Here is a 72089-nt window from a genome sequence, read left to right on the forward strand (position 1 = left end):
GCTACTACGGGGGGTGGAGATTAAGAATCACCATGGCTAGAAGGAGCGTGCAGAGATATGAGAGAGAGAGAGATCTCGACACAGCTTGAAGAAAAAACTCACGCTATTGTTCTTTTCTATTAATGAAAGGGTCTTTACATAGCTTTTGAAAGATGATAGCAACCACTCCTTTCTCTTCATGCAAACTGAACTTATTTGATGGCCTATAGCTGTATGCTTTGAGCCATGTTCTCATGGGCTAACAAACATGGGCTTGAACCCAACAATCCCCCCCTCAAGCCCAAACTAGACAGACCATCTCATGATACCTTGAGTTTTTGGTGTACTCGTCAACCGTGAGTTTTAGGTTTTCTCACAACCAAGGATTTCTGGTGTATCCATAACCTGGTGCTAGATCAGTAACCCCCCTTGAACAGATAGGGTGTAGGTCAAAACATTAGCTACCAAAAGTATTGGAGTTTTTGGTTCACTGCCAAACCTTGGGTTTAAGGTGTACCCAGTAACCTCATGAGGAGCGGACAAAATGGTACTTGAGAACAAAAAACTGATAAATTGGGAGGTCTTACCACTTATGGGTGGCAGTGTCTATAGCCCGTACAATTTATTTTGACTAAATAACATGAAAAGAGTTGATCTAATAAATTTCCTCATCAACGGAATATATTGGAGATTCAGTGTCTCCCTCAACCACATGAATTTGAGTTTTACCCTTTTGAAAGCACTTATTTGATGGATGATTTGTTTTACCACAGTGAACACAAGGATTCTTCTTGAAACAGTCTTTTGTCTGATGATTGTTGCGCCCACAAATGGCACAAGTTCTGGTTCCATTGAATGGTCAAGATGAAGCTGCTGTAGCAGCACATTTAGTGACTATATATGCACTGGAAGTATCAGAAGAACTGGTGGGTGACACGGCATTCGAGACTGTATATGCCCTGGGAATAATAGTAGAATTGGTACTAGGTACCCTGCGTTCTTCTTCCTGCAATGAATTGATGATACCATCCAAGGAGGGCAGCGGATCTTTCTCTTTTAAAACAGTAACAATCTGATGAAATTTGTCAATCAAACTTTTCAACAAAATGGCTATGAGATCTTCTTCTGGTACTGAAGCTTCGACATAAACAAGTTGAGTTCTAATACTCTTCAGTCTATTGGCTAAAGCTGCAATATTTTCATCTTCACGCGTGCGGATGGAATATAATTCCATTTTTAAACTCATTTTTGAATACTTTGCTTTGGCACCGAACAACTTCTCTAACTCTATCCAAGCAGCACTTGAAGAATCGACATCGTCCAAATAATGAATAAAATCATCTTGTAAGGAGGTTAGGATAATACCAAAAGCTTGTTCGTCTTTCCTCTGTAGCTCAGCAGATAGTGCCCTTGTAACTGCAGCGAATGTGCCGGATTCGTCGGCTGCGAGAGGCTTGACCACATTCCAAAGATTTTTCCGCATCAGATAACCTTTGACTTTAATTTGCCAGGTATGGAAACCAGATCCATTAAATTTGTCGACTTTTGATGCCATATTTGAAACTTCACAAAGTGTAATAACGGGTATCGTTGTTGGCTATTATACCTTTGGAGAATCTTGCTAAACTTATCAATTTGCAGTACAAAATCCAAGTAACAATTCTCTAGCACACCAAGTGAATACCTTTTGTCAGATACAGTAACCATTGCCAAGCCATGAAAGCCTCACAAGATTCTTTTGAACGGGCTGACTGTTTGCCACACCTTCGCCAACTAATTTACTGAAGACGGTGGTTTGAAAAACTTGTTAGTAGTCTGGGTTTGATGTGCTGCAAATTGAGTAGGATGGTCCGACTGCCAGCTGCATGGACAATATCAGAAAGTATCTGAATCCGGACATCGACGGTCGCCCGGCACGGGGTGTGACTGCCCACTTGCTTAGGAGGTTGGCCACTATTATTAAATAGTGTGAACACACAATGCAGAAAAAAAAAAAACGATCTCTGTTGCAGCTGAACAGCGCGCGCGATGGCGGATTACTTGTGCAGAGCCTGTAGAGGCCAATTTAGTAAGGGTTGTAGTGTTGAGATGTCACCAGCAGGTCTAGGGGAACCTGTTGATGCCGCGTTTGTCCGGTTTGCTGCAGGTTGACGTGATGATGCTGCCTTCTGCAAGCGGTGGTTCCCGCGCGCCGACTCAAGCCAAGAGCAGTGGCTCTGATACCAGTTGTTGGAACGAGGGCTGCTATGGGGGGTGGAGATTAAGAATCACCATGGCTAGAACGAGCGTGCAGAGATATGAGAGAGAGAGAGATCTCAACACAGCTTGAAGAAAAAACTCACGCTATTGTTCTTTTGTATTAACGAAAGGGTCTTTACATATCTTTTGAAAGATGATAGCAACCACTCCTTTCTCTTCATGCAAACTGAACTTATTTGATGGCCTATAGCTGTATTCTTTGAGCCATGTTCTCATGGGCTAACAAACATGGGCTTGAACCCAACACCATGGACCTACCAAATCTTGTCCAAATCCCATGAAACTTGCACAACACATTCACCAACACATCAACAAACAATCTGTGTGGTCGGGGAGAAAAAATGATGAAATAGACATCCTACGCATAGGATGTCTATTTGACCTTTTTGACATGCAAGGGATGATCTGTCATTCCAGATCCAATCACCTCATCATCAAGAGCCCATATATCAAGTTTGAAGCCATTTTAATCACTTTTGACCCCCAACACCCTCAAGATACACTTTTTGAGCCCAAAAACACCTCACAGAGCCTTACAAGCATCAAATCTTATCCAAATTCAAATCCAAGAACATGGACACGTTCCATAGGCCAAGGACAACCCACAAAACAAGTTTCATGTCATTTTGATGAAAAAGACATCCTAGGCGTAGGATGTCTCCAGCATAAATTTAGCCTTCTGTGCAAAGAATGACATCATGGGAGCCAATACCATGGTGCAATGAGCCCATATACCAATTTTAAACCCATTTGGACATCAAGTGCTACCTATGATGGACATTCTACCCAAATTGTGACCTAAAGCTTGAATCAGCCCAAAAATCCAATTTTTGATATCCAAATTCAAATCCAAGCATATATCCATGTTCCATGAGCCTTACACTACTTGCATGTCAAGTATGAACCAATTCTGATGAAAAAGACATCCTACGCGTAGGATGTCTAGATGGAAATTTTTGGCCAGATTTGCACTGTGAGCACATGCATAGCTTCACAAGGTCCTTTTAAGCTTTATTTTCAATTTTCAAGTCATTTGGATAAGTAAAACTCAGTTTCACAGCTAATATGGAAAAAACGCTCACTTCGGACTACTGAGTGCAACAGGATCTATGGTAGCCTCGAAGTCACCGGCAAAGAGGAAAAGAATGATCATCAAGGATTATCTGGACGAAGTGGAACCCTTTCTCATTCCAGAAGGAACACTAAAGCCCACGAGTACTTGGATACAAGAGGATCTGTTAGAGTCCAATGACCTAAAGATCTACTAGGGAGTGTTCAAAGACACTGAAGGCAATGTTATAGAGCTACCAATGCTGCCGAGAGAGCTCAATGAGTTTGTATGAAGCAAGATGGCCGGCTACTTGGAGAAAATTGATCTCCACAACTACTTCGAAGCAATACCGACGGGGGTGGACATCAAAAGAGTCTGGGAGTTTGTAACAAGCATCAAAGAGGATGGAGTGGCCAAGGTAACAGATTTACAAGGCAGACCAGAAACAGAGATAATAATCACTGAGCGGGTTGTAGCCCATGCACTAGACCTCTCCAATGAGGGAGAAAGTGTAACAAAAAGAAGGGATGAAGTCAAGGTGTACAAAGAGAAAAAGGCAAATTACACCTTTGAAGACATCGCCAACCCAAAAGTGGCAATTATGATCCAGTTATACAACCAATACTTCCACATGTGCACGAAGAGGCCACAGAAGTACAGGATGCTGCCAGGTGCAATTGCCACAACGTTCACTTGGGCAATGACAAAAGGCACCCCAAAGATAATCAACTATGCAGCATATATACATGACACCTTAGTAAAGATGGGCAACAAAAAGCCAACCTATATAGTGCCAGGAGAACTGATCACCAAGGTGGTTCATGGGGCACTACATGCTAAAGGAAGGTGCCATGAACCCCCATCTCAGAATGATTGGCTGAGAGTAAAAGAAGACAAGGAAGATGAGCCACAAAGGGCACCAAGGGTAGCTACGAGATTGAAAAGACGGCTAGAGCCAATTGAAGAGGAGCAACCCGAGTAGAAGAAAGGAAAGAAGGAGTTTTCTCAAGTGCCGGCCAAAGAAACAAGATCTCAGAAAGCGGCAAGACTAGAGAGATTGATGGAGAGTTTTTGAGCAGAGAGAGCCCTCAAGGGTGATTTAAGCGAACTCTGGAAGCCATCTCTAGAGTCTATGTCCGGATCGTCCAGAAGAGTGCAAAGGGACCAATTTGAAGATTATATCAAGAATTTCGAGATTCTTGATGCTGCAACAGAAAACATCCCTCATGTCCCTTTCACAGAGGAGGAAGTACAACAGATAAGGCAGAAATTGTTGGATGAGCAAGAGAGCTAGGAAAGAGAAAGAAAAACAAAAGCAGACAGGGACTTAAAGGGCAAACCTGCATCTTTACCAGATAGCCCTAAACCCAACCCACAACCATCACCACCTCCCTCACCACCTCCTAGCAGCCCTCCACAGGAAGATAAGGAGACTGAGGACAGACAAGAAGAAAGGCAAGCAAAAGATCAAGAGCAAAGACAAGAACCTGAGCCAAAAGAAGATGCCAAGCCTGAAATTGAGCAAAAAGGATTAGATGAGGCTTACTATGCATATTTGGACATGCTAGCTGTAGGCTATACGAAGGAAGAAGCCGCCACAGTCGCATTCGACTTGGCGAGGACATGGCCTAAAGAAAAGACGCAAGGCATTAGGCTAGTGGAGCTAAAAGAAATTGCTACAGACAAGGTAGACCCTCACCCGCCCTCCAATGACTGGGATGTGGTGATGACAAAGCTAGCCGGATTGAGGGCACAATCCATGGCTTCAGAGAAAGAAATTACAACTCTCAAATCCACTGAAGAAAAGATCAAAATGGAAGTACATTCTCTGCAGGCACAAAGCCAAGGGCAAAAGGAGAGAGAAGCCGACCTACAGACCAGCTTGGCAAGGGCTCTACAAAACTGCCAAGCAATGGAAGAAGCAAATCAGGAAGCAGCAAAAAGAATACAAGCAGCTGAAGAAGAGTGTTAGCAGCTCAACAAGTCATTGCGAGATGCCGAGAAAGAAAGAGATAATCTGACACTACAGCTGGCAGAAGAAACGAAAGAAGTAGAGGCCATGAGGAATGCCAAGGAAAGAGCAGAGATAGAACAAGAAGCAAGCCTGGATGAAGTCCTTGAGCTCAAGGACCAACTAAAAGTCAAAGATTAAACCATCCAGAGGCTGCGAGCATCACCTGCTAGAGTCAGAGCTACGAGCTCGACTAAAATAATTTCTGAGAGTCAACTCTACGAAGAGCAAATGCAAGAACTTCAGAAAGAACTGACTCTCGAGAAAAAGCAGAGATTGATGATGGGTGAAGTTTCTATAGTCATGAAAACTAGAATGGAAGAGGGCCAAAAAGCCCTGCAAGAAGAAGTGGAAAGCATGAAGATAAAGCTCGAGGAGGCGGAAAGAATAAACGCCGAACTTAATGACCTCCTCGTGAATATGGGCGGACAAGCTGAAGCGGAAAAGAAAACACTCCTCAGGCAAATTGAGGAGTTGAAAGGCCAGCAAGGAGGAGAGGCAGAAAGCTCAGGGCCAACCGCCAATGAGGGCATCGACCTCAAAAATGTGGCAGATCTTGTGGACACACCTATGCAGGATCCTCTCAAGAGCCACAGGATCTAACACAAGAAGAGGAGGAAAAATTGCATAAGGCAATAGAGGAAGAGCTCAGAGAAACCACGAAGGAAGCCTTGGAGTGGGAGCAGAGGGTCTTCAAATCTATGACCATTCAGAAGATCGACGCCAGCAATCTCAGGCGCGAGTGGCTTCAACCCTCTCTCCCATATCCATTGCTGAAATATGAGGCAGCTACAATAAACAAGCGGATCAGAGAAGAGCCACCTGTACATCTCTATAATGCAGACACCTCAAAGCCAGAAGGAGTTAAGCTTATTGTGGATTCTCAGCCAAAGTGTAGGAAGGCTTGGCTTACAAAGTACCCACAATACCTAATCCACTTAGTAGAGGCACCTAAAAATATCAGAGACAACCTCAGATTCTGTCCTCTACCGAGGGTTAGGATGGGGAAGGCACAAGAAATTTTGCAAAGAAGCCAACCCACTTGGCTGAACTACCCAAAGCTGCCGGACGTGAAGTCAGGTGAGAGAATAAGTGTCTAATACATGGTGAAAACCCTAACGGGCGCCAAAAAATTGTTCACTGGCTCGCCTGACCTTACATGCATTATGATGACGAAAATCTGCAGAACCATCTTAGCAGTGTTTGAGACCTTCAAGCCAGGCCAGGTGACTGACAACATCTTCTTCTTCCAGGATACATACAGATGCGCCTATGATCTGTCAGGTCAGCCTTCCAAGGAGGTGATACATGCGTTGAATCAAAGGATCATGTTTCTACCATCCTATCACCTCCAAACTTTTGAAGAAGCATTCTATACAGGGTTCTTCACCATGAATACGGACATTTTTGGCCCAACAATGCTGAACCTACATGCCAGGTACGAATCACTGCTAAAGATGCGGGAAACGATAAGATGAAGCAGCAGATTAAGTCCATGTCAGGGACGACATGAGCAAGGAGGGGGGGAGTGTTAGAAGCTGGACACACCCCACGACAGTAACTACTCGGAGGATTATTATTTTTTGTAATTATTCGTTCATTGAGGAAAACCTGATTTTTCACCTTGTAATTATTGGGACTTACAGAAGTTTCCAGATTGTATCCCAGTTTTGATAGCTAGATTGAGTAGATGGTTGATTTTGGAACTTTAGGGTTTGAAAAATTGTAAGGTATATATACCACTTTTTGACCTTAATGAAAAAACCTTTTTGTCATTTTAAAACAAGTTTGAAGTCTGTGAGTGAGCGTACTGTGTACGAGAGAGAGAGAGAGAGAGAGAGAGAGAGAGAGAGAGAGAGAGAGAGAGAGAGAGAGTTTCATCTTGACGCTACATGTGCTCCGGTGGTCGGAATCGAGTGCGGAAAAGTGCAGCGTGTTGCTCCCGATGAGAGCTACGTGCTGATACCTACATTGCGCGCATTGTCGAGAAATTTGCAGTCTTGCCAGGAAAGCACCGGGCTTATGGCTGTGATAGTTTGTGAGAGAACTCAACAAAAACTATATGAAGGAGTTAAACCATAGATGCCATGCAGACTACGGTTTGGAAAGAAGTGAAATCAAAGAAGACTCAGTCTTTCTCTCTTGCACTCACACACACAAAGAAAGAACACAAAAGAGAACGTCAAAACAATACGAAGATGAAAACATCAAGGCTATGGTCATATCGTATCATGTGTAATATGAAAGGGTTAATGGATGAGTTAATGGCATTCAATCTTGGCTGACCAAATAGGCTACGAATTGTTCTTTGGAATTGTAGTTTTGTGCTTACCATAATATATATATTTTGTCTGGTGATTGGGATTAATTGTGTGTACAAATCCTCTTGGTTCATAGCAAGATAACTACGCTTACATCAAAAGAAGAATTATAGTCTATGAGAGGTAGTATGATGGGATCCGGTGATAGAAGTATTTCATTGAGCCTTTCAGGGCCGAAGAGAAACACTATACGTTGTTGAAAGTGTATTTTACGGCTAATCCATACGTTAATTCTAATAGATTGTACAGAGTGAAAGTGATAGAAATTATCATCATGTGGGTTATTCATCTAGGATAGTATGTGAGAAATGTAGATATGAGAGAAGTGAAGAGATGAGAAGTTTTCCTCCCAAGCCCTATTCTTGCCCGTAGGCAATAAGGATACTGTGGGGAGAGATGTACCTGTAGCAAAGAGAACCTAGAGAGGATGAATTACTAAGAATGAGAGAGATAGGTTTGGTTAAGGAGATGAGATTAGATACATATATATATGTTGGATTAGAGATGAAAATGAAAACAACAAGAAATCAAGAAAACATCAATGTAGAACACATCTTACTTGAAACCCTTCGGCACCATTATTGATGGGAGAGAGAAGAAGAGGAGAAAATTCAACGTTGATTGATACGCCAAGTACAACACCTTCTTTGATTAGAGTTGATCTTCCAAGGATAGCGTACAAGAATGGCTAGTCTTCCTCCAGGAGAAAGTGTAGGCTTGGGCTTATGTTAATGGGGCTAAGTACAATTAGGCATTACTACTCACTCCCTCAAGAATTCCTCTCATCAATGGCTTGAATGCTTCATTTTTCTCCTTTTTTTCAAGGAAGAAGAGGTCCCCTTTTATAGATGAAGGGAACCCCCAAGGGTTTACACAAGAAGAGAGGAGCCAGTGTGAATAGGAATCGGAAAAGTTGGAAATGAGCTGTCCCTGCATGATGTGGGCAGACTGGGGTCCAGTATTTTGATCATATCTCCTCAACCGTAGCTCTAAATAAAAAAGTAAAAATATGGGCAGAAACTTCAGTTCATTATCTACGATTTTCATTTTAAAATCATTTTCCAATTCGGATTGGAACCTTGTGTAAAAAATTCATCAAAATAGGGTCCATTTCTGGCAACAAAAGTCTTCCCGTGGTCCCCTTAGCCTAGACTTTCATTTAATTCCAAAGGACACCTCATGCCATATGAAAGCATGACATTGCTCCTTGACAAAGTTTTGTAATCATGCTTGCAATAATGCATTAAAATAAGTGTATCTTTGAAATCATGCCACCTAGTGTCCCACTAGGATTTGATTCCCTCCTAGTAGCTATTTAAAAAGAAATATAAGAAAAGTATAAAAAATACATAGAATATATATATATATTGGATTTTACCCTAGATATAGGATCTAGCTAGGGTGTGAGATGATAATGAGATAGTAGAAATAAAGAATCAATGCTTTTTGCCCCAAGTTAAAGAGGCGGAGCTATTGAGCTTTTCCCATAGTATTTTCTGATGGTAAAGTAAGGATAGGTTACCCTTGAGAAAAATAATAGGATGAGATAGAAGGCTTATTATTATACTTAAATATGCATATGTACATTATAGGAAAGATAATTATGTATCTAAAAAGTTACAAGATAGATCTTGTAGCATGCGTTCCCACTATGTACGTGTCACAGCACGGCAACGTACGGTGAGTATACGTTGTCCGATTTTGCATTGCAGCATATCCACGCGTTCACATTGAGTAGAACTACACATTAGGCACTTTAGATTTTGAAAACGAAGACCTGCAGATTTCGGCCAGACATCCTACGTGTTTCTGCACAAGGTGTTTTGGGTCGAGATTTTGGTTCATAGACCTTAGGGAGAGCGACCTATTGGTATTAGTAGGGTCTCCTTCAAGTTCTATGGCGTTTCGAGATTGTTTGATGGGTGTTCAGCTCTAGACATCATTGAGGCAAGTTTCCTCTTATGCACTCTTAAGGCTGTGACTTAGACAATTGGTAGAGACCTCTGTAGGAATTAGTTAGGAGTCGGTCGAGTGTAGGCTGACACCTTATGCTTGCTTCCACGCGCCTGCAGGTCGAGCTTCGTCCTTAGCTGACATTATATGCTAGGTGAGTTCTCGCTGTGCTGACATCCGTCGCGGCGTATCCGTCCAACACCAAGTCCCGGGGGATTCACCATGGAAAACTTACCGCACCACGTAAGTGCAAGGGAGGGGGGATTTTTTACAAGTTACATAAGCGTATAAGTTAGGGGCAGGCCCCCAACAATTTATCTCCCAAGATTAAAAATAACGGAGGGGAGTATCATATTTATGGGGAGGGGGGGGGGGGGGAGGGGGAGGGATGACTAACCCGGGTTGATTGCTTGTTTCGATTGGTCGCAGGTGTGCACTAGAACTTAGATGAATTTTGGGGAAGTTTTTTTATCAGGTCACACATCAAATTTTGCATCAAGACGGTCATAGATAAGGGTTGATTTGGGGCAGGTCAAGGGTTGATTTACACCAATTTTGGATAGGTCAGAATTGGGAGACTAGTAGGTAGAGTGCAGGTTGATCGGGCACATAGTTTGAAAGTCAAACTAAGACACATTGAGGGTACATGTAGTTATCAACACAAGTGGTTCCTTAGTACGTTGTTAGTCACTATGCTACACAATCTTTGACTAAATTTACTTAGTTAGATCATGTGAGACCTAAATTTTATATATAAGATAGGGGTATGATAGTTTTCTTCATTGATTTTCGTATAAGCGTAGAAAGGGGGGTCATATTTCCTTATATGAGTCGTATATAGGGGTTTTATCAAAGTTGTCCGCTTGCGGGTGGCGTCCCGTTTTGTATATAGAGTGAATCTCCCAGGCACCAAGTGACCAAGGTGATTCCCCTCTCCTACCAAGTGCCAAGGCGCTAGGACTCACATGGACACAACATAACATAGATATTTTCTTTTCACGTGTTAAGTAGCATTTTTCTTTTTCTTGACACTTTTTTGCTTCATTGTTTCATTTTTTAGCACTTATTTGTTTCTTCCAACATGAGATGTTTATGGCAATTGGACTAAAGCCTAATCATACCTAGGTCATGTTAAAAATCAATGGAGTATTAAAACTATCACTAAGAGTCTAGGACTAATGAGTAATGAATCTACATTAACATAAGGTCAAGGCCAATTACCTATGATTAGCGCACATAAAACCTAATTTTTTGATGAGTTAATATTCACAAAGCAAAGTGTTGCAACTTTAGGATTCCTAGCTTTTGAACATGAAAGAACCATAGCTTAGAAGCAAAAATTTACTTAGCCAAGCATAGAGAATGGAGAGATAAACAAAAGAGAAAAATTATGAAAGGATTACATCTATTCCTATTTTTTTGAGCATCCTTGATCAAGCATCCCCTTTGTGTAGAGAAGTCCCTTGATCTTTTTATTACAATCCAAGATTTTTGAAGCTAAGTGTAAACACAAGCTACAAAAGCTAATTATTGAAAGCCAAATGCACACAAAAAACATAAATGAAAACCTAAAGCTAGGGTCTTGCATACCTGAATTTGCCAAAGGGGAAAAACCCAAGGAAAAAAAGTGTCTTTGGTTATGCACATGATGCTCTTTGATAGCAAATTTATGTATACACATCAAAATGAGAGAGAAAGAGCTTCTACATAAGCAAATTTTGCAATGTTAAAACCTCTCATGTATGATTCAAAAGTCAATTAATTTTTAGCTCACTTGAAATATGGAATTTAAAACAAGCCAAGAGCTGAAAATTAATGCAACTTTGATGAAATGAAGTGGCTCTTGAAAGCCAAATTTTACATTTTCAAAGCTTTCCAAAACGTTAGCTAGCAACTAGCTCACATGAAATTTTACAATTTTTAGAGCAAGCTATGAGCTAGAGATGACTGCAACTTGATGAAATGAAATTGAATGGCTCTCAATAGCCAAATTTTATACTTGAAAGCTCTAAAAAAGTTGGGTAAATACTAGCACAAAATGAAAAAATATAAATTTTGACCACAAGCTATGAGCTAGCATATATACAACTTTTAATCCAAATAATTGAATGGCTCTAAGTAGCCAAATTTTGCATTTTTTGCAATGATGACCCCTTCTTGGATCAATTGAAATCCCACTTTGCCACATCCCTTCAAAACAACTCAAATCATTAGTGCTCTTAAGCATTTTTACATCCAATACAAGCACTAAAAGCATGCTCAATCACAAACCCAAAATTTTACTGCCCTCTCATGGTCATCCAAGAAGCCCAATTAGTGCTATGCAATGATTTTACATTAATCAAGCACTAAAAATGCACAATCAATGCCAAGTCCAAATTTTAATGCACATTCTTGACCAAGCATGTAAGGTCTCTACTTTCAAATTTCACACAAGTTCTATTACGCATTTGAATTTGTTTTAACCATCACTCATTATTTAAGATATTCAAGTTCAAATTATGAATCGTAGGTTGAGAAAACCTAGAATTTAAAATTTACACTACAAAATTCTGACATGTTTAGCTATATGAATCACTAATTAACTTATTGTAAGACTTAGTTACTGATTGTAGAATTTTCTTTTACTACTGTAAAGTTAATATAAGACTGTAAAGTTTAACTTAAAAATGTAAAGTAAATTATCATTAAGGAAATAAATAAAATAATTATAAAGACAAAAGAATACACAGGGATGACAAATGAAGGCACATGGCCTCACCTGGACTCACATATGTTGAAGCCCCATTTGTGTTGTAATGAGGCCATCTTGTAAAGCATATCAAATTCCCATTTTATGTCAAAGATTTCTTATCATTTTGATCCATTCGTCTGGGTTATGTAAAGATTAATCAGTTAGTCGAGACTCAGATTTGTTCCCACTTTGTAATAATGAGTAAGAGAACTCCATGTACATTTTTGAGCTAAGGTGACTAAAGTATAAAAGTCACCTTAGAACCATTTTTGAATAACATTTTTTGAATATTAATCATGTGTCGTACGAGTCTGTGAGAGAGAGAGAGAGAGAGAGAGAGAGAGAGAGAGAGAGAGAGAGAGAGAGAGAGAGAGAGAGAGAGAGAGAGAGAGAGAGAGAGAGAGAGAGAGAGAGAGAGAGAGAGTCTTATCCTCTTCGCTACGCGCTTCTCCCTCACCGGATTCACGACGTGACTACACCATCGCGGTAGTATCTCTGAGAGCTACGCGCCCACGCCACACATTCACATTTTCGAGCTGTTCACGATCTATCCTTCCTCGAGCATGTTTTGCTTGTAAGTAGCACAAACAGTGTCTGTTTTCAACAATCAAGTGCTTTATGGAATGAGAAAGAGATTAGCTACACATAGATACTCATGAACTTAAGTTTCGTCCACTTTTTGATTATGACCTGTTAGTCTATCGCGACTGTATTCGAGATAAATAGGGTTCAAATCTGGTGAGATTAGACTTATAGGTAAGTATATCCTAGTGAGAGGATGGTGCCTAGAAGGTTTGATGCGATTCCGAGTTCATTGGAAGTGTAAACGGTGTTGTGAGCGGTTAGGGATAGAGTGGGTTGCATTCTACCAGGGTTAGTGATTGATGCATCATAAAAGTGCGTATGTGTAGATTGGTCTCAGCCTGACAAGCTAACGAGATTGCCTACGTGCACCTACGGGTTAGTCGTGTCATCGGATGATAAGTATGTTGTCTCTGTCGTGCTTGTGAGTATGAACAGGGGAGTAGTTATGCCCTAAAACATTGGCGCCACTGCCGGGGACACAAGACCTTAAGTAGGGAGATCTACGTCACTCGTGTGATGGTTAGCTTACTTTAGTTTTGACTAGAGAGAGCTTAAACTTTTAGAACAAGATCCAGGATAGAGTATCTTGAGATCTAGTGGATAGCCAAGAAGCCTGTGTCTTGCCGAGGGTCTGCGACTAGTTAGATTTAGTTAAGTAGGATAATGTGGAGTTATGGTTTTTGGTTTTGAGTGCTTGTTATACTTGTGTAGAAATAGAGTAGAAAAACACTGTAAAAACGCAAAAAACAAACAAAAAGAAGCAACAATAAGGTTGTTTGCTTGCCTTGAAAGCAAAACCCACACCATATACCCTTGAAGGGGGTGAAAAAAGTAGACATTGAAATTTATGATCCAACACTTGAGAAAACATAAAAATTGCGACCAAAACCAACAAAAAGAAACAGGTGATTGTCATAAGAAAACACTAAGTGAACCTAAAGAGTCCAAGAAGAGATATAACCATTAGCCTAGGGTAAACTGACTGTGTCAGGTGGTATGACTGATATTCACAAGTTTAAGATGAAGTGTCATCAAATTTGCATCACTTCAAGTGCATTTGAGTTGTGAATTACCATAGAAGAGTGAAATTTTTGAAGTGCTTGAGTCTAAGGTCAAAATAAGTCCAAACTTCATAAAACTTGGGGGATAGACTTATATGGGCACAAGGAACACAACTATGCAAAAACAGACAAAAATTAAATCCCCATTGCTCTCTACCTAGTCTATCGCGATAGACTGATGAAGGTGGTGATTGACTAACAACAAGGAAAAAACCTTTATACCACAGGTTTAACACATCAATACAAGGGTACTCACAAAAATTGAGTGAAACTGAACACCATCTTGACCACAAAACTTCAAAACTGATGTTTTAGAGTCTGAATTCAGAGACAAGGACAAGAAGTCTTTGACCAAATTTCTAAACAGTGCCAAAATTTGTCAATGCACTACACAAGGAGAGGCTGAACCAGCTGTGGAGAAAACTTGAGAAAAATGCTAAAAATGGAGAAAATTGCCAGTCTATCATGATAGACTAAGGAAACTGCTGCTAAGGACCATATCTTCCAAATTTCCCCTAGGGAGAGCTTTATCAGAGCCTATACAACACACACACCAAATTTCAAGGCATTTAGACCACTGAAAGTCAATCTAAGGCCCAAATAGAGAATCAGGCTCTGACTAAAATACTAAAACGGGACCAAAACCCAACCCAAGTGTCCAAACTTCATAAAACTTGAGGGATAGGCTATAGAGGGTAACTGGAACTCAAGGGTGAAGTCACAATTTTTAATTGACTTGTGCTGAGCAAATTGTCAGTCTATCGCGATAGACTAAGAAAGTAGTGATTCAGACATATTTTGCAATTTGCGACTATACTGCTAGGACATACTCTCCATATAGATCCCAGCCATCATTTCATATTTGAAATTGGACCACTAGAAGGCTGACTAAGTGGTTGTTATACATACTTGAAAGATTTTTTGGTAATTCAAGGAAAACCCTTGTGAACAGACTAACCATCCTTGTGTAGATCCCAGAAGGAGATCATCACAAAGCCGCACAAGAAGGAGTCCAAGTAAGATTTAATTTTGCAACCCAACTTTCATTCTTATGTATTTAAGGTCAGGAGACTTTGTTAAGTCGGGAGCTAAAAGTGTCAAAAGTCAAGTAAGCACCACGTCCACCGAAGAGAGTGTAACTCAGACGAGACTAGACCTATTAGCACCGATCCTTGAAGAGGGTAGTGATACTGACACTTCATCGGAAAAGTCCTTCTTCATGATGGGGAGTCAATAGCCAGGAGGTTTCAACGGTGAAGGACCAATGCCAGGGGGGAGCACCTCCCTACATCCTTTAAACGAAACCAAGTTCACTATAATCTTCTTGGAAGGAACTAACTCGAGGGGAGCCTTAGTTTATTCTGACTATCGGGGACGCAAGTGTATTTGTATTGAAGAAAGACCGGCTCAGAGACTAGAGATAATTGGTGTCTATGATGATGGAGACATATTCCGAGACGAAAAGGGGAACCACTATCTGATAGTGAGTAACCCTGAGGATTACAACAGATATGGGGATAACGTGGCAAAAGGGAAAATGGTTTCAGAAACCGAAGAACCGCCTCCTAACATTGATCGACCTGGAGCGCTTTTTATGTATGATAAGAAAACAACTAGGGTCCCAACCTATAATGAGAATGTAGGGATTTACAAGCATGAAAGCGAGGGAATAGTCTCTTACTTTTGATGCAAGGAACCCTACCCAAACGAATTAAGCAAAGACAAGGTTCTTTACTTATTTTCTTATGAAACTGCTAGGGGGAAGGATATTGTTTTTGTTGACAGATACGGGCGAGAATACAAACATATTCTCCCAGAGGAGATTGAAAAGGCAACAGTTCCGAGAGCATCGAACTATGGCCCCGACGAAGTACCAAGAGCCACCTACACCCCTAGCAAGTCGACAAATCCCTTTTCAGAAGAGTATGATGCCACCTCACATTCTACCCAACAACCGACGTCCAACTACCAGTACCAACCAGCTACTCAGCCATCATTGCAAGCATGGCTTCGATAGAGTGCTACATTAGAACAAGACCGAACCCGAGAGGGTTATCAAACCGCACGAGGGCTAAGGGATTTACAAGAACCACCACTCTATGCACAGTATCAAGGAGAGAGTAAGCCAAAGACTCAGGGGTCAACTGACCCTGGAAGAACACCCCTAGAACGAGTTCGGAGAGATGAACCATTTCTCGCAAGAACTATTAGAAATTATGGCTTAGGATCACCATTGGGAGAGGGACCTGGCCACTACAGAAGACCAGAGGAGGTATATCAACTAGGATGGGGAGATCCCATGATGAGATTTGTAGACCATCATAGAATTAAACCTTCTCAAGTGCAAAAATGGGTAAACAAGAAATATACGGGAAGCAGGGATCCGAGAGATCATGTAGCAGCCTTTGTGCATGTAATTAGAGCTGAAGAGGTGTTAGACTTTCCTACCCAATTTGCAGGATTCGGTTTAACCTTAGAGGATGATGTTGCTACATGGTTTGACTCAGTGGAGCGAAGAGACTTTGAGTCCATGAAGGAAGTGTTTGACGAGTTTATCGAGGAATTATCACAAAGGGGAATAGCTCATAATACAGTCTCACAAATCCATAAATTCAAACAGAAATATGGAGAGTCTGTGCGAAAGGCAGCCCTCCGATTAAAAAGATATGTTAAGTTCTGCCCCGTGGAAGAACTGCCAACTCAGTCCAAACTTATGCTTATATTTATCCAAGGACTAAGGAATACAGATCTTGAGAAGGACTTACATATGAAAAGGAGCACGATGTTGAATGATTTAACCAAGGAAGCTCTATACCTTGTGGACAATTGTGCGGTCTACAAAGAGGGTGAGTTCAAGGATCTTGATGATGATTCTTCCTCGCAACAAAGCGGAAGCAAGCCTGCTAAGACAACACCGAAAGGAGAAGTAGCGGTAAGCCAAGAGCAGCTTGTAGAGGAAGTACTTAAAAAGATTAACTTGTATTCCAAACCACAAGCTAAACAACCAAAATGGTGTGCGATTGAAAAAAAATGGACAAACCATGGGACGGAGGAGTGTTATTATAACAAGGGATATGTGAGAGAACGACCATATGCTCCGCAAGCTCAGCCGACACCCCCTCAAGTCCCACCGATGCCTAGATATCAGACAGGCAACCTACCAGGGTCCAGGACCTGTAGGTGTAGAAAGACCACAACCATTGTTGGGACAACAACCACCCCTATCAGGATTACGACCAATTGGCATAAGATACACACCCACAGTAACTGAGTCGGATGAGAAGGCTTTGGTACCTATGCATGCATACTACGATGAGCCCAATGGATATGCGGCGAACTCTGTCTATTATCCACAGGAAGAACCCTCTACACCAGAACCATGGAGCATGATAGAAAATACAGGACCACCAACTGCTGCACAGGCAGCAAGGGAAGGAAGATATAGCTTGGATGAAAGAACACTGTTGTTCATAGCCAATGGAGGCATGAGCGGGCAAAGAATTGCACACCAACAAAGAGGAGCTCCAGGAGCACCTCAATAGCCTAAAGGACCATGCTACAAGTGTGATGGAGACCATTGGCTGAGGGACTGCCCTCATGACGAAATCATTAGGGTCAACGCATATTGCACCGAGTGTGGAATTACTCACTTGATCCTTGATTGCCCTAAAAACCCGAGCAAAGGAGAAAAAACTACCTTGAATATGCTGGGAGCACTGCCTTCCAGTGGAGGGTCATAAAACGAAACTCCAATTCCTGTTAAGGTCTTGATGAGAGCCCAAGCAAGGAGAAATGACAATCAGCCCAAGAGTAACGATGAAAATCAGAAAGAAATCAAGACTGACAAGTCTAGCGTCAGTCGTGATAATCCTTGGAAAGAACGAAGAGCGAAAATGAAAGCTAGACGTGAGCGAAAACAAAAAGATGTAGAAGCTGAGCTAATGATACCTTGAGAGCAACTTAAACTGCAAAGAGAGTGCGACTCTCTAAAATCAACGGAGGGACCAAGAAGTGCAAGCTCAGGAGGGTCGGTATTGGTAGATAAGATCAATGAACCCTTAGATATAATCTTGCAAGCATATGAAGCAAGATTGAAGAATAGACAGACTCTAGAGCAAAGGTGGATGACATATCCATATCCAAAGATAGAAAAACAGAGACTAGAGATGTGCAAACAGCTGATTGAAACTGCACAAGCTTTACTGGAGCCTCAACCTATGGAAGTGGGGGATAGAGTAATCAAACCACCAAACAATGAAACACCTCACAAAATTGAACAAAGGATACTCGAAAAGATAGAAAACGTTAAATCCTTGCCGGATGTAGTGGATGCAAGAGACGTGCCTAATAGCACTGATGAATCACTGAAATATTTTCCACCATATACCCCTATTGTGGAAGAAAATTGGCTTGAAGAGCTATGGGAAACGGTGAGAAAAGCTCAAGAAAAATATGAGACAAAAACAGTCGAGTCGGCGCCTTTCTCGAAGTTGAACTTGAATAAGCCTCCATGGGATTTAGACGTTAAATCATTTCAAGGGGATAATGGTTCAGTTGCATCCGAAGATAGCAGACCAGCATCACTCAGAACTTTGCCATCATATATGGGGGACTATGAGGCAAGGTCAGAAATTCGAAGAGTACCTTCTCAAAGAATAGGAGGGTCAAATCAATTGGACACTAAAATCCTGACAGACTTGTTGACCACTCCGGTCAAGTGTACAATCACATTGGCAGAATTGTTAAAAATTATACCAAGCATGTGGACGGAAGTGGGCAAATATCTTGAAAATTTTGGTATAAGGACGCCTCTTAAGTTCTTCGAAACCGAGCTTAATGACACAGAACCGAAGAAAGTCAACACTAGACCAGTGCCACTCAATAAGGTAGGAGAGTATTGTGAGGGTGAAGACGACAACACAACCCTACCAGTTGAGTATAACGGCATAGAGACTAAGGCAATACTTGATAGCAGAGCTGGCATTGCCATTGCGACCAAAATGCTATGGGAAAAATGGAGAAAACCATGCAATACGAACAACTAGAATGAAATTGCAACTGGCGGATGGGCACATAGAAAGGCCTATAGGATTGCTTGAGGCAATTGTGGTATCTTCCTGTGGCATAGAGTACGAACATACCTTTGCCATAGTAGATTTCGGCAAGAAGAACAACTATGAAATTATCCTTGGTAGGCCGTTCATGAGGCAACTCAAAATGGTGCAGGACTGGGGGTATGATTATTTGTATCTAAGACATGCTGAAACTACTACACGAGTAAACATGAAAAATCATAGCTACCATGATGTCACGAGAACCCCTGTGGAAGAATTTGACTCAGCCACCATTAGTGGATAAAAAGTCCCAGCGTGGCTTTGTAAGAAAAAGGAGATATGGATGTGCGGGGCATCTCAATGTAGTGAATTTGACCACAATGAAAAGACACTAGAGAGGGTCTTGGAAGACGATGCATATATACGAGAACCTTTTCCTGAAGAGAAGCTCGAACCCCTAGAATGGTCTCAAATTTTGGCTACATTGGATGTATGCGTCAATGAAGTCACTCCCACCAAATTTTGTGACGAGAATGTCTACGATATCATACCATACTACATGTTGAGCAAAATTGTGGAGGAGGACGAGAACGATGGAGATACTGAGAATATGAGGATCAATAAAACAAAAACGAAACTTGAGATTGAGATAGTGGGCTATGTGGACATCCCCACTAAAGAAATCAAGCAGGAGGGAGAAGAATTTTATGATTCTTCTGATCAAAGTGAAAACAAGGATAACGTGGATGACGAGAAGTCGGAAAATACGGAGGGAGACGACAATCAAGATCAGACAATGACGTCTTCTACAATTTCCCAAACCAAAGTGAGAGACGCCAAAAAAGATACAAGAGTAAACGACACCATATCAGTCTACCAACCAGGCTGAAACCCATGCCGGAGTTTAGGGGTAAGACACACTTTCTTATGAACATTCATGCTGTTGATTGTGCTAAGGATAAAGTGTCAGGAAGATTTATTAAGGTTGTTGAAGACTCAGGATTTAAGTCCAGACTGTTGAAACCTAAGAAAACTAGCAAAGAAAAACAAAGAGCTGCAACAGAAAAACTGAATGTCCCTGGTGGTCCAATTATGACGAAAATTGAACAAAAAATGAGATACAATGAGTTGAAACAAAAAATTAAAAATGTATGGACAACTGAAATGGAAAGTAGCGATGGAACGAACGCTAGTGATGGGAGTAAAAAGATAGATGTACCTCCTCACTATTGTAAGTACACCATTCAGGAAAGAAGATTGGTGGTTCAGCAACCAATGAGGGAGCCTAAATCAAACGAGTCTTACGATGGGCCAGAGAATGCCAAAAAAATAGACTTAGCAGAGCCACGAGAAAGTCCTCGACCTGCTTACATTGCCACATATCTAGGTCGGGAAGAAGAGGACTTACTGATCAAAACACTTAAGGAGTTTCGAGATGTATTTGCATGGTCGTACAAAGATTTGAAGGGGGTGGATCCTAACATTTGTGAACATTCAATCCCTCTGAAGTCTGATGCAAAGCCAAGTAAACAACGTCCATACACGTATAATGAGACATTCGCCAAAAGGATAAAAGAAGAGATAGACAAACTTATGGAGGCTGAATTTATTTATGAGATAGAGCACACGAACTGGGTGTCCCCGATAGTGGTGGTACCCAAGAAAAACGGGAAATTACGAGTGTGTGTGAATCTCAAGAAGGTAAATGAAGCAACAATAAGGGACAACTACCCTCTTCCTATCACTGAACACGTCCTGGAACGAGTAGCAGGCAAGCAAGCCTATAGCTTTATGGACGGATTCTCTGGTTATAACCAATTGGGGGTCAAACTAGAAGATCAATACAAAACAACGTTTGCAACAGAATGGGGCATATATGCGTTTAGAGTAATGCCATTTGGATTGACCAATGCTCCAGCCACATTTCAGAGATTAATGACACATGCTTTCAAAGAATACTTGCGAATATTCTTGGATATTTACATGGACGACTTGTGTGTCTATTCTCTATTGAGAGAAGACCATATAGATCATCTTAGAAAGATATTCGAAAAATGCAGAACGTATAGGATTTGCCTCAACCCAGAATAATGTGTATTCATGGTACGACAAGGTAAAATCTTAGGCCACATAGTGTCGGCTAATGGAATTACCACTGATGAAGACAAGGTAAAGGTGATCATAGAATTGCCAAGACCAAACACTGTACGAGAGGTACAATCATTTATGGGACATTGTGGATACTACCGACATTTTATCTACATGTACGCTGTAATAACAAAACCCTTGTATAGTCTAATCACGCTCTTCAATTGGACCAATGAATGTGAGGAGTCATTCTAGAAACTAAAAGATGCACTGGTATCTACACCAATTCTAAAAGCACCAGATTGGTCAAAGATCTTCCATGTACATGTAGATGCTTCGGCATTTGCAATCGAGCTAGAGGACGAGGCCAAATAATAAATCGTGGAGGAAGAAATGGAGGACGAGGTCGAGGGCGCGAAATGGCTGCCAGAGTCAATGCTATCATAGGAGAACCAACATTGGGAGAAGAACAAGAGGAAAGAGCAACTCTACATGCTGCAATTGATAACCCAAGAGCAAGACAACAATATGCTGTCATTCAAACACCTGCAAATCACCAAGGTGAAAAGTTTGAGCTTCTTATTGATGGTGGAAGTACTCATTCTTTCTTGTCACCTAAATGTTTAAGGAGGTTAGGACTTAATCAACACCCTGCAAGAAAGATGAGAGTTGTATTAGCCAATGGAAAGGAGGTGTTATCTCAATACACTGTGGGAAAAATAGATTTCAAGTTGGGAGAATACTCTACTTCTGCTACTTTTCGAACCTTACCCATAGGAACCTATGATAGAATTCTTGGAATGGATTGGTTAGCCAATCATAATGCCAATATCCATTGTGCCCAACGAAGTGTTACTTTTGTGGACAACCAAGGTCAAGAAGTCACTATTCAAGGCCAGAATGGACGACCAAAAGCTTACTTGGTCAAAGCTAATCGTCTTTTGAAAGGGTTACGCAAGGGTCAACAAATTTTTGTAGTCAAGCTAAACAAATTAGAAAAATCTTCTTCCAACCCTGAACCAATGTGGCTAGAAGAAATTTCGGATGTTTTCCCCGCTGAACTTTCTGAACTACCACCACCTAGGTGTTAGGAAATAAGACGTAGCTAAATAGAATTTTGAGTAGATTACTTAATGGAGAGAGATATATTTCACACACAAGAGATTATAGAGTAGAGAGAGAGAGAGAGAGAGTACACACGATATACGTGGTTCACCCAATGTGGGCTACGTCCACGGGAAAGCAGCCACTCAATGGCTTTAGCACTTCAAAAGAAGAAGTAGTTTACAAAGGGATTAAACCCTTGATAGAGCTCCCGCCTTGCTTCACTCTCACCACCTCACACTCACCTTGTTGCATCAACTTCACACTATGAAATGTGTGTAGAAATGGCCTCCTTTTATAGGCCAAAAGGGCTGCCCTCTCTTATGGGAGGCAGCCATGTGTAGCCGCCCTTGTGCGAATAAGTCCAAATCGGACCCTCCAATCCGCCCATGTGTGTCCGCCCTTGAAAAGACAAGTGCGCTTTTGAATTCGGCCACCGGCCACCGGCCATTGACTTCTGACCACCGGCCACCGGCCATTGACTTCCGACCACTGGCCATCGGCCATTGACTACCGGCCAACCGACCGGTTGTTTTCCGACCACTTTCCAGCCGCCGTCCGGCCATAATATTCCGGCGAAAAAAAAAGTCTCGGGGGCCTCCGCCCCCGAGGCCTCTAAAGTTGCCCTTGATTCTTGTCCGTGAAAATTTTGGTTTCCGATGAGTGATTTTCCTTCACGCACGATGGCTTCTCCTCATAATGGGGGCCTTACTAATGTGTGCTTTTACCACAGAAAATTACCAGGGTAAATCAGGCTCCATACTTAACACTAGGGAGGTAGACCATGAAATCAAAAATTTTCCAGGTAGTGAACCAGTCTCAAGAGCACCATACAAGATGTCACTTCCAGAGGCTATAGAACTCAAGGAGTAGCTCAAACAGTTGATTGAGCAAGGGTTTATCCGACCTAGTACATCTCCATGGGGTGCACCTGTTCTCTTCCAAAAGAAAAAGGATGGCTCTCTTCGACTTTGCATAGATTATAGGGGCTTAAATCAGGTTACCATCAAGAATAAATATCCAATTCCTCGTATTGATGAGATGTTGGACAGATTACATGGAGCCCAAATATTCACAAAGATCGATCTTTGATCTGGCTATCATCAAATTTGAATCCAGGAGGCTGATATCTACAAAACATCTTTCAACACTCATTATGGTCATTACGAATTTATAGTGATGGCTTTTGAACTTACGAATGCTCCTGCAACTTTCAATCGTCTGATGCACGATATCTTTAGAGAATTCTTGGATGAATTTGTCCTAGTATTCTTTGATGATATCTTAATTTATTCCAAATCAGAGGAAGAGCATGAAGGACATGTTAGGAAAGTGTTAGAGCTTTTACGCCGAAATAAACTGTATGCAAAGAAAAGAAAATGTACCTTCTTTACCCCTAAGGTCTGTTACTTAGGGTTTATCATTTCACCTGAAGGAGTCTCTGTTGACCCTGGCAAAGTCAAAGATATTGTGGAATGGCCTCAACCCACTTCACAAACCGAAGTCAGAGAGTTCTTAGGTATCACAGGGTGGTACAGGATCTTTGTAAAGGACTATGCTCTTAAAGCTGCACCACTAACCGACTTGCTAAAGAAAGGAGCTACGATACTTTGGGAAGAAAAACATGAATCTTGCTTCAAACAGCTTAAGGAGTATCTTGCTTCAGAACCTCTCTTAAAACTTCCAAATTTCACCCAAGAATTCGAGGTGATCGATCACAGATGCTAGTAACCTTGCATTAGGAGGAGTCCTTACTCAAGAAGGAAGGCCTGTAGCTTATACTTCTCGGAAGCTTAGGATTCATGAAGTGAATTATTCTACACATGATTTAGAATTGCTAGTAGTTATTCATGCTCTCAAGCTATGGAGACATTATCTATTGGGACGCAAATTCCAGTTGGTAACAGATCACAAGAGCCTTAAGTGGATTTTTACCCAACCTAATCTTAACATGAGACAGAGGAGATGGATAGAGCTCATGCATGAATATGATTTTGATATTAAATTTAGACCAGGTAAGGATAATGTTGTGGCAGATGCCCTAAGCCGTAAAGCTTTTCTGGGGACAATTTCCATGGCTAACAACCCTATTTTAGACAAGGTCTCGGATACTGCTGTTAGAGATGCAGACTACCAGATGCTTGCTAGTATCCTACGTGAAGAGAGGGTATCATCAAATCAGCCTAAACCTCTACATTACTCCTTAGAAGATGTGGAAATTTACTATAGGAATCGACTATACATACCTAAGGATTCTACCCTAAGGAATGATATCCTATATGAAGCACATGATGGCCCAACTTCAGGACATCCAAGTTATGCCAAAACCATCAATGCAATTTGCAAAAGTTACTATTGGCAAGGTATGAAGGGTGATGTCCTTCGCTATGTCAAGCAGTGTTTGTATTGTCAAAGGATTAAGGCAGAGAGACTAAAGATGCTAGGTAAATTACATCCTTTAGATATTCCACAAATGAAATGGGAATGTATTAGCATGGACTTTATCACCGGGTTTCCTTCTGTCCAAGCTGGCTATGATTCAATCATGGTCATAGTCGACTTGCTTACTAAAGTGGCTCACTTAATCCCAGTCAAGACAACCTTTACAGCTTCAGATATTGCTCGTCAGTTTGTGAAGGAGGTTTTCAAAATTCATGGTTTACCCAAGAGGATTGTTAGCGATCGTGATGCCAAGTTTACTTCAAAGTTTTGGGTATCATTGTTTCAAGCTATTGGAACCCAGTTATGTTTTAGTACTGCTTATCATCCTCAAACTGATGGCCAAACTGAAAGAGTTAATCAAGTAATTGAAGACATCCTTAGAGCCTAATGCAATAGAGAACCTCGCAAGTGGATTCAATACTTATGCTTGGTAGAGTATGCATACAATTTCTCTACTCATAGAAGTATTGGAATGACGTCTTTTAATGCTCTTTATGGTCAAGAATGTTTATCACCTCTTAACTTTTCTGACCCCACTATAAGGGTAGAAGCCTCAAAGAAAATGCTTGAAGAAATGGAAGCTCAAACCAAAGCTATTCGAAGGGATATTCAAGCGGCTCAAGATCGACAAAATAAGTACGCCGAATTAAAAAGATCTGATCGGATTTTCAAAGAAGGTGACAAAGTTTTCTTGCGAGTAAAGCCCAAAAAGAGCAATCAGTCTCTCGGAAGGTATAAGAAGCTTAGCTACCGATATTGTGGACCTTACGAAATAATCAAGGTTGTAAGTGATCAAGCTTATAGACTAAAACTCCCTTCTCATCTCAAAGTGCATGATGTATTTGATGTAAGTCTGTTAAAACCTTATGTATATAACCCTAACCATGTCCTTGATGATGAGCAAATCATTTTACCCGCTCAAGATGTTCTACATTTCCAACCTGATACGATCCTAGAAACTCGGGAGAGAAAGCTTAGGAATAGATCCATAAAAGAACATCTTATCTTATGAAAGGATTTCCCTATAGAAGATGCTACTTGGGAAGATGAGACATCCCTTCTTAAGGATTACCCTTCATTGTTCTTGAGATGAGGGCATCTCAAATTCTAAGTTGGGGAGATTGTAAGGTCTCTACTTTCAAATTTCACACAAGTTCTATTACGCGTTTGAATTTTTTTAAACCATCACTCATTATTTAAGATATTCAAGTTCCAAATATAAATCGTAGGTTGAGAAAACCTAGAATTTAAAATTTACGCTACAAAATTTTGACATGTTTAGCTATATGAATCACTAATTAACTTATTGTAAGACTTAGTTACTGATTGCAGAATTTTCTTTTACTACTGTAAAGTTAATATAAGACTGTAAAGTTTAACTTAAAAATGTAAAGTAAATTATCATTAAAGAAATAAATAAAATAATTGTAAAAACAAAAGAATACACAGGGATGACAAATTAAAGCACATGGACTCACCTGGACTCACATAAGAGGGGACAAAGTGGGACACACTGTCACATGAAAAGGAGAGGCTAGTCTTGACTAATCGTAATGAGGGGGGGCTGTGTGGCCTTATCTTTTGATGATAATGACAAAGTGGTCAAGCTGATGGGTACCACAAGGGTACCAAAAATGCGAGTATGATTTTATATATGTATATATATATATATATATATAATATTTTTTTTAAAAAAAAAAATTGGACATTTTCTTTTCTGCTATAAATAGAGCATCCATGCTCACACTTTAGACATAGAGATTGCCTCTATAGCGCTCACGAAGTGCTGTCACTTCTCTTAGAGAGAAGGCATCCACAAACCATTAAGAGAGCAAAAACTCTAGTGGACTAATAAGGTGCGTATCAATTAAGCATTCAATTAACTTTAGGAATGATGTATGTGTATGTTCTCTCTTACTCTAATTTCTCTAATAGATTAGTAAGATCCAATTAGCTTAAAGAAGGATATATGTGTGTGTGTATGCTATCTCTTACTCTAATCTCTCTAATAGATTAGTAAGATTCAATTAGCTTAAAGAAGGATATGTGTGTGTGTGTGCTATCTATTACTGTAATCTCTCTAATAGATTAGTAAGATTCAATTAACTATGTGTGTGTGTTTATCTCTTACTCTAATCTCTCTACTAGATTAGTAAGATTCAATTAGTTTTAAGAAGGATATGTGTGTATGTGTACTATCTCTTACTCTAATCTCTCTAATATATTGGTGAGATTCAATTAGCTTTAGAAAAGGATGTGTGTGTGTGTTCAGCTCTTTGACTCTAATCTTTCTAATGGATTAGTAAGATTCAATTAGCTTTAAGAAGGATATGTGTGTGTGTGTATGCTATCTTTTACTCTAATCTCTCTAATAGATTAGTAAGATTCAGTTAGCTATGTGTGTGTGTGTGTGTGCTCTCTTACTCTAATCTCTCTAATAGATTAGTAAGATTCAATTAGCTTAAAGAAGGATATGTGTGTATATGTTTTCTCTTACTCTAATCTCTCTAAGTATACCTACTCTCTCTAGTTAGTACATCTTCACTATTAACTTATGCATAGTTAATTGAAAGTTAATACATAAGAGAACTCATCATATTCTTATTATACATGATGAAATTCTCATTCACCAATTTTATTGTCAATTAGATTAAGTAGAATTTTAAATAATACTAAAAATTGATTTAGTTGAAGTATAGAAATTGAAGTTAGAATTGGATTAGAAATGTGAAGCATAAAAGTAATGCATTCCTAAACTTTCACTCATAGTTTACACACTTAATTTTTGATTAATTACGATTAGAAAATATTTGATGTATAGAAATTAGATGTAGAACAACACCAATAAGTGTGAATCCGAGTTGGCGAGGGTTCAAATTATAGACTCTCTTTGGAAACAAGAGATTACTAGGAAAATTGACTAATTTAAAGTTCTAAGTGTATAACATAAGTGTAGTATAAAAAAATGGCTCCAAAGCGTGCTCGAACCCAAGGCGCTAATGATCATGAAGCTGGTAGAAGTAACGGTGGAATCCCTGCCGAACATGCTATGTCTCCACCAATTGGACCAATCGGAGCTATGGTACATGTTAGTATTGCAGTTTCAAGTTATGCATCATTCATATGCGAGACCATAGGAATATATTATTTATCTTATGAAAAGAAAACACGGACCGAAACCACGGGGCTTAACCCCAAGAAACTCGTCATATGTTTGACAAATAGGAAAGATTGAGTAGGTTGCTATAGGAAAGAATGTTTGTCCAAAACCTTCGGTATGGTTTCTCTCAAGTCTCTCTACTTATTAGCGCTGGTTGATAGTTTCCGAGGCGTGAGATGACGCCCAGGATGGCACCGCTGATGCTGTGGTGGGAGTACACCCAAATTAGCCCAGCTGGATACTGCAGATTTGTTTTTTCGTGGCGTGAGGATGAAGCCCAGATTGACACCATTGTTGCTGTGGCGGGAGTACGTCCCGATTAGCACAACGAGGACTTGTTGAGCGGTATGGGACGCTCATGAGGACAAGGGTTTTTATAAATAATGTATATACCAATCGGACATAATAGCGCCAGTAGAGATTCTTGAGTGAACCTAATCCAAGGGTTGTTGGTTTAAAATTGGACGACTTCTTGTTTGACTATTGTTTGTAATACTGTTTGAAGGGATGTTTTAACGAATCAGTATCATAAATAAAGTAAAGGAACATGTATGTTTAAACAGTGCGGTAGTAATTAGATAACAAAAGAAGGGTGAGTGTGGTGTGGAAAGTGGAAGAATGATACCCCGATGGTATCACTCTATGGACGGGTGGACCCGATGAGTCGGGTAACTTAGCGCTAGAAATTGTTTTTTTTAAAGTCATAAATCTTAAAAGAGATAAACCTTGGTGGCTGTGCTTCTGAAACATGGAGAAAAAAGCGCACAGGTTGGTCACTCTAAGATTTATACTTTTAGGTATAATTGATTATAGATAGTTTTTAGATAGGGTTATGGTGGTCACGCTCCGCCATAGCGAGATAGGACCAATCCTTCACTGACTGTTTATGCCCGTGGCTACGTAGTAGCTAAGGCAATGTCCGTTGGTTTTTCTTTTTCAGGATTGGAGACCTATCAAAGGTACTCTGCTCCTCTCAAAAAGGGGCAGGGACCTCACAAAGCATAAAAAATCATCAACGTATCTCTCCAAAATGAATTCATATGCATGTCAAAAGAGTTTTTCATGTTCTACAATGAAAATTTGTGAGCAGGACAAGCACTAATCATAATGCACACAGTTAATGCCCCCATTCCTACTCTTATCTAGCAAGTCTACCATACACAGCATAAGAGAAAGAAAGTATATGATGAAATAAGTGTCATCTCTCTCAAAACCATCAATGCCTAATTTTGTGCAAGTGGCCATACCCCTTCAAAATGAAGTTTGATCATTAGTGAATGAAACCATTATCATACAAAGTAAGCATTAACAAGTCACGATCCATTGCAAATCCAAAAATCTAATGATATTCCATGGTCAGTCACCAACATTGATCAATGCTCAAATTTAAGTGCTATGAAAGATTCACTTTCAAAGGAAGCACTTAAAATAGAATGCTTAATCCTATCACCAAATTTTGAATTGAATTTCATTCAAATTTCAATGCAATATATGCTCAAAAATATCGACACTCTTGTTGCTCATTTCAAGTATGTAACAAGAATTTAAGAGCGCCCTATACGCAATGAAATTTACAATGATTGTAGTTGACCAATTTTAGAAGATAGCCCTCATTTTTCTCTTGATTGGGGTCTCTATATTTTTTTTCTAAGGATTTTTGGGTCACAGTGGGTGGAAACTCCCTCTTAATAAAGTCAAAATGGATTTTTTGAATTTTATAATTGGCTTTTCTTTTTCTTGCTCTGGCGATTTTCTGTAACAAGCTATGAGGGGGAGAACGACTGAGCCTTTAGCCATCCAGTGAGCATGGGGTGAAAGCGAGAGAGAGAGAGAGAGAGAGAGAGAGAGAGAGTAAGGGCTAGAAACCAAAGCTGGACCCTGGGTGAGAATCAAGATCAGTCAGTCAAGACCTGTCAGGTCAGCACAAGCGGCCAAGCGGGAAGTGTTTGTGTGTGTGAAGCAAATCATTGGGACGTGGCTCCTTGGAGGGCAGCATATTGAAGCCATAAAAGCGCAATGGCACAGCAGCATGTGTATTGTGGGCCCGGCTGCATGTGTGTGTGTGCGCGCTGTGAGCTTTTGACAGCATTCCAGGCAAGCTCATCAGGCTCAAGCAGGTGTAGAGTCTGTAGAGTGAGGTAAGGCCGCATGTGCATTGTGTTGTGAAGCAATCCGATAGGCCGTAAAAAACTGTGTGTGTGTGTGTGTGCGCTCAGTAGCCTGATCGTAAGGCAAGAGAGCACATTCAACGGAAATTGAATGGAGCTGGTGCCACTGTAAAGCAAGTGGATCTCATGGGTAGCAAGGGAGTCAAGGGTTCTCGGGCCCATGAGCTTCATATAAGGCTTGGCATGTGGGGTGTGCGCCAAAACGGGCCAAGCAAGTGGGTGGGGACGAGCCAATGCAGTAGAGGCGGGATGGCACCAAAAATTTCTTGTCTTTTTATTATCCTCTGAAGAGGAGGTTCCCACTAAAAATCTGTGCACGTTGGAAAGGGGGAAATGAGAAAATCACCAGCACACAATCTGAATGCCTCTCTATAGCGCAGTGATTTCACAGCACCCATATCCCCTAGTAAACACACACTTAGACTCCCGATTTGCAAACAATCAATGTCCAAGCCTGAACCCGACCAACCCTAACTGTATACACCCGATGGCCAAGCATGCCATCATGGCTTCAACAGTAACTCTTCAGTGCACCTTTTTGTATATATAGACAATTCAAAATTGATCAATTACCTCAGACCTTTGAAAAAGTCTCTAGCATACACCCAATGTATGCCAAGCCGACATCCACCTTGCATACTCAATATCCACATAAGGAATACTGACACACGATACACAAGTAGACGAATATGACATGAATCTGAGAGTAGAGCAAGGAAATATCCTGGAAAATCCTGCCGAAACTGTATAGAATATGAAGATGTATCTCCTAACTCGATGCGACTTTGATGAGCATGGCAAGCCTTCCCTTCGTCCTACTGTGTGCCACCCTTCAAAAAACAATTTGAGGCAGACCCTTAGACCCTTCATTTATACTCCATCCCTTAAACTCCCAATCTCTGTAGTGCCACCCTGTTGGTAGCCGTGACCTCTTGGATCTTCAAGTCCATCCTCATGGCCCTACACTTCTCATGACCTTTTTTGCTCACTGCCGAGCACACCGGATATGGAAAACACCTTCGTATGCTTTCCTCCCCTTCACAGCGTGACCATGCATGTCCTCTCTCTCTTGCACCAACCTCCCCACATCATTCTCAACCTCCTGTCCTCACTCACTTGCAGGCTCGAGCCACTGGCTGCCTCCAATCCAGCTCTTGCTCACGGCCCTGGCTGCAATAGCTTGCTCACCTGCTCTCTAGCACTCTCTCCCATATTGCAACTGGCGGCCCCTCTCCTCCAATTGGTTTCCCTACTTTTGCCAATCCTTTAGCGACTCCCCTCTGTATCATGCTTCTTGACACTCCATGGAACTCCTCTCCTTGCGCTCTCAAGCAGTGATACCTTCCTGCAGTAGCATTGCTAGTCCATAGTCCCGCTCAACTGGCCACTCTCGGGCCCTCCTGTGCTCTCCCCAAGGGCAACTCCTCACGAGCCCTCCTTTGCCAATAGAGACCTCGCTATTGGTCGCCTCCTGCAAACTGGCCCCCCATGCAATGCAACTCCAATACTTTTAAGAGCCGCTGCTGGCCTCACCTTCCCCGCCAACAGATGGCGCACTTACCTCGTGCAACTCCCAGTTTGCATAGTTGTGCTCTGGAGACGACTTGCAGTAGCGCCGCCATGCAGTCATTTTTTCCCCCTAAGTTAAGCTTTAACTTCTTTATTTTAAAGTATTGAGCTTGGAGACCTTTCACGCGCTGTCGACTGCCGTGGGTCCGAACTCACTGCCTCATATGCTACCACATAAGCCTATGTGCCAATGGCCTCCTGGCCACAAATAGATGGAACCCGCTTTGTAAAAGGACTTCCCAGGTATCGAAATCTTGCGGAGAAAGACTACAACCACTTCGACTACCAATCGAGTTAAGCTTCCACTCCTTGACATATGTACAAGGTGCAGACTTGCTAGCCATCAACCCGCAAGTACCCAAAGAGCTCGAGCTTGCCAAATTGGAGTACCCATTCTGGATACATAGCAAGTCTTACTTTGGAGATAAAATCCATCGATACTTGGCACCTTCAAACTCTCCGACCAGTAGAGTTGGAAAAGGATCTTTGACCTGCAAAACACCACATATGGCATACATATCCTGGCAATGCTTGCTATATCTGACATTAAACAGCTGGCCAATCACTGTACCTTCCACTTGGTATCTTCCATTTACCTGCTTCAGGCTTTCTCCTTGGTCGATAATGTTTGGCTGCACCATCATTGCCCACCCCCTCGTTGAGCATTTATTCTCAACCATAGTATTATTTAGATAAAATAAGACTGATATGATAGAATGATGTAAAATAAGTACATAAATGCATAAGAAAAAGATGATCTAGTGGCTAGATAAAATAAGACCGATATGATAGAATGATGTAAAATAAGTACATAAATGCATAAGAAAAAGATGATATAGTGGCTATATAGATATGATAGAGATAGAGAGAAAAGCATCTGCTGCATCATCCTCCAGGATCAAATGGAAAGCTTGAAGATTCTCCAATCATAGTGTAGGCTCCACCTGGATCAAAAACAAAACATTGGCCATGGCCATCCACCTCTAAAGCATGTATATCCAAGCCTTCCTTTGCACTTGTAGTCCCATAGACACGCCACCCTTTGAGCTCTTTATAGCATGGAGTTTTGTCACCCTGCATCCATAATCCTTCTTGCCAACCACAAGCATACTTTCGATCACTTGAGAAACCTGAATCATAAGCAGCTATCCTACCATTTGGCTCCACTTGCTACATAGCCAACTCTGTATGTGATCCTTGCAAACCTGTATCCAGCAAATCCTCTGTAAATGGCTCCAAGTCCACCTTTTCATACTAAAAGTATGACCTGCTAAAGCTTCAACCTGTTCTTCAAACACCTAATCACCAACAAGGTTGGCGGCACCTTCCTCTCTGCATGGACCCTTGCTCTTATAGGTTGCACTTGTATCTGTTTCCATAGAGTCATCTGCCGGAACTCATCACCACAAGACATTCAATAGGGTTGCTCAACTGGTAGATTCACATAAGGTGCAGCACTATACTTCTCTTTGACCTTTAGCTGGCTGGCTGGCAACTCGTATACAATTTTTTCCACTTTATCTACATGAAAAACACCATAAGCCTCATACCTAGAAGACATGGATTCTGTCTCCCAAATGCTATCTGTGTCCAAAGCACTGCTAGAGCTCTAAGAACTTTCGGACCCCTCTTCTGAACTTGCTAATTCTTGCACCACTGCTACCTTCCTCATTGCTGGTTCTGTGGAACCAACGCTTCTTCTTTAAGCTCTTCTATCACTTCGTCCTCTTGAGGAAGCAAACTGGGTGGCACTCTGAATATGCCTCTCTGTACCTTTTGAGACCTGGTTGGCACTTGTTCTACCTCCTCTAGCCTGGCATCGGCTTCACGTGCTTTTATCAAATGCATATCTATGAGAGAAGGATTTTTTTACCTCTTGATGTTCATCAATCTGTTTGAGCCTAGGTCCACTAGTTGCCACGATTGTAGGCTGCAGCAATCCTGCCTCCATCTTCTTCTTCATTTTTTGACTCTTTGCTCTGGTGACTTTGACAGCTTCATCAAAGGTCCTTGGATCTTCATAATCCACTCTTTCACGAACATAAGGATGAAAACAAGATAGAAACCTTTCTAGCTTAAAGTATCACACATGGGTTCCTTGGGTAACAGCCGTAAAATCCCCCCAATAAGCTTCAAATCTATCAACAAAGGCATCAAAATTTGCACTTACATCCTGTTGCAAGCCTTTGATCTTTGCATCTACTTCCGAAGCCAACGCCACCTTTTGATACCTTTGTAGAAATTGCTCACGAAATTCAATCCAAGTCTGCTTGTGTGCATCTTCTAAGTCATTGAACCAAGCTTTTGCTTTACCTCGCAACACCAAAGGTAGAGTTTGGGCTTTGCTTCATCACCTGGCATCCGCAATACTGTCAGCATGAATAGCTCAAAATCGGAAATCCAATCATCTGCATCTTCATCTCCTTTGAACACCGGACCAAATTCCTACTTCATCTTGAATCACGAAAACCTTGTTAGGAAGCTATCAGTGGATCCTCAGTGGGGGCACCACAAGATGGAAAAGGGGGAATGAGAAAACCACCAGCACATTATCTGAATGCCTCTCTATAGCCCAGTGATTTCACAACACCCCTATCCCCTAGTAAACACACACCTAGACTCTCAATTTGCAAACAATTAATGCCCAAGCCCGAACCCGATCAACCCTAACTGTATACACCCAGTCGTAAGCATGCCATCATGGATTCAACAGTAACCCTTCAATGCACCTTTCTCTATATATAGGCAGTTCAAAATTGATCAATTACCTCAGACCTTTGCAAAAATCTAGCTTACACCCAATCTATGCCAAGCCGACACCCACCTTGCATACTCGATACCCACACAAGGAATACTAACACACAATACACAAGTAGATAAAGATGACATGAATATGAGAGTAGAGCAAGGAAATATCCTAGAAAATAATTCCGAAAATGTATACAATATGAAGATGTATCTTCTAACTCGATTCGACCTTGATGAGCATGGCAAGCCTTCCCTTCGTCCTAGTATGTACCACCCTTCAAAAAACAATTTGAGGTAGACCCTTCAGTTATACTCCCTCCCTTGATCTCCCAATCTCTGTAGCGCCACCCTGTTGGTACCCGCGACCTCTTGGCTCTTCAAATCCATCCTCATGGCCTTGCACTTCTCATGCCATTTTTTGCTCATTGCCGAGCACACTGGATATGGCAAACACCTTCGTATGCTTTCTTCCCCTTCACAGCGTGACCATGCATGTCCTCTCTCTCTTGCACCAACCTCCCCACAACGTTCTCTTTGATAGGATTAGTGTTGTGTGTGTCTTGCAATTGTAGTGTGTGTGATTGGGTTGATTAGAGGTGAAGAGAAGTGTATGTGGAGATTGCCCTTCATTGTGGCTTAGTTCCTCCATAGGCCAAGAAGCTCACCTCATAGAGTTAACCATTTGTGTTGTCATGATTAGCTCACTATTTGTGTGAGTGTTTCCATGCCCTAGTCGGGTAGCTCATCCCTCCGGATTGATAATTTTGTTGGTCATTGGAGCTATTGCAACGATGGGACCCCCAAAATTTGGCACCGTTGCTGGGGATCGATAACCTAAGCTAGTGAGTATAGGATGTATAGAATACAGTAGTTTCACTACTAATTTCTTGATTTTTGAGTGTGTGTAACTGAATTTTGGTTTGATTTGATGATGTTTGTGCAAGAAATTAAAGCTAATTGTTGAGTTATGAATACCCCAAAACCCCAATTCCACCCCCAATTTCACTAATTTCATACTAACCCTTGCTAATTTCACTTCATTTCCATGCTAATTGTACTAAATTCATGCTAGTTTCTATTAATTTTGACTAAATTTTCTAGCCTAACCACTAACATTTTAAGTGTAATGTATGTTCAATCCCCTTGCAAGAGGTGAAAATCAACACTTTTATCAATTTAATTGTGCTAATTTATGCCTAATTTGATGATTTGAGTGTTTGATTTTTGGCCTAGAATGGTCAATTTTTGGGCTAATTTGGAAGAGCCACACATGTGTGTGCATGATGAAATCATCGCGTGGAGCAAGGATTAGCTTGGATGCAATCGATTTTAAGTGCATTGACCTACTCCATTCAATTTTTGAGTGGTTAATTTGATTCCAATGTGTCAATTATTGCTAGAATTAGGTGTGTAGATCAATTGACCTACACTTTGCACCTAATTTGATTGTTTTGGGATGAAATTGATGGTCAATCTTGACTAATGAATGATTTGTGTGTCAAGATTAAGCTTGATTCGCAAAAAGAAATCATGTGTGTGCATAAAAATCATTGTGTGTATAATGCACCAAAGAGGGGGAAAAACTGTCAAAAAATTCAAGTGTGTGTACACCTAATCTTGAGTGTGTGCATGCATGGAAATTGATAAAATTGATGATACATGATTATGAAATCATGTAATTGATGTGTATGTTAGGCTAATTCAATCATTGGATAAGCGTAATTGCCAAAAAAAGGGCCAAAATTGACTGTGTGTGCCCATCCAATGCCACTTGATTCTCAATGATTGATGGTCAATTAGGGCACCTAAATGATTTTTTATTTTGAAATGTTTATAAAAAGTGTGTGCAATCATTAGGTGTAAGCCTAAATGCATTGGCAATTGAGCCAAATTTGATCTTTTGTGCTTAATTTTTTAGTGTGTGCATTGCTTGGTTGGGTCAGAATAGTGTTAATTTTTTAGAAATTAAGCATGCATACATTCACTTATGCTTGATTGAGTTTACAATTTGAGCATTGAAATGTGGGATAAATGTAATTCTTGCATAAAATTTGGCCTAAATTTGGGTGTGTGTGCTTACTCAATGGCATGTGCAATCCGGTACTTGAATGAATAATTGGTATTTTTTACCAATTATGATGATTAATTTGGCTTAAAAGATCGGTGTATATGAGATTGATTGACTTTGTATGATTCAATTGGTACTCGGGACTGTGGACTAGGAATGCTACTGCAGGAAGGTAGCACTACTTGAGAGCGCAAGGAGAGGAGTTCCATGGAGTGTCAAGAAGCATGATACAGAGGGGAGTCGCTAAAGGATTGGTAGAAGAAGGAAACCAATTGGAGGAGAGGGGCTGCCAGTTGCAATATGGGAGAGAGTACCAGAGAGCAGGTGAGCAAGCTATTGCAGCCAGGGCCGTGAGCAAGAGCTGGATTGGAGGCAGCCAGTGGCTCGAGCCTGCAAGTGAGTGAGGCCAGGTGGAACATGCTCAGTGATTGGAAGAGGAAAGTTGTCTCTCATGGTAGCTGCATTCACTTTTTTGAGATTAATACACACTCTTAATTTTCCATTCTTCTTGGGTACTACCACAATTGGAGACACCCAATCTGTGTGTTCAATTTCGTAAATGAATTTGGATTCCTTTAGTTTTTCAATATCTTCCTGGAAAATGTTTCATTATACATGTATGGCCTCTGTCTACTTGGTTTCACATCATCTCTCATGGGTATGGTATGTTGACAGATTTCTGGATCAACACCCTTGAGATCCTTGTAAGACCAAGCGAAGATATCTCTGTATTCCTTTAGCAAGATCAGCAAGAGCTCTTCTTCTTTCTTTGTTAGGTCGTTTGCAATGTAACCAGGTCTAGGCTCTTCTTCTGGTTCAACCAGGTCTATCTTTTTAGTGTTTTCAGGTCCTTCGTAGGACTCGCCCTGTTTTCATAGTTCCCTAACAGGTTGTTTGACTATGAATTTTCGATCTTGGAGAGTATACTTTTTGTAATGGGATGGAACACTCATTATCCTTACCATCCTCTTCCGTGGTTTCCATTTAGGTCGTATATATCTCCTTTAGAGCTTTTTTCAACTCTTGATATTTCTTTTTTCGCTCAACTCGTGTCATGGTTGGCTTCTTATCCTGTTGGTTTGTTTGAGTATTCTTCCTTGTTTTTCTCAATGTTTTAGACATTTTTGGATTTTTTTTTGAAGGATATATGCCAATGATTTTGTCCTTGACACAATCATTTGCATGTATCTGCATCAAGAATTGGTTCTATTAGAGACTGATGGCATAGGTTGTGTTTTCATGTTTTGGGTGTCTCTTTTTTGTCTATACCATTTTTGTCTTCTTGTTTCTGGTTGGGAAAGTCAAAAAACTTTTCCTCCCCTCCTTTTAAGAGTAGCTTAGGTCACGTTTTTTCTGACCCTGAATCTTCTGAGGTAGCTGAGTGTTCATCTAACTCATCTATTGCATCATAGTAGAGGTCTAAAAAGACTTGTTGAGCTTTCATCAAGTCCTTGGGTTCCTCATCTTCATCTTCAATGTTGAGGGTTGAAATCATTTGGATGGGAATTATGTCATAGCCATCCTCAATGAAAAATTGAGTAGACATAGACGTATTTACACATACATCCATTATCGCTAAAATTTGATTCGACTCGAATGGCTCAAACAAATGCTCTGGAAAGGGTTCAGGTACATAGGCTTCATCTATGCAATCCCTTTCTAGAATACATTCTTCTCATTTTAAACTCCCATTTTTTGAAGCTCCACACATCCAAATAGGAGTATCTTTGTTTAACTAGGATGGAAGCTTAGTTTCAGTCGAAGAGACTGAATCAAACTCTTGTATGGGTGTTTTCAAGGCATCTCTATAAGTGTGATCTTTTAGATTTACTCTTGTTATAGATCCCACTTGCTTCAAGTTCAGATAATTGTTTCCACAATCTTGGATAAGTTGTACTTGTCGCATGAAAGGTCTTCTCAATATGATTTCATAATTGAGTTTTTTCCCAAAGTCTACTATGGCAAAAGTGTGTTGATATTCAATTCCACAGGAAATGACTATCACTTTTTCAAGAAGCCCTAACGGTCTCTCAATGTGTCCATCAGCCAATTGCAATTTCATTTGAGTTTGTCTAATGGCTGGTTGTCCCCAGGATTCCCATACTGCTTTCGTGGCTATGGCTATGCCTGCTCCACTATCCAGTATTGCCATGGTTTCAACGTCATTATATTTCACTGGAAGGGTGGTGTTTCCTTCTTCCCCTTCGTAATATTTTCCAACTTTGTTCATTGGAATAGATCGAATCTCTTTGTCGTCCATTTTGTTTTTCAATTCTCCCAAATATTTTGGGATTAGCCCCGTTATCCCCACCTTCTCTAGGGTTTTTTGTAGATCATTCCATAAGTATGGTCTGAGTTTTAACAGTTCTCGCAAGGTAAGAGTGCATTGGATGGGTGTAGACATGATTGAATGAATGTTGTCTACTTCTAGGGTCTGTTCAACTCTTTTTACTTGAGTGTTCTTACACACTATGGATTCATCTTTGTTATCTCCCAAGTAAGAGGGTAGTGTTTTCAAGTTCAATGGTTTTGACATTCCTGAAGCTTCAGATCCGCAATCCCCATACAATGATTGTACATCCGTATTCATATCAGAAGGTAGGTTGTCCAACCAAACTTTCTCTATAGGAGCTGACTTTAGAGTTAGGCTCCCATCATTAATCTCTCTAACTTTTTCCCATAAGTGTCCTTGCTAGTCTTCTTCTACGAATGGAATTTTATCTAGGCATCTTCGTTGTCCGGCACTATAAGTTTTGGTTCTTTTGTTTCAAGGTGGGGTTCTGCCACCACATCAGGTTTTTCTTTAGTGTCTCTTACCACAAACTCTTTAGGTTTTGCGATACTTTCAAGCTTGGGTTTTTGTTTTTCCAGTATTTCTTGCGTGATTTTTACCAGATTTGATAAGCTTCCAACTTAGCTGCTTCCATGTCTCGAGAAGGATAGTATTTCCATTTGTTTTCCATGTTTTGGCCTGCTTTAAGTCCTTCTTGGTAGGCTTCCAAGGATGCATTAATAGGCTCAAAAATTTTATCAACCAAAATAGATCCTCTAGATTTCACGGTTGTTTCTTTGATTTCACTTCCAGTTTCTTTCACCTTTTCCTGAAATAGATGTTTTGCTTTCTCCTCGATTTCAACCCGTTGTTTTTGTTTTCTCATATCATATCTTTTGTTTCTGCTTCTTTTGATGCTTTGAGAGAAAACTTTTGTATTTTCCGAATCATCAGAGGAGTTGTGTTTCTTTTTCTTAGCCTGTCTAGTGATTACCTTGATTGGAACAATCGGTTCACTCTCTGATGAGCTACTAGGTATCACTTGGACTATGTTTACTACTGTTTTACCCTTGTTTAAAGGATTTTTAGGACAATCTTCTGGAAAGTATCCTCCCTTTTTGCAACATTGTATGCAATAGGCTTCAACTGGCTTGAGGTTTTTGTCAGGCTTTGGATACTCATTTTTTCAATGATCATCTGCACCACAATTGTGACAGTTTCCCATTCTTGGCTTAATCATGGGTCTTACCATGGGAGGTCTGACACTTTTATTAGCTACATAATACATTGGTGCAAGCTCTGGTGGATCATAAGTCACGGTTTCTTCCATTGGTGGTGGATGTGAATTTTACCAATCTCCTTCTACCATTACTCTAGATGGACTAGGCTCTGCATAGGGTGTAATAGGCACTAATGCTTGTTCATCTATGACTCCTTTGGAGTGCATGTACTTTACAGGCAATGTATTATGTCCTGGGTACGGAGGTTTTTGACCCAACACAGGTTGAGGTCTCTCCATACCCATTGGTGGTCTTTGAGCTTAGGCCATATTAGGCTAATATCTGTACATGGGTTGTCCTTGTGGCCTCATAGGCACGTACTGAACATTCCCATCATACTTTGGTCTGAAGTAGAATTTGTGGGTCTCATGGTTGGTCCATTTACCCTCAATTGCACACCATTTTTTTGGCCTAGCTAATTGGTTGTCCTTGTTGAGGTATCCCTTGTCTTGGTCCCCTCATAGGTGCTTTTTGCATGTTGTTCATCATGTCATTCATCCTTTTGAGCATATCTTCTATGACTAAAAGTGGTGCTGCAGCAGTCGTCCCCACTTGTGCTGGTTTAGTAGATGTTGTTTTCTCACTTTGGTTATCCTTAGGGACATCTTCTTCGTTAAAAATATCACAATTGTCTCGTAAGTCAATAGCATCTGACACGCACTCTTCTAGGGTTGTATGATTTTTACTATAGAGTATAGCATGAAGTTCGTTGTTTAGCAGTCCCTCTAGAAACAAGGATACAAGTCGTTCTTCTGCACGTATCTCTAGCCCTGGGCATCTGGCAATATATTGTTTCATTCAAGTTGCACATTCCCTAACAGACTCACCATGTTTCTGTTTAAAGCTTGTTAGCCGTTAGGATGCTTTGGCCGTATGGTGGGAACCTTACCTATGAATGGGGGGATGCCAAGAGGCATGAGTCATGAGGAGCAAGGAGTCATTGATAACCTATATGAAGGGCCTCTTGTGACCTTTGTAATCATTCAACAATATTAACCAATCTAATCAGTTATGGCTACAGACGTGAACATCTCTCTCTCTCTCTCTCTCTCTCTCTCTCTCTCTCTCTCTCTCTCTCTCTCTCTCTCTCTCTCTCTCTCTCTCTCTCTCTCTCTCTCTCTCTCTCTCTCTCTCTCTCTCTCTCGTTCTCTCCTTCTCCACATGGCGACCACGCAGTTGATCGAATCTCCACCCTTGGTGATGAAGGAGGCGCATAGTGCATGACATTCAAATTCACAGAAGATTATTTCGAATTCCACCAGAACTCTCAACCAGATGCTGGCAAGCAGGAAAGTGACGGAGGTGGCCCTAAGATTGGGTGGGCTGCTTATTGCATCGAAGGCATTCTTCTTGCCTCGCCTTTAAAATTTGACAATGAGGAGGCTGCATGCAGTCCTCTACCCTCCATCACCACCAACAACAATCAACAACAATCCCTCGTCTTTGTCTCTTCTTTTGCTACATCGGCTCTCTCAGGCTCTCTGTGTGCAGTCTCCCAAGCAGGAGCTCAACGTCAATATAGCCATGGCACGTCCCTCCATTAGGGATTCTGTACGATATGTGGGGGCCGGCGCAACTGGACTCTTGGTTTTCTATGGCAGAGCACCCTGGATGCTTGTACGTAGGCCTCAAAAACCGACAATCTACACTACTACTAGAGCACCCATTGCGGCTTCCTTTTTGGTCTTGTTCTATTCGCACACTGGTGGTTTTGACGACCTCCAATTATTACGGACAGAGAGGAGCGACAACAGAGAATTAAAGGAGAAACTCACCAAGAGGCTTGTTGAGATAGATGACAGCTTATCCCGCAAGTACTCTTTTTCTAACAACTATGACAAGACCTGTTCTGTGCGGACGCTGCTTGAAGTAAATGGTGTTTCTGAATATTGTAGCAAATATAGTTGGCGGGCTCATGAAGGCTTGTTCAAAATCGTTGTAGTTCCAATTACCATACAGCATGGGATCTGGCATGGATTTTCCTTTGCTTGGACCAGTTGATGACTACATCACTTTACATCCCGCTTTCATCAATAAAACAAAGCTACTATGCTGTCTCATGTTATTGGCAAATTTCCCTCTTGCGGAGATTTTTTTAATGTCATATTGCAGTTGGGCAATGCAACTTTTTGATGGTTTTTGAGTTCGGATTGTGGTTTTATCTACTATGCAGAGTTTTACTAGCAAAGAGAAGGCAGTTAAACGTGAAGAAGTGATCTTGTGACCCAAAGCCAAAAGATACCAGAGGTACCGGATGCGAGCCGCACCGACCTGTCTCTCACAGATGATTTCTGATGTGGTGTTTATAAATTTATTGTACGGGTTCCCAGCCCTTAAATGGTAGCACTGTACCACTGCACATTTGGGCTTACACAAATCAAGGGATGTTGGGATTCAAGTCCTCTGTGCATGCCAAGTGTTAGCCGTTAGGATGCCTTGGCCGTATGGTGCGAACCTTACCTAGGAATGGGGGGATGCCAAGAGACATGAGTCATGAGGAGCAAGGAGTCATTGATAACCTATATGAAGGGCCTCTTGTGACCTTTGTAATCATTCAACAGTAACCAATCTAATCAGTTATGGCTGCCGACGTGAACATATCTCTCTCTCTCTCTCTCTCTCTCTCTCTCTCTCTCTCTCTCTCTCTCTCTCTCTCTCTCTCTCTCTCTCTCTCTCTCTCTCTCTCTCTCTCATTCTCTCCTTCTCTAAAGCTGTAGATTTGAGCTACCGTATTATGTTTGATCCCCATTTTGGAATAAGAAGCTACAAATCCTTGAGCTAATGCATGATTGACCTTGGTGGAATGTTTTGGAACCATGTCAATGCTTTTCCTTCTAATGTCATTCCAAACCCCTCGAATTGAGTATGTAAATGGAATATACGTTCTGCTCTTAGCCCTTGCTTAAAGCTTACTAAGTGGTCATATGGATCCCTTGATCCACTGTATTTTCTGACCCATTTTTAAAAATCAGTTGGTCTGACACGTCTGTTTGGTTTAACTCCCAGTCTCCTAGCAGTTGGTCATGTTCTGAGTCCTTTAAACCAATCTGTTGGAAATAGTGACTCATGTAGCCCTCGACTGGCCTTAGTGTCACCTGGTTTTCTACGTGATGAGGTGGTTTCTAGTTTCTTAACATTACTCTCAGATGATCTCTCACGGTGTTCATCTCTTGGAATTGTTTATGGTCCTTGTCCCAATATCCAATCCCTTGTGGAATACCCTTGGTATTTGGTTTGTTCTACCTCCTTAGGAGTCATCATAACAAAGTTGTTGTTATAAAAATCCCTAAAAAGGTAGGTTGATATGCCTGCTAATCCCTTATCTTTAATCTTGAAGATATAGATGATCTTCATGACCATTAGTTGTCTTGATTTGGCATGCGAAGTCCACAGAAGATCTTTTACGTTTCTATCCTCCCAGCAATAGACTCTGATCTTATGATTATCCATACTAAGCCGTTTCAAAGGCTTCAAATCTACTTAATCGTATCCCTCAAATTCTAAAGTTGGTGGTCCTTCTTTTGCTGACATATATGGGATTATGGTGTTTACTTCTAACCCCCATTTGTCTATCACATCAGGGTTTTTGACTTGTACATACTGAGTTTCGTTTTTGTCCATGTACATTTTTCCTTGTTTGTTTGCCCTAATATCTTCTTCGAACTCAATACCATGGTCATCAATTCAAGTAAACTTGGTTAGGGTCCAAGTAAACCTGGGCTCCATGGGGGTTAGTCTTAAAGAGTATATGCTTATAGCGCATTGTCGTTCCGATTTCCTAGTGAGTTGAGTAAGAAGACATTTCAGATGTTGAATCTGAAAAAGTGTCTGAGACTTTTTCAAGGATTGTGTGCAAGGAATTTCCTTGATTCACGCTTTCTTCGGTGGATACTTTACTGAAGGTTTCTCCGAATATGCCTTGATTTCCTAGTACATGACCAGATCTAAGGTTCATAAAGACTTATGAAGCCCTGGATAGAGTATTTACCTTCTAATTCCTCATCTGCAACCTGATTCTTGTACAAATTTGATCAAGTTAGCTATTCTTCTATAAAGACAATAGAGTTTTTGCTAACTTTCGTGATTGGTCTATGTGTATCACTTCAAATCGAGCTATGGGAGTCAGCAATTGACTTTCAGATTCGAATTTAGCAAAAAGTAAAAGATTAATCTGCAACCTGGAAATTGAGTAAACATGTACCAATTTGGATCCGATGGAACCCAAAATTGCCCGATGGCTTTCTATTATGCTGGTGTAACACTGTACAAGTTCAAAAGTCAAAACTGATGTCCTTGGTTAGCAGTAGTAAATAATCATGATTATTTACTTTTGTTAGTTTTTTCACTTTTTCGTTTGGTTTGGCAAGTATACAACCTGTTAAAGTCCCTGGACAAGTTTCAACAAGTTTGGACAAAATCTGATCAAGTTTATCAACTGTTTTGTGTCTGCAGACTCTGATTTCAAGAATACGGCTTAGGTCTCACTTTTGTGGTCCAAATTTTCCCAAAATTGATTTGTGGGGTCTACTTGATATGCTTGACCTTGTAGTATACTCAAATTTGCAAAATTTTCAAATTTTGAAACAGACGTAAATAATCGTGATTATTTACTCCAACTAAATTTTTGAAATCTTTTATCCCAACTTTGACACAGATCTGTTAAGCACCTCAAGTTAAGATCCCTAGCCAAGTTTCATCAAGTTTGAACAATTTTTGGTCAAATGGTCATCAATTTTCTGTCTGCAGACTAACTTTGCAAATTTGGTCACAATTTTCAATCCAGTGATCTAAATCTTACCAAATTTGGTTTGTGGGCTTATTACAACATGGTAAAACTAGTGGTATGCTGACTTGGTCAAAAAAATTGAAAAATGGGGTAGATGTAAATAATTGTGATTATTTACAACTGATAACTTTTTACATCTTTTTGGTCAACTGAGCATGTACACATGTTTATCACATCAATATAAGCCTATGACTCAAATTTCAACAAGTTTAGACAAATTATTTTTAAATTTACATTCAAGATTCAAAAAGTTAGTACAAACTTTAGTTTTTACCCGGATTTTTGCCTGTTTGGCAATCCAAATCTTTTCTACCTTTACAAAAGTTGCTTGTACACATGCAATGAGTCAATGGTATGAACCTTGGTCAAATCTGAGCTAAAAGTTAATAATCGTGATTATTAACTTCAGGCTTGAAATGAACCAATTTTTGCAATTTTTCAAAGACAATCTTTACATGAGCTATTTTAAGCCTATGAATCAAGTCAAAACTTACTTTGGCCTAAAATGTCAAGAGAAAGTAAATAACCTGAGTTTTGGCCAACTCTTGAAATTTTTACCTCGAAGTGTCCTTGAGCTTACCCACTGGTTCATACAACTTTTATGCTTACTCTCCAGTCGGATTGAGTGGTTTCGAGTCTTTTCATGCTATTTCTAGCCATAGACATGAAATTCTGCAACTTCCAATAACAACTCACAATGATTCTTTGAGAGAGAGCAATGTTCTAAATTCCACCTCGGATTCTACTTACCCTAATCCTAAATTCTCATGCAATGGGGTTGTGGAAAGTGTCCACAAACACTCGGTTTCTTGTCTTTTATGGTTTTTTGAGCATTGATCTTAAGACTTGTCTCGTCTACCAATCATCCTCAAAATCCTAATCTATTTCTACAATCCTACAATCCTAAAGGCACTCAGCAAGTATGATTACTTCCAAGCTACCTCTACACAGCAAAAGATGACAATCTGAGGCTATACGGTTTGTAAAAGAAAGTTTTGAACTCTATGCGATCCTAGAGGAAGTTAAAGGATAACTTCACAAGACGCTCCTGTTTTTCCCTAGTTTAGGTCTTCTCGATCCCCGACAGCGGTGTCAAATGTGGGACGCATGCCTAACCTCACCATCCTATCTTATTGCAGTATTAGCAAGAACCACAGTTAAATTTTCAATCCATGGGATGAGCTGACTTGACTAGTGCATAGCGGCTACAAGAGGTTGTCAATCTCGGGGAAAACAACTAACAACTAGCATCTAACTCAAGCTACACTCAAGTGACTGAAATCACCAAAAGCCAATCGCTCATTGGCAAACAAATCACATCCGTTACAACATCAAATGACATCCAAACATGAGGAAACTTCTAGGACATGTTTATAAGACCTAAGCACACATGCTTATGGTCTCAAACCCCACTTTAGGTCAAGTTCCAAACTTGCGATTATTAACAACAATGGATTTTTTACCTAGTTTTTTTTGACCCAGAATGCATCTAAATGCTTAGCAATGATGCCCCAATACCCGGGCTATGCTTAGTTTTTTATTTGAAAGTGTAAATTTCTAGTTATGATGAAATTAGGCCGCGGGTCGGCGACGCCAAAACCTACGAAATTCTATGGTGTGTTTACGTCAATATGTAGAGCTCTTACCTACGGTTGCAATGCAACAAAACGCGATTGCAATGTGACAACCGGGGAGGGAGTAGGAAGCGCAAGAAAAAGAGGAGTGAGCGTCATTAGCTCACGGTGTGTATTTCATTATCCAAAACTTAATAATAACTTACAAGAATTGGCTTTTATACCTTAGCCAAGGTTCTTGGTGGTCAAAACTAATAATCTAGGAGTTCTACCAAAGATGGGTAAGACAGGTTGATATAATCTGGAAGCTTGTAGCCCTCGCTCATTAATTACAGAGTTTATTCAAGAAAATAGGAGTTACAATATTCTCGATTTATCAAAATAATAAGTGGTTTACAATGAGAACTCCGAAAAATGGTATCCGTATTAGCTTGCTGCTAACACTCCTTCTAATTGCCTTCATCATGACAAGCTTTGTCTCCATGCCACCTTCCATAGCTTGAGTCAAAGAGCTTCCTCATAATATTCTAGAGAATCTTGATGATAAAATAAGAGAAAATCTAGCAATAATGGAGAGAAACCTATAAAAAATTATGAATTTTGATGGAAATTAAGCATAGTTTAAGGAGCTATGAGAGGTCTTAAGGGTTTTTAATGAGTTTGGGAGAGAGGAGAGAGAAGAAGAGAAAATGCAAAGGCTAATGGCTGATTTGATAGGGATGATTAATGTGAAAAGGGTGTGTGTGTGTGTGTGGAGTTGGATAATCATGACTTCTTCCACATGGAGAGATAGGCTCCACCATTTTGGTCATACCTCCCAAATTTTAGCTCCAAAAATTATAAACAAAATAGGGGCCAAAAGTTCAGCTTGACACCTACAACTTTTTTTTTGAAAAAGTTTTAAAATTCGGAATAAAAAAATAGAGAAAAATCCCACAAAAATATGTGTATGTCTTTTTCTTCCCAAAAGTCCTCCAGGTGGTCTCCTCTTGATGCCATGTGCAAGCCTTGTGTACACAAGTGAAATATGTTTGCATTTGATAAATTTTAGTGACTTCAATCCCATAATGCATAGATTCTCCTCCCTTTCACTATTGTCTCTTATTCTTCACCTATAGTGATGACGGCCAGGTAGAATCAACATCCAGTGAGTTTTTTTTGTTATCATAGGGTTTGTTCCTACCTCTCCTTATTTCCAAGATCCAAATATGCCAAAACCATAGCTATGTGTATATATATATGTGTGTGTATATATATATATATTTATATATTCATCGGGTCTGTTCTCACCTCTCCCAAACCTTAAAAAGTACTACTCCAGTCTCCATCCATTCACACGTGTTTTGTGGAGCCTTGCCATCAAGTGCATACCAAGAGAGAGGTGGACCAAAATTTGAAAAGCGGCCCTCATTAGCCCTCCTCCTTGAAGCTAAAGGCATTTATGCCTCTAGCTTTGTACTTGATTCTTCTTTGGTTGAGGTGGGGGAGTCTCCCTCCTCATGAGTATCCATCATTGGTGCTTGATCAAACCTTAGAAAGTACTACTCCAGACTCCATCTGTTCACACGTGTTTTGTGGAGCCTATCACCTATATCCATCAATCGATAACTGCCATTGTTGTAGTGTTGTCTAGTGAAGAATGGCCCCTCCCATCTCGATGAAATTTTTTTTATCCTTCCTTGTAAGATTCCCAATTTTTGGGTCTCTTTTGAAAATAAGAAAAATGGCTTTCAATATCTATTTTGTTAAAATAAAGGTTTAAGATGCTTGATTGACAGTATTGGAAGGTTCTAAAATAAAAACCAAGGCCGTTTCCATGTTTGAGTAGGTTAGACGGACGTTTGGTTCAGTTTTTAAAAAATCTGCTATTTTTAGTTTTTTCATGCTTTTAGGTGCTTTTTTGCAAAAAGCAAGGTGGATCCTTAATCTACATGTTCCAGGGAAGCTATAGTTCAATTTTGTAAAAATCTGCTTTTCGAGTGCTTTTCATGCCATTTTTAGCTTTTCATGATAGTGTACGAGGGGAATCCATGGCTCAATTTTAGGATTTTTTTTTTTGCTTTTCATGCTTTTTTTAGCTTTTTGTGCTTTTCAAAGTTTTAGAAAAGCAATGTACTTTTTAGGATGACCTAAACATAAAATATTAATTTCAGCCTCCGTCGGATTTAAAAATGATCACCCGAAGCAAAAACGGGACCAAACGGAATTTTCACGGAAATTATTTTTATAAAAAGCGGTATCGTAAATACGTCGGGGCAATACGGGAAAGTCATAATTACGTCGGGACATCGGTGCTGCATAGTCTAGCTAAGATTCCATTAGTTGGTCGGATACTGTTTAATAGTCCAATTTTACTGTAAAAATTGAATAGTAAGTGGAAGAGTTGACCACTACAAGCAAAGGCATATTTTTACAAAAGTTCCAAAAAGCATGGAGCTATTCCTAGCTGTGAAATTAGCGCTACATGTAGCTTAGGGAACACTCCGGACAGTTGGAGAAGCTATAAACTGACATAAACACTTCGGTTTTCAGCGTTGTCTGTTGTGTCTACTACCACAAGGCTATACGTATCTATTATACAGAGTGGTGCAAGCTCTTCATAACCGTGTCCATAAGCTCTTGTCTCTCGTATACGGGAGGAAGAAGAAGAAGAAGAAGAAGAAGAAGAAGGATATTCTCTCTCTAGTTGCTTACTATCTCCTCTCTTGTTTTACAGTGTATGCGCTCTCCGGAAGCTCTCGTGGTAAAAACCTCTATGTAGCTCTCATCACCGCTCCCTTGCGGCAAAGAAAGAAGCCTTTTGACATCCCCTAATCAATTCTAAAGCATGGTGAGAAGCTCTAAACTCCATCATCATCTCTCTCTCTATGTCGTTTTTGTGAGTAGTCATCCTCTCGGTGATTGTTTTTTCTATACGAGTGCATGTATGGATTAACCGAGTATGTACAAAGTTTCTCCATGATTATTTCATCGCGTTTAATACGCTGATTTATGCACATGATGCGTTTGTGATCACGTGCGTGCATAAAAAGTGCTTTCATTTCATGTCATAGAGGCAGTAGGAACATTGTTTTGTCTATAACTCACGAATCGTTATGAACTAGCCTGAGCTCTTTATACCAGAGATAAACACATCCTTAGAACATTCTCTTTCTTTGGTGTCATGTGAAAATCACGCACGAGCTAAGAGATATGGTCAAAAAACAGCTTCCTGCCTATTGCACTATATAGATTGACCGGATGGGCAAACCCACTTAACCAATTGAAAATATTGATGAAACTTAATGATAAATGGATTTAGATCTTCGTGATCACCTCGGATATGTGAGTTTCTAATCGTTCAATAACCGGTTTTACCTACGAGTGTAGGGGTGCTACCAAGAGGGAGTACCATATGATGTCGTGAGTTAACCGAGCTGTTTATGTATGATTTATGGCTTGTTTTGGTGATTTGATTTCAATTATTAGATGCCCATAAACTTAAGTGAGGGTATATGGTTAGTCAACCCAAACCGCATAGGCAGATATGATTAAAGTGGCTTTCTTTTTGGGTTTGTCCTGTGAGTACCATATGGGGGAAGTGATGTGATAGAGTGCTATTCTATATTATGGAGCTGAGCTTGATGCATTGTTTTGAGGTGAAATATTTTCATTTGCATGTTATGCAAGCTCTCAAAAATGGCAAAAAGTTGTTTTTTGCATACGTGTGAAGTTATGGTTTAGGGTTGACCTGAAGGTCGAAGCTATCTTGCATCATGTTTATGATGATGGAATGTTGTCATATGATGTATGGAACCTTATGGATTGATGTGGATGCCTCATGTGCATGATTATGATTGCTTTCCACCTTTCTAGGTCAAAACTAGCCCTATATGCTAGAGAGGTAAAGCGTAGATATGATGCATCAACTTTGCATGGTTGCATGTTGTCAAAAGTGGATTTTTATGTCATGATTAGTTGCTGGTTGGATTCTTTTTATTCATGAAAAACTCATGTCTTAAGAGTCATATGTGTGTGGACTCCGATTGACTACAGGGGATATGTCGAACTCCAAGTGTGGGAGTTAGTTTACCGTGAATATGATTGGTGGTTAAGGGCTGAGATTCCCTCATGGATTAAGGTTGTGATTTTATGGTCGAAGCCGATGTGTCTCTTGTTTTTTTTTTTGTGGATATGGTTATGCTGCCAAAATTTTTGCATGCATGCTATGTTCTAAAGTGGTTATGCAGGATTGGTTGTGCCTCACCCACTTGGGTGGAATTCTCACCGGTGTGATGTGATTAAATTATGCTTTATGGTTTTGGGGATTAGATCATGAAGTAATCTGGATGATTTATTTTAGACGTGTAAAGGTAGAAACCCTGTACAGTCTAACTGCTTGGAAAAGATTGTTTGTGCGTATGGAAAGTGCTATTGGGATTGGACTCACGTGTTATGTTTCTCATGGTAGTGTTGCTACAAGATTAGGATCACTTACATTGCTTAGCCTTAGACTAAATGATCGTTGACTTGGGGCTTTGCTAGATCGGGGGTGTTGTCTATGTCTTCTTCTTTTTGTTAGGCTCATCTACATGATTAGTGCGTCGGGGGTTGAATGACCTACACGGCTAACACATCGTGGATTTTGCCTTGGCTTTGCCTAAACACCCGGTGCTAGGCATTGAAGTGGCATGACACCTAAAATGGTATGGTTGGTGTTGATACCCTACCACCTACTGGTACTTGGTATCCTTTCAGAGCTCAAGTTCATGGAGGGAGGCAAAGCGGTCTCAGCTTATGTCTGGATCAGGTAGGTTGGAGGTGTTCTGGCTCGCTCCCGGTGAAGTGAAGTTCTGTCTTTCCATAGTAGAGCGAAAGCGGATGTGTGGACCCGGTCGATCCCTACACAGGGTCCGGTGCTCTGCTAGTTATTTTGTCATAAGCTTTTTGATGTTATGGTATACCCAGATTTTGTCATTGCATTAATACATGGTTGCCTGTGCTCATTTAGATGGGGCATTAAAAGATTCTCTATTGTCATTCTTTCATGTCTCTATGTACTTTATTTCACCCTCCACTATACTCTCTCTCTTTCTTCTTGCAATGCGGTGTACACATATATTCACCCTCCACAATGTTATATTTTTCTTGAGTACGCTTTCATTCATAACACCCATTCAGAGGTATCACTAGCCACTAGGTGCCTTTGGATACAGCTCAGCTCATGTCCTAGATTCCATGCTTGGTCGGGCGCTAAGAGGTCCTCAACTATGTAAACGCTTTTGCAACTCTGATGTATATTGAAAATTGTATAAAGGTGTAAATTGTATATTTTGTGCACAGACCCCCGAGGAGGGGTATCTCTCACATGGTATTAGAGACTATGCTTAAGGTTATGGGGATAGACTAAAGCATGATATTAGTTGGGTTAGTTATGAATCATGCACAGATTCATACATGTTGTTTGGGCAATGATATTGTATTCATGATGCATCTATAAGTGACATTGGTTGGTGGTACTTGTTTGACTTGTCTTCGGAATGGAAGTGTTGGGTTTGAGTTGTGATAAAGTGGTTGAAGTGTTCAACAAACGGCGTTGTAATTTCTTTGAATGTCTATTTTGTCGTAACAAATGGCTCCCAGAGTGATGTCTGAATGCTTTGACCAGGGAAATGAGTTTTAGGCCATAGTATTCAACAATATGGCGACACGGTTGTCAAGGAATGAAAGGGAACTCTTTTACTTAGAAATAGGGACCAAAGTCTTTGGCATGCCAGAAAGCACAACTTGCTGGAAGAGCGTTGACCGTAGTTACCTTACCCGTTACCAAGAACCCTTCCGTCAATTCTTTATCTACATTGACAACAGTCCAAGAGATTGGTTTTCCAACCTCAATCTACTTGAACTCAGAATATGGTTAGGCCTAGAAGACATGTTCTACTACTTGGTGATGTGCTCCCAAATGTTAAGGATTGTTGAAGTTGCTAAGAAGTTTGAAGCTCTTGCAGCTGTCATAGAAAAAGAAAAACTAGAAGATAACGACATACTATTCGAATTATGGTTGCAGAGAAACACACACAGCTTGGAGAAGATGAAGGAAGCTCAAGGCACACAATAGAGAGTGTGTTACTTAGTGTGCAATGGAAAGATAGATAGCCCTAGAGTGATGGGCGTATATATAACGCACAGGGGAAAAAACCTCCTAAAGAGGGAAAAAATGCCCCGGCGGTCCTAGTGTGTTCACACACATCACTACCACATGTATATGGTAACAAATCCCCCCTGGAGTGATGTGGTGAACGAGAGCTGGCACATGAGTAAAGGGAAGTGCCATGCCCTGAGGACAGGATCAGTCCACAAAGGGGAGTAAGCCCAAAGCTTTGCGGAAAGCTTCAAGCTTCTCACGAGACAATGCCTTTGTGAAAAGTTTTGCAAGGTTGTCTTGTGTTGGCACATAAGCCAAGCTGATCTCTCCTGCTGAGAGCCTCTCCCTGACATAGTGTTAATGCACCTCAATGTGCTTTGTGCGAGCATGAAAAACTGGGTTCCTCGCAACTGCCAATGCCCTCTGACTGTCAGTGTAGATAGTGTTGGCAGTGTCCTGTCCAACACCCAAATCAGCCATAAGGCGTCTGAGCCATACACACTCAACCGTAGCTGTGAAGACTGCCCTGTACTCAGCCTCACAACTCGAAGTGGCCACAGTAGGTTGCTTCTTGCTCAACCATGATATACATGAACTGCCAAGCATGAAACAAAAACCACTTGTGGACACTCGTGTGTCAAAACAACCAGCCCAATCTGAGTCTGAAAAAGCATGTAAGTCTGGCAGCAATGATCCCCCCTTGGGATAAAACAAGCCAAGATGTAAAGTGCCACTAAGGTAGCGGAAAATCCTCTTGATAGTCTGCCAATGCTTAGACCCTGGGCTATGCATAAATCTGTTGACTTGTGAGACTACAAACTGAATATCTGGCCTCGTGTTGCATACATAAATGAGGTAGCCAACAACACTTTGGTAAAGAGTGACATCAGCAGGATCACCAGCATCATGTAGACTCAACTTCAAACCTGTTTCCATGGGAGTGGCAATAGGTTTGCAATCCTCAAGTCCAAACTTACATAGCAATGTCTCTATGTAACTTTTCTGACACAAGGCAATACCACCATCACACTGCTTAAACTGTATACCCAAATAATGATGCAACAGCCCCAAATCTTTCATCTTGAAAGTAGCATTCAAATCAGCCTTAAATTCAGCAATATGTCTCATTTGGTCCAGTGATCATCAAATCATCAACATAAAGAACCACAATGAGAAGTACATCACCCTCACACTTTACATACAATGTGCTTTCTGTTAGACTATTACGAAAGCCTTGTTTGACCAAATGAGTGTCAGCTTTCTCATACCAAGCACGAGGAGATTGCTTCAACCCATACAAAGCCTTGTTACATTTGCACACTTTGTCCTCTTTTCCTTTTATGACAAAACCGTGAGGCTGCGTTACATAAACTTCCTCAAATATGTCACCATTCAAGAAAGCAGTAACAATGTCTGATTGATGTACATCCCAACCAAAATGAGCTGCCAATGCACATAGAAAATGCACAGTAGTCATACGACAAGTGGGAGCAAAAGTCTCTTCATAATCTATTCCTTTTTGTTGTGCATAACCCTTTGCAACAAGTTGAGCCTTATGGCAATCGATCTCACCATCTGGCTTGCGTTTCAACTTGTAAACCCACTTCGTACCAATGGCCTTTTTTCCAGGAGGCAAATCACATAAAGTCCATGTGTCATTCTCTATAAGTGCATCATATTCTGATTGCATGGCAGCCATCCAATTTTCTAAATTCTGTGCTTCATCAAAAGACAGAGGCTCCTCAACATCATGTAAACTAGGCACAGCCAAAGCATAACAATCTGATGCATAAGATGCATGGCGAGAGCCTGAACGAGTACGACTAGACAAAGGTGCATCCAATTTACTATCACGCAAAGTGTGCACCAGCCATTTTGGCATACCTCTAGCTTGCTCATTTTCAGCCCTTTCCTCATCAAGTACATCATGTACATCTGCATCAGTAATAGGCTGATCTGTAACATTTTCAGAAACCCCCATAGGCTGTACATTTGCCTCATTGGAACTTACATTCGTATTTACACCACTAAAAAGAGGCAACAAAGTGTCATAAATGTCATGTGAGCTTACATTACTGTCTCTAGTACATGACAGCAAGGGCTGAACAGAATCTTCCACAAACACTATATCCCGTGAAACCAGAATACGTTTTGTTTACGGATGATACAACCTGTAACCTTTGCTTTCAGCACTATAACCAACAAAAATACATTTGACAGCCTTATCATCCAATTTTCTGCGTTGCACTTGTGGCACCAAAGCATATGCCAAACAGCCAAAAACACGCATGTGCTCAATAGAAGGCTTTCTATCATGCCATGCTTCATATGGAGTAATAGACTGCAAAGCTTTCATAGGACACCTGTTAAGTACATAAGTGGCACACATAATGGCCTCAAGCCAAAAAGAATGCGGCAAAGCTTGACTTTTGACCATACATCGTGCCATTTCCGTCAGTGACCTGTTTTTCTCTCAGCAACACCAGTTTGCTGAGGCGTATAAGGCACTGTACATTGGTGTTTTATCCCACGACTAGCCAGAAATGCATTAAATTCATGAGACATATACTCCCCCCCTCGATCAGAGCGGAGGGTGCCCATAGTACATTTCGAGACATTTTCAGCCATAGCCAGAAATTGTTTGAAGCACATAAAAACTTCGGACTTCTCTTTATGCGGAAATACCCATGCATGCCTAGAGTAATCATCAATGAAAGTCACGAAGTACAGGTAATTGCCCAAGGACGGAGTTTGCATGGGCCCACAAACATCATTATGCACAATCTGCAACCTACATGTGGCCCGAACTGAACCATCCTTTGGAAACTTAGAACGTTGCATCTTACCCAAAATACAGCCTTCACAAACATGTTTGACAGGTGCCTCAAGAGGTGGCAAAGAAGCAACCATATTAGATTTCTGCAAACGCAGCAAACTGGAAAAAATCAGATGACCAAAACGTGCATGCCAAAGTTTTGCATCTGAAATAGCCCTTGAATCTGCAACAACATTTGCAAAATTTTGTCCACACTTTTCATACAAAGTGAGCTTATACAACCCACGACACAAAAGCCCAGATGCAACAATTTCATCACCAAAACTGAGATCATGAACTGTACATCTGTCATCCACAAATTTTACTACAAGTCCAAGTCTAGCAAGTGCGGATAGAGACAAGAGATTCTTCTTGATCCCAGGTACATAAAGTGCATCAACAAGTGTGAAGGAACTACCATTAGCAGCAGTGAGCACAATCTTTCCAACTCCCTGAACTGGATAAGAGGCGTTGTTGGCACAAGTGACTGAATTCCCATGAGGGATAGACTCAAGAGAGGTAAACAATTCACGATGTGAGGTAATGTGCTTTGTAGCACCACTGTCAAAATACCACACATGTGAATCTGTAGCAACTGACAAGCATGCATCATGGACAATAGGATTGTAAGTGCACTCTACGCTAAAAGCCCATTCTACATCGACATCAGCAACACAGTCTCCTTTCACAGAAGACTCAACAATGGCTGCATTTGTAGTGGAACCAGCATTTGCAGTGGAACCACCCTCTTTCTTCTTAGCCTCTTTGGCCTTCAACTTAGGACACGACTTGATCAAGTGATCATTGGCTTTACAATAATGGCAACGCATCCTCTTTTTGCCCTTATCACCAGAATTGCCAGACGAAGTACTGCCAGTAGAAGCATTAGGAACATAATTTTTGCCACTCGCAGCAGAACCATAAGAAGTGGCTGGATTGTTGTAACCACCCTTTCTTTGAGAAGCAATAAATCCTGTTCAACTGCACGCTGCCTAGTCCTGTTTTTTCTAGAAAGTGACTCTTGCAATAGCAATGTGCATAATGCATCAAACTTGACAACTTCAGGATTTCCTTGGGTCATCAGTCTCTAAGTACTAGCAAAAGTCTGGTAGGAATCTGGTAAGGCATCAAGAACAGTCTGCACAAGGGAACTGTCTGAAATGACTTCACCTGCAGAAATAAGCTGCTCATTGATATCCTTGACACTAGCAAGGAAAGTGTCCATATCATCTTCCTCATGCATAATCTTCGACTCCAGCTCTTTACGCAGTAAAGCAATTTTAGCCTCATTACGGCTTGCATAAAGACCTGCTAGAATATCCCAAGCCTGTTTTGCAGATTTTGCTGAACGAATGTGAGGAACAATGGTGCGCTTCACAGACAACGCAATCAATGCATGAGCCTGCGCATCCTTAACATCCCAACCGGCTTGTTCTGCCATAGGCAAAACAACTCTAATAGTTGCAATCCTTGCAGCAAGACTTGCAACATCCTCAACATCGCCTACATCCTCAGAACCAGGACGTACATCAACGCCCTGCACAATGTTCCAGACACCCTTTGACACAAGAACATGTTGCATCATATAAGCCCACATAGGGTAGTTGTCCCCATCCAACCTGTCCTCAGCAACAAACATCTTGAACACATCTATGTTGTTGTTGTCAGCCATGGTAAATGTTGCACCTGATGTGAAAACTGCCCGAAAATAGGTGAAACGGAGCGAGAATAACCTGTGCTATATAGCACAAACCGTAGAAGACTATAAGGCACCTGTTTTATAGAAAACGGCACAAAATGACGAAATAGCCTGTGCGGTACTGCCTATAGTGTTAACGGAGGCCGGAATGAGCCCAAATCAAAATTCTGAGTAGATCTAGCTCTTTGAGCTTTCACAAAAATTTTCTCGACCTGCGAACGCTCGCCAAAGCTTACTAAAATCGGAGAAAGTGAGCAGACGTGTGCTGGAGCAGCTGGCGACTAAGCCCGGGAGGACGTGACCTGCTCTGATACCAATTGTTGGAATTAGGGTTGCAGAGAAACACACACAGCTTGGAGAAGACGAAGGAAGCTCAAGGCACACAATAGAGAGTGTGTTACTTAGTGTGCAATGGAAAGATAGATAACCCTAGAGTGATGCGCGTATATATAATGCACGGGGGAAAAAACCTCCTAAAGAGGGAAAAAATACCCCGGCAGTCCTAGTGTGTTCACACACATCACTACCACATGTATATGGTATTACATACCACTTTGTCGTGTGGGAGGTCTAAGAGAATACCCTGTCATGAGAGTTAAAAGAATACTTAGAGAGAGTTAGCTCGGAGACACCCATAATATTGTAATGAAATCATAAAAATCAAAATTTGATAAATAAAAGGAGCATAGATACGGTTTTGGTTCACATGTGTACTAATTTTTCTCTCTCTTTGTTTTGTTTTAGATGGATCTTCTTAATTGTCTAGATGAACTTCCGAGTGATTTTACACAAAGTGTCTTTTTCAATTATGCGGTTGGATTCAATTTCCATTAAGGAATTGAAGTGGTTTGAGCTTCAAAGGGGACTAGAGACTACCTTGTTCCAAAAACTTACGTAGCATGGGAGTTATATGTTGAAGCTCAACCTGAATTGAACACAAGTGCCTGATAAGTTTATTACCAATCCACAACTTTTGGTCAAGGAAAAGATCCAAGAAGGGGACATTAAAGTGTAAGGATATGTTCTTTACCTTAATCTATGTTCTCTTTTGGACATACCGAGTCGAGAGCTCATACTTAGTAAGAAGGCCCTCATGCTAAACCAAAGGTATGGCTTTTGTGAAAAGGTCATAATCAAAATATGGAAGAATTCAAATGGCCGCAACCAATTCTATTATGTACCCCAAGAATGGTTCAATAGAGTCTATGGGCCTATTCTCAAATACAATCCTCCCAATGTCACCATTACCTTTAAGGACTATGAGAAGCCCAGGTGCATTAGTAGCTTTGCCCAAGCGCAACCAATGGCAGTGAACTTGAGCCATTATTTCTACAAAGATGATGTAAATGAATGGCATGCTCATGTAAATTGCTTTAATGGATTACCACCCACGGATGTATCACGAGGAGAGGAATGGTACAAAAAGGAAGAAGTGAATTTTAATGCACAAGTTGAAGTTCTAAACTTTGAAACTTGAGCTATAAACAAATATAGGGGTAGAAACTCGATTGTAGGAACCAAGAATTGGTTCATAGGACCCTTTCGTATTTATGTGTCTCTTAAAGACACTATGTATCTTTTGGTTTTCTATAATTATAAAAATTTGATTTTGATATGATACATATTGTTTTGAGTTCGTAATATTTGAGTTTGAATCCTAGTTTTATCATTCTAACTAACTTGAGATGGGGTGTGTGTGTAGATGATTGACATCTTACCTCGAGGGGTATGGGTGGATATACTCTCTCGCCTTTTGGTGGAGGAGCATCTTCAAACATGAGTGGAAATGCAAAGGCTTGTCCCTACCATGCATAATGGGGAAGAGAAGAAAAGGTTGATGTGCACGGACTGTATTGTACCTAATACATTTCGAGCTTGGTACCATTAGGCTATAGGGAACCCCGAGTTTAGAACACCTGAACATAAATCCTCACCTGTTGGGAGTATCGAGTGGATACAATCCAAGTTTGGAAAGGATATTGTTGTCACTAACCAAGTGTTGTATATAAATGCTTATGAACTTACCTTGAGACTGACAAAGGAAACATGGATAGCTAGAAACATACCTCCCTTAGTAATAGCTACAGGATGTTTAAACATTGCTAGCATGGTACCTTGGAAGTTGTTCTTTGAATTATTTGGAGAGTCACTAATCCACAATCCTTTCCATATAAATTTTTTATACAATGCCTATAGCAGACCCTAGTGCCTTGCAGATTGTGAGATTATACAAAGCTCAGATGGGTGGGATACACCGGATGCGTTTCCAAAATAATCTGCTTACTTTGATGACTACTTCGGGTACAAGAAGGCAATTGTTCATGCCAAAATGGGAGTACCTATAACTAACCGATCCCTTACTCAACAATGGTATGACTCACACGCAAAGGAAGAAATGTTTCAACCAAAGATTAAAATGGATTATTGGGATCACCCGTCTGACATACTCAAGGAATGGGATAGCTATGCTCCATTGGTGGAAGGGTGTCACAATGGATATTATAGGGTGCATTATGTCAGAGCCATTAGGATTTATTAGAAACTTTCAAGACACTTTGTAGACTTTTTTTGGAAAGTTTTGTGATATAGAAATTGGATTAATTTATTATTCTTTCTCCTATTCTCTTTCTCATCTTATCTGCAATTGTCTATTCTATTTCGCTTAAAGGAATTTGAGCGGATTAGAATATTGTACTAAGTGTGACCTTGGTTGATATGGTACAGTAAGTTACCATGCCTCCTAGAGGGAATGCGGCTACTACTAACTCAAATGTGCCTATTGTTCCTCAACACACCATCATTGATAGGGACATCAATGCTATACTTCGCAAGTCTCAACCTAGAAATTTTAGTGGAGAAGGAAAAGATGTAGGCAAAACTCTTGAAGATTGGATTAAGCACATGGATGACTACTTTGATTTGGCTCATTTGTCTGTAGTAAACAAATCTATCATCACTAAGTTCAAACTAGAAAAAACAACCACGCATTGTTGGAGAGACCATTGCATAAAAAACAATGCTAATCCTAATGATGCAACTTAGGACTACCTTAAAACCCAGCTCAAGAAGAACTATCAGAACAAAGTTTATCATTCAGGCTGTATGAATGAGTTTCTTGATTGTACTCAAGGAACCCGAGATCTAGAATCATACTATCAACGTTTATTAACCCTTGTCAAGTATGCTCTAGCAGGGATGCCTCAAGACGTCAAGGTAGCTCGATTTGTGTCAAGGTTAAATAATCCTATGAAGACTAGACTCCAGAGTCTTCGTCTTACCAATTTTGCAGATGTCCTTGATGTAGGAAAACCCATTGAAATAGCTTCATAGGATTGGTGGTGGACAATTATGAACGTAGAGACTTCAACCGAATCAAAATTTTGGAAATTTTAGACCTAGACCATCTACAATTTAAAGGAACTTTAACCAAAACCAGAGACAACCTCAAAACCAAGGAAATTTTAGACCAGGCAATCCACCTTTTGTCTGGAATGGACCGCTTGTCAACAATAACAACAATGGAAATACTAACTGTCAACCTCATCTAGGAGAAAAATGAAATCAAATACCTCAAGGAAGAGCTCAAGTTAATAGAGTTCAAGGGACTAGAGGTGAAGGAAATCAGGCAAACACGTATGTTCATGCTGCAATCGAATATCAGGGAGTGAATGAACAATTTTCAGTAATTCAAACCCCAGTGGAGTATCAAGGTAACCATTTTAACTTATTGAGTGATTCGGGGAGTACACATTCTTTCATATCTCCTGAGTGCATCAGAAATTTCATTTAGCCTGAACACCCTGATATAGACCTTACAGTGGAATTAGCTATGGGTAGAAAGGTTAGATCTTCTACTTTAGTGGATATTAACTTGAATTCTGTTTTGGATGAGCATAATACTCTATAAACTTTACAGTCTTACCCATAGGAGTCTACAATGGAATCCTATGAATGGATTGGCTTAAAGCCAATGATGCTCACATACATTGTAAAATTGACTTTCAAAAATGACTAAAACTCTGGGGTCATAGTTACTGGAAAACGGGGAAAGCCAAAACTCAAGCTAGTGAACTGTACCAAACTTATAAAAAGTCATAGGAAAAATAAAAGAATTTAGGTAGTAAAGCTTAACCCTAAGGAGAAGAAGATAGATTCACCTGAACCTGAATGAAGAACAAAATTTGATGATGTATTTCTTGAAGAAATTTTAGAATTACTGCCCAAACGTGATGTTGATCATGTGCAGTAGAGCTTACTCTAGGAGCTTAAACAGTTGCCTCTAGACCTTACAATATATCGGTACCTAAATCTACTGAACTCAAGGAGCAACTAACTCAACTTCTTAAACAAGGCTTCATTCGACCCAGCATTTCTCCATGGAGTACTCATGTTCTCTGTAATTGGAAGAAGGATGGTGCTCTACGTCTTTGTATTGATAATCATGGATTGAACCAAGTGACAATCAAGAATAAGTATGCAATACCAAGGATTGATGAACTACTTGACCGATTACATGGAGCTTCTATCTTTACAAAATTGATCTTAAGTCAGGGTATTACCAAATCCAAATCAAGGAGGAGGACATATCAAAGACAGGAATTAATACTTTTTTGGACATTATGAATTTATAGTTATGCCTTTTGGACCTACCAATGCTCCTGCAACTTTTAATTGTCTCATGATCGACATGTTTCGAGAGCATTTTGATGATTTTTTTCTTGTCTTCTTTGATGATATCCTGGTTTACTTAAGAAACAGAGAAGAAAACGAACAACATGTGCAGTGAATACTTGAACTTCTTAGTCAAAATCAACTTTATGCCAAACCTAGCAAATGAACCTTCTTCAGTGACAAGGTGGAATTTTTGGAATTTATTGTATCCAAGGTTGGTGTTTCTACTGATACAAGTAAGATCAAAGTTGTTATAGCTTGGCCTACATCGAAATCAGTACAAGAAGTGTTGGAATTAGGGTTGCAGAGAAACACACACAGCTTGGAGAAGACGAAGGAAGCTCAAGGCACACAATAGAGAGTGTGTTACTTAGTGTGCAATGGAAAGATAGATAGCCCTAGAGTGATGGGCGTATATACAATGCACGGGGGAAAAAACCTCCTAAAGAGGGAAAAAATGCCCCGGCGGTCCTAGTGTGTTCACACACATCACTACCACATGTATATGGTAACAAATCCCCCCTGGAGTGATGCGGTGAACGAGAGCTGGCACATGAGTAAAGGGAAGTGCCATGATCTGAGGACAGGATCAGTCCACAAAGGGGAGTAAGCCCAAAGCTTTGCGGAAAGCTTCAAGCTTCTCACGAGACAATGCCTTTGTGAAAAGATCTGCAAGGTTGTCCTGTGTTGGCACATAAGCCAAGCTGATCTCTCCTGCTGAGAGCCTCTCCCTGACATAGTGGTAATGCACCTCAATGTGCTTTGTGCGAGCATGAAAAACTGGGTTCCTCGCAACTGCCAATGCGCTCTGACTGTCAGTGTAGATAGTGTTGGCAGTGTCCTGTCCAACACCCAAGTCAGCCATAAGGCGTCTGAGCCATACACACTCAACCGTAGCTGTGAAGACTGCCCTGTACTCAGCCTCACAACTCGAAGTGGCCACAGTAGGTTGCTTCTTGCTCAACCATGATATACATGAACTGCCAAGCATGAAACAAAAACCACTTGTGGACACTCGCGTGTCAAAACAACCAGCCCAATCTGAGTCCGAAAAAGCATGTAAGTCTGGCGGCAATGATCCCCCCTTGGGATAAAACAAGCCAAGATGTAAAGTGCCACTAAGGTAGCGGAAAATCCTCTTGACAGCCTGCCAATGCTTAGACCCTGGGCTATGCATAAATCTGCTGACCTGCGAGACTGCAAACTGAATATCTGGCCTCGTGTTGCATACATAAATGAGGCAGCCAACAGCAGTTTGGTAAAGAGTGACATCAGCAGGATCGCCAGCATCATGTAGACTCAACTTCAAACCTGTTTCCATGGGAGTGGCAATAGGTTTGCAATCCTCAAGTCCAAACTTACATAGCAATGTCTCTATGTAACTTTTCTGACACAAGGCAATACCACCATCACACTGCTTAAACTGTATACCCAAGTAATGATGCAACAGCCCCAAATCTTTCATCTTGAAAGTAGCATTCAAATCAGCCTGAAATTCAGCAATATGTCTCTCATTTGGTCCAGTGATCAGCAAATCATCAACATAAAGAACCACAATGAGAAATACATCATCCTCACGCTTTACATACAATGTGCTTTCTGTTGGACTGTTACGAAAGCCTCGTTTAACCAAATGAGTGTCAGATTTCTCATACCAAGCACGAGGAGATTGCTTCAACCCATACAAAGCCTTCTTACATTTGCACACTTTGTCCTCTTGTCCTTTTATGACAAAACCGCGAGGCTGCGTTACATAAACTTCCTCAAATATGTCACCATTCAAGAAAGCAGTAACAATGTCTGATTGATGTACATCCCAACCAAAATGAGCTGCCAATGCACATAGAAAACGCACAGTAGTCATACGACAAGTGGGAGCAAAAGTCTCTTCATAATCTATGCCTTTTTGTTGTGCATAACCCTTTGCAACAAGTCGAGCCTTATGGCGATCGATCTCACCATCCGGCTTGCGTTTCAACTTGTAAACCCACTTCGTACCAATGGCCTTTTTGCCAGGAGGCAAATCACATAAAGTCCATGTGTCATTCTCTATAAGTGCATCATATTCTGATTTCATGGCAGCAATCCAATTTTCTGAATTCTGTGCTTCATCAAAAGACAGAGGCTCCTCAACATCATGTAAACTAGACACAGCCAAAGCATAACAATCTGATGCATAAGATGCATGGCGAGAGCCTGAACGAGTACGACTAGATAAAGGTGCATCCAATTTACTGTCACGCAAAGTGTGCACCAGCCATTTTGGCATACCTCTAGCTTGCTCATTTTCAGCCCTTTCCTCATCAAGTACATCATGTACATCTGCATCAGTAATAGGCTGTTCTAAAACATTTTTAGAAACCCCCATAGGCTGTACATTTGCCTCATTGGAACTTACATTCGTATTTCCACCACTGAAAAGAGGCAACAAAGTGTCATAAATGTCCTGTGAGCTTACATTACTGTCTCTAGTACATGACAGCAAGGGTTGAACAGAATCTTCCACAAACACTACATCCCGTGAAACCAAAATACGTTTTGTTTGCGGATGATACAACCTGTAACCTTTGCTTTCAGCACTATAACCAACAAAAATACATTTGACAGCCTTATCATCCAATTTTCTGCGCTGCACTTGTGGCACCAAAGCATATGCCAAACAGCCAAAAACACGCATGTGCTCAATAGAAGGTTTTCTATCATGCCATGCTTCATATGGAGTAATAGACTGCAAAGCTTTCGTAGGACACCTGTTAAGTACATAAGTGGCACACATGATGGCCTCAAGCCAAAAAGAATGCGGCAAAGCTTGACTTTTGACCATACATCGTGCCATTTCCGTTAGTGACCTGTTTTTCCTCTCAGCAACACCATTTTGCTGAGGTGTATAAGGCACTGTACATTGGTGTTTTATCCCACGACTAGCCAGAAATGCATTAAATTCATGAGACATATACTCCCCCCCTCGATCGGAACGGAGGGTGCCCATAGTACATTTTGAGACATTTTCAGCCATAGCCAAAAATTGTTTGAAGCACATAAAAACTTCGGACTTTGCTTTAAGCGGAAATACCCATGCATGCCTGGAGTAATCATCAATGAAAGTCACGAAGTACAGGTAATTGCCCAAGGACGGAGTTTGCATGGGCCCACAAACATCACTATGCACAAGCTGCAACCTGCATGTGGCCCTAATTGAACCATCCTTTGGAAACTTAGAACGCTGCATTTTACCCAGAATACAGCCTTCACAAACATGTTTGATAGGTGCTTCAAGAGGCGGCAAAGAAGCAACCATATCAGATTTCTGCAAACGCAGCAAACTGGCAAAATTCAAATGACCAAAACGTGCATGCCAAAGTTTTGCATCTGAAATAGCCCTTGAATCTGCAACAGCATTTGTAAAATTTTGTCCACACTTGTCATACAAAGTGAGCTTATACAGCCCACGGCACAAAAGCCCAGATGCAACAATTTCATCACCAAAACTGAGATCATGAACTGTACATCTGTCATCCACAAATTTGACTACAAGTCCAAGTCTAGCAAGTGCGGATACAGACAATAGATTCTTCTTGATCCCAGGTACATAAAGTGCATCAACAAGTGTGAAGGAACTGCCATTAGCAGCAGTGAGCACAATCTTTCCAACTCCCTGAACTGGATAAGAGGCGTTGTTGGCACAAGTGACTGAATTCCCATGAGGGACAGACTCGAGAGAGGTAAACAATTCACGATGTGAGGTAATGTGCTTTGTAGCACCACTGTCGAAATACCACACATGTGAATCTGCAGCAACTGACAAGCATGCATCATGGACAGCAGGATTGTAAGTGCACTCTGCGCTAAAAGCCCATTCTGCATCAACATCAGCATCACAATCTCCTTTCACAGAAGACTCAACAATGGCTGCATTTGTAGTGGAACCAGCATTTGCAGTGGAACCACCCTCTTTCTTCTTAGCCTCTTTGGCCTTCAACTTAGGACACGACTTGATCAAGTGATCATTGGCTTTACAATAATGGCAACGCATCTTCTTTTTGCCCTTATGACCAGAATTGCCAGACGAAGTGCTGCCAGCAGAAGCATTAGGAACAGAATTTTTGCCACTCGCAGCAGAACCATAAGAAGTGACTGCATTACTGTTACCACCCTTTCTTTGAGAAGCAATAAAAGCCTGTTCAACTGCACGCTGCCTAGTCCTGTTTTTTCTAGAAAGTGACTCTTGCAACAGCAATGTGCATAATGCATCAAACTTGACAACTTCAGGATTTCCTTGGGTCATCAGTCTCCAAGTACTAGCAAAAGTCTGGTAGGAATCTGGTAAGGCATCAAGAATAGTCTGCACAAGGGAACTGTCTGAAATGACTTCACCTGCAGAAATAAGCTGCTCATTGATATCCTTGACACTAGCAAGGAAAGTGTCCATATCATCTTCCTCATGCATAATCTTTGACTCTAGCTCTTTACGCAGCAAAGCAATTTTAGCCTCATTGCGGCTTGCATAAAGACCTGCTAGAATATCCCAAGCCTGTTTTGCAGATTTTGCTGAACGGATGTGAGGAATAATGGTGCGCTTCACAGACAACGCAATCAATGCATGAGCCTGCGCATCCTTAACATCCCAACGAGCTTGTTCTGCTGTAGGCAAAACAACTCTAACAGCTGCAATCCTTGCAGCAAGACCTGCAACATCCTCAATATCGCCTACATCTTCAGAACCAGGACGTACATCAATGCCCTGCACAATGTTCCAGACACCTTTTGACACAAGAACGTGTTGCATCATATAAGCCCACATAGGGTAGTTGTCCCCATCCAACCTGTCCTCAGCAGCAAACATCTTGAACACATCTGTGTTGTTGTTGTTAGCCATGGTAAATGCTGCACCTGATGTGAAAACTGCCCGAAAATAGGAGAAATGGAGCGGGAACAACTTGTGCTATATAGCACAAACCGTAGAAGACTATAAGGCACCTGTTATGCAGAAAACGGCACTGACAGAAAATCTACACAAAATGACGAAATAACCTGTGCAGTACTGCCCGTAGTGGAAACGGAGGCCGAAATGAGCCCAAATCAAAATTCTGAGCAGACCGAGGTCTTCGAGCTCGCCCAAAATATTTGTCGACCTGCGAACGCTTGCCAAAGCTCACTAAAATCGGAGAAAGTGAGCAGGCGTGTGTTGGAGCAGCTGGCGACTAAGCCCGGGAGGACGTGACCTGCTCTGATACCAATTGTTGGAATTAGGGTTGCAGAGAAACACACACAGCTTGGAGAAGACGAAGGAAGCTCAAGGCACACAATAGAGAGTGTGTTACTTAGTGTGCAATGGAAAGATAGATAGCCCTAGAGTGATGGGCGTATATACAATGGACGGGGGAAAAAACCTCCTAAAGAGGGAAAAAATGCCCCGGCGGTCCTAGTGTGTTCACACACATCACTACCACATGTATATGGTAACAAGAAGTGCGTGGCTTTTTTGGTTTAATAGGATGGTATCGTACATTTATTCAAGGCTACGCTAAGATTGCATCTCCATAGACTAATACACTTAAGAAGGCTAAAGTGTTTATTTGGAATGAACGTGCTCAAGCTAGTTTTGAGAAACTCAAAGAAGCTTTGGTGAATGCTCCAATACTACAGCTTCCAGACTTCTCAAAGACATTCACTGTGCTCACTGATGCAAGTAGACAAGCAATTGGTGGCATTCTGTCTCAAGAAGGAAAACGAATAGCTTATGAATCTCGTAAGTTACGTATACATGAGTTAAATTATCCTACACATGACTTGGAATTATTGGCCGTTGTGCATGCTCTTAAAGTGTGGCTACATTATCTTCTTGAAAGGAGATTTGAACTACATACCGACCATAAAATCATGAAGTGGATCTACACTCAACCCGACCTTAATATGTGGCAACAAAGATGTATTGAGCTGTTATGTGAATATGATTTTGGAATCGAATATAAACTTGGGAAGGAAAATCTTGTGGCCAATTCCTTAAGCAGGAAGAGTACTTTAGCGACACTCACAACCTCTACTCCTTCTTTAATTGACCTAATTGAAGAAGGTATCACTCAGGATCCATTTTACATAAAAAACCCAGTACTTGATGAACTTAAATAGTTTCACAAAGAAGCAAGAGAGGCAAATCAAAGGCTTCCACGTTGAAGGAGATGACCTTCACTTCAGTAATTGTCTTTGTATTCCAAATCAAGGTGGGATTAAACTTCAGATATTACAGGAAGCTCATGACATACCTATAGCAGGACACCTAGGTAGCATTAAGACTTACTTAAGAAAGATTTTCTTTTGGCCAAGACTAAAGCATGATGTGATAATCTATGTTACAAGATGTTAAGCATGTCAACATATTAAAGCTGAATGAGTTTGATACCCCGAAAGTTTCAACCTATTAATGCAACACAAATGAAATGGGAATGCATATCCATGGATTTTATTATAGGACTTCCTACAACTCTGGGATATGACTCTATTTTTGTGGTTGTTGACATGCTTACAAAAATGACCCATTTGTTTCAAGTCTAGACAACATTTACAGGTAAGGATATAGGTCAAGTCTTCATGAAAGGTGCTTTCGTGTATTGTGGTTTACCTCGATGTATAATTTTTTATTGTGATGCAAAGTGAGTCTTACCATGCACCGAGCGAATTTTTTTGAGCAAAGACAAACCCGAGCAAATATTTGTATGCATCTATAAACATTTAGCTCAACTCTAGCTTTCTAATTATATTAATTTTCACGTCATGATGTGTCTCTTTTTATATGGTGATGTTCTTAATTCTCCATTGTCAAGTACATTGGGTTTTATTTTTCCTTTGCACCTATCTCTAACCATGCCTATTTTACATGTATATATACATATGTATGCGTACACACACGCGTGTATATCTAGAGAGAGAGAGAGAGAGAGAGAGAGAGAGAGAGAGAGAGAGAGAGAGAGAGAGAGAGAGAGAGAGAAGGAAAGTGAAGCTCTCATGTGGTACAAAAAAAACCCAAGTGACCTCAAGGATTTATCCAACGAGTCTTGACCTCAAGACATGCTATTCAAAAGGAGTAGATTTAGAGCAATAAAGGGTAGCTAGGTTGAAGGCCAATCTCTTTTTAGCCATTGGAGCTGGCAACGTTTTCTAGAGAGAGAGGCTGAATTTAGGGGGGTTCGGACTACCGACCTTCATACCCTCAATTGAGGTAGCAAGACTCCATTGGTTCAAAAAAAGATGCTCAATTTTGGGACACGCTAGAGGGACGCCTTTGTCCTTGGAACAGAGGAAATTTTGGTACTTTTTGGTGCAAAATAGAGATAAGGGTTTTCTTATAGTTACGAATCACATAACCACAAGCTCACATCTCATTTTTTGTTATATGAGCTAATGTTTTCTTTTGCACCTAGACGTTACAACAACATTCTAAATGTGAGGCTATTGGAAAAAGGAATGTCGATGTTGGGATGTTGTGGCAAGTACAGTCTGAATCCATGCGTTAGGTCATGCATGGGGGTAGTGGGGAGATGGATTGCACCCTGTGAAGCTGCCGCGGTCACACAGTATGAATGCACACACTGAGTCATGCCTGTGAAGCTACATTTCTACTTCCACTAAAAGCGGGCTGCATCCAATGGGTTTAGAAAAGGTACCCATAAATTTTGAAATTGGAGAATCTTACAACTAGTAGTATGCCAAGGTAGACCAAGATGGCACAAGAAAAGTTGGGGTGGACGGGAATCTACCCGTAAACTTTGCTTACCACCTCCAATTTCACAAGGTAGTGAGAGTTTGAGAACTACAATATAATTTTTTCTCTGGTGCGACCCCTTTATAGCAAGGTGATTATTTCCTCACTACCCCCAAGCCCCCTAGGTAGGAGTCATCTCTTACATAAAGTCCTAAAAGTCCCTCTAGACATCCGCGCCGGCGCGGATGGGTAGAGAGAGTTTTTTTCAGGTTCAACTTTTTTTTTGAAGGGTGGGAAAAGGTGGATGACGATAATCGTATGTGTGATCAAGGGAGCTTCACAAGGTACAATCCATCTCCCTTTAGCAATCCACGCCGACGCGGATGGCTAGAGAGAGGTTTTGCAGGTTCTTGATGCATTCTAGATCCAGCATAAGAGAGAGAGAGAGAGAGAATGATCCAGACTTGTTGCTGAAGCGTGCCCTAGAGAATCTTCTTGCTGAAGCGTGCCCTACAGAACCTTCTTTCTCAAGCGTGCGGTGTTGCAAGTTGATTGTCGAATGCTAGCAACCCCTCGTTGCCTGCAGTTTCTGATGCACTCACCTTTCTCTCACTCCCCTCTCACCTTCGCCTCTCCTCATCATATAGATAGTCACAAATCAAAGCTTGTTGAGCTCAAAGTCCACCAAGCTAGCCTTCTTGGAGCCCCATCTCAGCCCCGGCGTGGGCTTCCTACAATGAAGTGTGTCTTCGATGGACGCACAAACTCTTCTTTCAAGCATGTGAGCAGGAGGAGCCGGAGCTATAAGATGTAAGAAAGCTGTTGATGGAGGGCATACCCGAGGAGGGAGAGTGGTAGCTAGGCTTGGAAGAGGGCAGAGGAAGGAGGATGCTTTCCCAGAGGGTTTGGTGAACCAGGCGCATGCTGGGGCGGTCCTCGGGCCATGGATTGTAGCATAGCAGTCCCACGTGGAGCACGCATTGCCAATGTCGCAGACTCATGGCCAACGCCAAATCATCATCCGACCCTGCATTCATCATGAGCTAGGGCCCCTGCCCCCCCCCCCCCCCCCCCCCCCCCCCTTCCACTATCTTCTTCTGTAGTTTTGTAACGGCAGTATAATTAGCTAAGCTCCTACTACACAATATCCTTTGGGTGCATATTTTTGTCTAATGTGTCCTTTATTGATAGACCCAGCTGCATATTGAACGGAGCCCTTCTCACCTGCAACCTTGCTCTTCTGCTATCTTCTACTGCCTATAATGCAACACTCATTGCTACAACATTTTTTGTTAAGGCTCAAACCAACCATACTCTCGATTGTGAGCACAGAAAACAAAACCCCAAGACTCACAACCACCATAGCCAGGCTACAAGTATTTAGGACAAGCATTGGAATCTACAGGTCAATGGTTGATTAACTTTGAACTAAGTTTGAAGTCTTTTTTTTTTCAATTTCTTACATAAGTAGGCAACACTCGGTGATACTTTTGCACCATCCTCCCACCATCTCTGCTCAGAAGATGCTTTCACTTTATTCTTATTAGTAGGAATGGCAAGCATTCTGGTGGCTAGCTTCCTTGTTTCCCAGAAAGTGGTGCCCACCTTACACAGATTCTCCCTCAACCTTAACAACCGGCTCCACATCGTCATGCTAAGCAAAGGGAATCAAAGGCACTGAGTGTTATGTAGCAATGTTGAGATTTTCACAAAGAGAGCGAGCTCATGCTTACTTTCTTATAGACTCATCCCCAATCATCTTGTTTGATGTTGTTTGTACCTTGTGCAATTGTGGTGTAAAAATGGTCCTTCGCAATGATCCAAATGAGATTTTGCAATTTGCTACTCTACAAAGCCCAGTTGGACGATCACTACTTTGGACGTTCCCATGATGACATTTCTAGCATTGTGCTTGTGGAGAAAGACAAATCATTTATAAAATTAGAAGTTGTGTTGCGGATAATAAACTATCCACAAATACCTTTTCCTTTGATAGCAGGATTGTTGAACCCTTTTCTACTTCTCTTCAAGGATATAGTGTATGATACAATGCAAATGATCGTTAAAACATATTTGGGCAAACAAGAAAATGCCGTATGACAAACACTTTGCATGCACAAAGATTTAATGAGCAATGAGCTGCATTATGTGTATACATTGTAAATTATGCAATATACAAAAATTAGTTTTTCTCACAAAGAGAGAGAGAGAGAGAGAGAGAGAGAGAGAGAGAGAGAGAGAGAGAGAGAGAGAGAGAGAGAGAGAGAGAGAGAGAAGAAGAAGAAGGAACACACATGAAGGGTCACATGTAGGCTAGAGGCGATGAAGATGCAATATAAAAGGTTGTCATTATAACTGATAAGGGGAAGATTCAAGCCATTCACTCATTGATCAATCTCATTTGATACTTAAATGATACAAGAATCTTCCTATGATAGCCATGTTTACATCTATCACCATGATCTATCACTATGGTGTACACATTATTATGAATGCCAAAAATAAGCTATAAGGAAAATATATGTAAATATGTTGGTGTGTGTGTGCGTGTGTGTACACGAGAGAGAGAGAGAGAGAGAGAGAGAGAGAGAGAGAGAGAGAGAGAGAGAGAGAGAGAGAGAGAGAGAGAGAGAGAGAGAAATGTGCACATCTATAAGAATATTTGGTTTTTCTTATATATGGTGCCTCTAGATATAGAGAAATTTAATAAGCAAGTTTTCATGCTTTTATAGCTTCAAGACTTCTTACGTGAAATTAAGTATTCCCAAAATTTGACAATGCTTTGTATGTTGTCCTCTTTGAGTGGTTGGTTTT

This window comes from Adiantum capillus-veneris, chromosome 5 (genome assembly GCF_014529385.1).
Source record: "Adiantum capillus-veneris isolate H3 chromosome 5, ASM1452938v2, whole genome shotgun sequence".
In the NCBI taxonomy this organism is placed as follows: domain Eukaryota; kingdom Viridiplantae; phylum Streptophyta; class Polypodiopsida; order Polypodiales; family Pteridaceae; genus Adiantum; species Adiantum capillus-veneris.